This window comes from Telmatherina bonti (genome assembly GCF_933228915.1).
Source record: "Telmatherina bonti genome assembly, chromosome: 2".
Lineage (NCBI taxonomy): Eukaryota > Metazoa > Chordata > Actinopteri > Atheriniformes > Telmatherinidae > Telmatherina > Telmatherina bonti.
The window spans coordinates 33718959-33788662 of record NC_136620.1 but is presented as its reverse complement, the minus strand read 5'-3'; the positions used below and the strand labels follow the sequence as shown (position 1 = coordinate 33788662).

Below are 69704 nucleotides of genomic sequence, written 5' to 3'. Positions count from 1 at the left end.
GAGATCAGGTAAAAGCAGAGACCTATCACTCTGATGCTCATTACAGAAACGGGTTGAACTAGCATTTTGCATGTGGATTTTTTTTTTCTTATTCAAATACATGTGTGGATGAAAAAATACAAATAGTGGTCTATATGACATTGACTGAGAGTGGAAAACAATTCCAGGTTGTTATCATCAGCCTATGCAAAGTCTTCATAGATAATCTAAAATTAGGCAAGGTTTTATTGTTTTACATGTCCATAAACTAAAAAAGGACACGACAGTTTTAGACAAGTCATATTTGTCTCTACAAAACAATTAATCCAACTCTAAATAATTTCAGTGCTCACAAGCTATTCAGTTAGGTAGTTATACAGGTGTGATTCCCACTAAAATGCTTTATTCAGATGGAAACGAAAAAAAGCAGCTTCATATGTACAGATAAAATGCAAAATATTGTTTGAATATATATATATATATATATATATATATATATATATATATATATATATATATATATATATATATATTTAGTAATGAAAAGTTTATTTAGACAAATGCTATATGAAAAGTTAGTAGGTGTATAAAATGATAACACACAGCCATTTCAAATGTTATTTTGTTTATCAATATCATATAAAACTGTTTTTATAGACTCGGTTCACCACCGTCATGCAAGTCCATCAGTTTTTTTTTTTTAATCTCCTCGTGCCTCATCTGTAATTTACAAACGATCTCTGCAGCAGAATACAGTACGTGACGCAACTCAACATGGCAACACACTTCAAAGGCGGAGGCAATGTGGAGAAGGGGGTGTGATGCGATTTTCCGCAAAAACTGCGATATTTAAAATAAACCGTAAAAATCCCCCTGAAAGCTACTGGACTTGCCTAAATACCACATGCACTCTTTTAAAATTAAAGAAAGCATTAATTTATATCGAGAAAAAAGTGTAAGTCGCTCATTTCACCGCCCACTCCAGCGAGGAAGCATGGCATGCCACACGACCTGCTTCTTGCGCACCCATTTTATGATGACCGTCCTCTGCTCGACGATGTCCGACTTCCCTCTCTTCACTCCAACTTCACGTTGAGAAACAAAACTGAGACTAACGTTTTTCGAAAGCAAATTACCTTCATTTTAACACTAAGAGAAAGATTTCCTGTTAAAATCGTGTAATCTGGTCTTTACTCTTTGTTATTCCACAGCCGCGTCACTGCAACAGACCACATTCAACTACATGTGCGCGAAGTTCAAAGCGACTGCCTTTTGAAAGTCGGTTTTTACTGTCGTTTCTGATACCAAACTACATTATTCGCTAAGTTTGAGTTTCATAAGGCGTTTAAAAGTAGTTTGGGTTTGCGAGAGCTGTTTTGTTGACAGCAGCGCCCGCGTGCTGAGTCGCATCTCTGGTCCGGGTGGGCGTGAGAGATTCAACTTGGCTTATGTAGCAGGCATAAATGTGTAGCACACTGCAGACACGCTACAATCACGCCGTGGATGCTTATTCTTTTTCAGAAAAGCGTGTTTCTAACTTAAACATACCCTAAAAGCGAGTTTGAATTATTTTAGCGATAAAAATGAGTAATTTCCTTCCGCAGTCAGATGCACCGAGCGGACTAATAACAACAACAACCATCATCTTCTCTTTACGTCTGCTTGCGAGCCCATTCTGAATCTATTTAAACTCTTCTTTGCATTTACCTTTATCTTTTTCCACTTTTTGATTTTACTTAAATCTTCTCAAATATATCCAGCACGTAAAACTGACCAGTCAGTCGGTCCTGCAGCAGGCCTAAAAAGAGCAATTGTTCAAGTCGAAGCTTGTTTTTAATTAGACATCCGAAACGCACAGAATAAGACTTAAAAACCCTCTCAAAACACAAAAAACAAGCACAAACCGACAGTTATCGTTACCTTGTTGTAAGTTGAGTCAAGCTGATATAAAATATTAGTCCGTGTAGTCCGTGTCGTTACGATGTGACCATTAAGAAAACGAACCCGCATCAGTAAACCCGCTCTCTTGTTGATGTCTGCGCTTTAGGACGGGACTGGATAGTTGTGGCGGTAGTGCGCATGCGTCACTTCCACACCTCCATTTCAGAGTAGAGCAGAAGGCTTTTTTTCTTTTTCTTCAATCAAATTATTTACATAAACGACGTATGACGTCTGCGTGCGTCTGCAGTCTGCTGGCCTTATAAGGATGGAAACGTTACGCGGGAACAGGGGGCTCGGCCCCGGTTGCTATGGCACATTGGAGAATGTAAGCAAGGGGGCGGGGCCTGTCGTTTTACTACAGAGCGCCAGATGGCTCGTCTGGAGGCCTATGGTGCTTTGGTGACTCGAATTGCAAGACAACAGACGAGATTAGTGGTGAGTGAAAAAGGTGGATGAAACTTTGATTTTCATCCAGCGATCAGTGAAGGACGAACAGTCACTTGCATCAGAGAGAAATAAGCCAATCACATCCTCCAAGATTGCTGTTTGTGTTGCATATTACATTTTTGAAATACACAACAAATAACATGACGAATCAATCGTGTTGTCACAAAGTACCCAGTTTAACCATATTCTCCTTTGATATATAGAGATCTGTCTCAAGGCACTTCAGTCAATCCTCGGAATATGCTTAGGCAACTCCTAATAAAACGTACAGTTGTGCTCATATGTATGTATTCATACCCTTTCATTAAAGAAAAGGCTGAATTTACAACAGTCACTCAAATAACTGGAGACTTAAAAAAGGAACAATAACTAAAAATTTCCAAAAATATAATTTAGCAATATAAGACACTGTTTTTTCATTTAATTGAGTTGAAGAGAAAAAATAGAAACAAACAAATTGGTCCTGGACAAGTTAGAGCATTTTTCTGTTGAACAGTGGGACAAAATACCTGTCAACAGGTGCAGAAGTCTGACTGAGAGGAACAGAAAACACCTGACTGTGGCAGAAACATTAAAGGATTGTTCAACAAAATATTAGTTTATGAGTGATGTAATATTTAAATGATAAATTATCTTATTTGTTTGCCTTTTTAAAAAAAAATATTTCTATTGAACCAGAATTAGAAAATATTGAAATGATTTTCATAAAATTTTTATTTATTATTACTTTAGTCAATTTCAGCTGATTTTACAGGCAGCTGTGTATTCCTTCTTTAATGAAAGGGTATGAATAATTATAAGCACAACTGTAATAGTTAAATTACAGTGCAGGAGACATATTTTTCTACAGGGTCCTCTAACTCAGAGGTTCAAGGGCTCCTGTTTTGTAGATTTTAGATGTGCAACTGCCCCAACGCACCTGATTCCAATGAAATGGAACCATCTTTGTATTAAGATCTGCACAATGACCCATTTATTTGAGTCAGTAGTTGTTGAAGTAAGCAAACATCTAAAACATGCTTTCTTTACGAGACTGCTTTGATGTGGTGATTATGACAAAAATAGTAAGTTGTATTAGCGTCATAATTACTGTCGATCCACATGTAGACTGTAGACATTTAACGAATTGTGAATTGTACTTAATTTCTTTAACTTTGCAAGAATTATACCTCTTCCTGTGTTTGATAGTCGCACACACACACACACACAATACACAAATAAATAAAGATAGAATTTATGTCAATAACTTTAATTTTCAACAGCACACTTCATAAATAATTCATTATTGCTTTCTCTAATCTGTATTTAAACACCAGAGACTTGGTCATAGTAGGTTACAGAGTGCTTGCAGGATAGTGAAGACAGCATTTTCATTCAACTGTTAAATTAAAAAGCAACAACATAATATCTAGCATTTTTACGAACCTGTGCTCTATTTATTGGATGAATTTTGCAAAGTAAATTGAATGGTTTAGAAATAATCAACAAGTCTTATAATCCACATAAGGAAGCATATCCAGAATAGAATTCATTACTGGCCACAGACACAAACAAAATGCCTTTATACAGGAAAATATTCCACAAATTTATAATAACAAACGGGTAAAATTCCAATGGGTTCGATGGAGCGATTCTATGAAAGATCTGATGAAGGAAAATATTTACAATGAGAAAAGGGAGGAAAGCTTTCTAACAAAATATTATTTTAACAGACACGACTAGGACACCAGTTCAGATCCAGTGTTTTACCAACTGAGGATTTCATGGCATAAACAATGACAATCAGACCAGACATTACACAGCATAACAAGAGTATAATGTAATTTTTTTTCTTTAAATTATATTATGAAATCATTTTTTTCTTGACAATATATATATTAACATACCAAATAAAAGAGTGTTTAGAAGGAGTCATGACACTTCAGATCACAACACCCAAAGACATGAGACTAAAGATTTCTGGCCATGCATGTTTAAAATGTAAGTGCAAGCAATACAGCAGTAGGACAGTTATAGTTGCTCTAAGGTCAGATCCAGTACATGATGTAAGCAGGGAAATATCTATTGTGGGTGTGAGTTTATTCAATGACTCCATTTCTCCTTGAGGAAACAGAATTTCACAGTGTAAACAAGCATAGGACTATTTCCTGAAGCAAATACAGTATATAAGACATCTACATCAGTGAACAAGGCAATATGTTTGGTGCTTGATAAGCCAGTGTCTTCCTCTGGTTCGCTGGCTGTTGATGATGAAGTCACATTTTGCAGGTGTCAAATGTACTTCCTCTTTCCACACGTGGAAAGATGGACATTTTTTTTAACACATCAGTGTGCCTGCACTGGGTTTTGGAACAGGAGCTGGGCAGGGTCAGAGGTCAACCCCTTTAACCAGCGCTGCTTCCAGGGTGACGCTGAACTCGTGCAGCGTTTGCAGAATACGACAGAGGGAGTGCACAGACACACGGTCCCGCAGCAAGGCTCCGTCCTCGTATGTTCGAGCTGTCAGGGGACACTCTGCCAGCAGGGGAAGCCACTGAGACAGAAGCCGGTCCCTGCAGAGAGAAACCACTGATGGTTAATAATAGTTTAACACCTGAAGTGTGGTACTGAACTGGAGAGTTTGCTGAATACAGAATCTAAACACCAAAATAGTTCTCTGCCAAAATGCTTTGATTGTTAATTAAACTGAAGGTTTAATCCAGTTAATGTCAGTTTATATGGATACAACAAAGCTGTTACATAAACCAGGGAAAATAAACCCCAAATAAAGTCCTAAATATACTTTTAAAACATAACTTGAAGTATTTGAGAGAATATATGAAAAGAAACTTAGAACCAATAAGAGGGCAGCTGCCTTATAATGGTAAATAATCCTACTATCCTCATCAGGAATTTCATAAACAATGAAAATAAGTGCACTTCAGCAACTTCTACCACTTTCATCTTATCTAAATTCAGTTTCAGTTTCTTACTGTATTTATGCAGACATTAGAAAAATAGATCCATTTTATAATAATGGTGTCATCCGATGTCCAATTCAAGTTTAGAAAAAGGCAGATTGTGTCACCTTGCTGGACTTGGACAAAATCCCCTCCAGACAAATCAAGAAGACAAGCATGTAAATCATCTAAAACCCACATTGCACTAAAATGTCACAAACACAAAAAATGGGGGAAAAAAAAGAAAAATGGTTTTTGAAGAATATTTACCCAGGTGAAATTCAACAGTCCATAAACTATGAAATTAAGGGTTTTATAATTATTTCCAACATAGATAGTGAACCAAGTTGATTCAGCTTGGCAATAATTTTAAATGATAAAAACAAGAGTCAACTAGCAATTTCATATGAGCATCCAGACGGGTCAAGAGTTACCCCAAACAAGTTATTGTCGTGACTGAATATAAAAAAGCATCCCAGAGATTTTGTTGTTTAGTAGGAAAGATTGTGATTGTGGCATGATGTAAGTAAAATATTCTGAAAATCCAAAGGAATCTCTGTACATCAGGGTCACTGAACAAGATCCAGCAACACGGCTGACAAGATCAGAAGCAATTTGGTTAATTTTAAAGCAAAAATTATGACAAGGGAAATCTGTTCAGCAAAAAAACCTAACATCAAGATAAGAAAACAGGTAAATTCAGAACTAAAACAGCCAGTCTCTTCAGGTGTAAAGATGTTTAAAGAGTTGCATAAAGAGCTGATGCAACACAGGGGTTAACACACCCCTCTCCCAATCTAATAAAACATAATCTGCATCAGTATTTCATGCAATGTTTTATGTGCTATTTTCAGTCAAACATATGATTTGTAAGATTTGCAGGTCCTTGCAGAGTGTATTTATTTACATTTACACAGCCTTCCTGCGGTAGAAGCTGTTTGTTTTGTTTTTTGTTTTTTTAACCTGTCCTGTCAACCATCATGACAACAGAATGATGTTTTGCTGAACAAATTTACACTTTCTAAGAGGAGCCTTTTGGATATCAGCCGTCCCCTTGATTTTTAAATTTATTATTTTAAATTATTTAATCTATTATTTCTTATTCTTTATTTTTACATCATAAATATGTTTTTTTGTGTGTGTTTTTAATTTTCTGCTTATAACTGCCGGAGTGGACCGGAGGAAAGCGACAGCGGAGGAAAAGGATGAGAAAGAAAACAAACAAAAAATTAAGAGAAAAAAAGGAGAACACAACAAAAAGTAGAAAACATGCAACACAACTGCCAGAAATTCAACAGGCAAACTGAACATCTTTTACACCGTTAGAGAACATGAAGTACCTAAAGCAGAGTTGTAAATGACGCTGATCGTGACTAGAGAGATGACAGATTTATTTTTGGATGCTGATTGTATTTCTTTCGCTGAATTTTTACTGTTTATATAAAAATGACTTGTAGCCACCTGATTCCAAGGCAAACGAACAGCTGGAATTTTCCCTCTTTTCCGATGTTTCGGGGCGAGGCATTGATAGTATTGACGTAGTGGCACAGCGAGTCGCACGGTGGGCCTTTTGTTAGCGTTGATCCCTGCAGGTCACCCATTTGATCAGCTGTCTCCATGGAAACTACTGCTTTCTCTGCAGGAAAGAGTTGGTGACAGTTTTAGTTTTCAGGACACAGTTGTTGCATGCCGCTTGAGGCACAATATTCTGACCACCACACTAGATGGAGACAGGAAATGTACAGCTTTGCACCAACTCGCAATACTTACCTACAAAATCCCAAACAAACACGTTCCTCTGGAAAAGACGGTTGGACTTTAGTCCATGGAGGAGGAACTTTTCCAAAGCAAGCACCAGTCCTCCTTCACCACATAACAAGACCGTCAGGTTTCCTCTCTGGGACGACAGAAACAAGAGAGTAAGAAAAGTGTCTCGTGTGGCAGAAGGAGCTGCAGTCTTCCCAAATGCAATTTACCCTGACCCAAGAGCATGTGACACAACATGTGCTTGTATATTAAAGCTTGTGTAGTAAAAATTTTATTAAACTCAATGTCAAAGCCCAATAAACTTCCATAAAGTCTCTGCAGTTCTTTGAACTTGCTGTTGAGATGAGAGGCTAACAAAACGCACCAGAAACAAACCAGGCTCATGCCGAAGGAGCTGAGGTAATGAACCAAGTTACAGATAAAACCAACACGTGCTGGATGCTGCTGACAAGATATCTGTCTGCACCTTAATTCTGTTGATCTTTCAGCTTAACTGAGGCAACAGCAGGTAAAATGATTTGTGACCGTGGACACACTATCAACGTAACACACCTCTTGTTCCTGTTTGTGGAAATGCTTAACAAGGTTATTGGCTGCTTCCCTCATGTCCTCTTGTACTTCATCAGAGTGCATTCCTGGAAAGACAAACGTGGAGTTACAACAAAAATGTGTGGTTGTGTGATGATAAAGGTGAGTGAAAGAGATATGGAGCTTTGCTGAGAGGTGATACAGGAACAGAATCTGTTGTTGTGATGAGCTTAAAAACAAGTAGGGCAGCTATTGTACTAAAGAATGTGCTTTTTGTCAGAACATACTGCTCCGGCTGCCAAGTGATCCCAGCACTGTCCGCACACTCTGGGACGGAGATGCCAGCTCTGGAGGCGTCCCTGTCCACCTTCCAGCATCCTCCTCTGCACCAGGTGACACCAGCTGACCAATGAGGACTCTTTCCAAGCTGCCGTCTCCCACGCCTTTCCCCAGCCATCGACCACATGGGAACCTGAAGAGACACACACATCATTTGTTCTACAGGGACAAGAAGTCTGGTGACTCAATTCTGACTCAGTCAGCTACAATAACGTGACAAGAGTGCACACTTTATCTGTTATGTAATATCAAAAGCCGCATTTTTTGCACCGTATGTTTTATCTGTTACAAAAATTTTCTTTGGCTCTCACGATGTGCTATCTGCCATCAACATTGAAAGACCTGACATGTATTTTCCATGTTCTTATTTTTTGATTAATGTCATCTTGGAATGAAGGCATTCTTCCATCTGAGACTTTAGGGAGTGGATACACCCACAGTCTTTAACAAATTATAATTCTGGAAGCTGCTAACCACAAATACATTCTTACACTGTGCCGCTGTGTTTTGGGGTCTCAGTGAGTTTTTACAAATGATAGATGGTCAGAAGATAAAACTTACTTATAAGTGTGCCCTGTGATCTCATTGTACACCATCACGCAGTCAATAAGACACTTTGCCAGCAGGCCTGAGTTCTCCTGCACTCCCAGCTGCAGGGTGCTCAACCTGCCCAGATTCTTGCACTGAAATAAAGCACAAATCACTATTAGAGGAGTCTGCTGTGGGTTCATACAGAAGTCAGAATTTTTATCACTTACTTAATGTTTTTAGTTGTTTTATTAACCAGAATTCAGTTAAAGAGACAGTATTCAGGGAATGATGTTTTTCGGGGAATGTGGGTGGGTTCTTTGCTCTATGTCCTTGTGTGTGTGTGTGTGAGTGTGTGGAAAGAGCTTGTGTCTATTTTTTTTAAATGCCTTTTTATCCACTGTTTGTTTTAATCCTTATGACTTGATTTTATCCTGTAAAGCACTTTGTGTTGCCTGAGGCATGAAAAGTGCTCAAGAAATAAAGTTTGATTTGATTTGATTTGATTTGATTTGATGTATGCAAACGTTTGTTTCTGTGAAGAACTAAGATGATCTGAAGTTAAACGACAGTTTGAGCAAGAATAACATTTTAAATTAGTTTCAGATTAGAAAAGGAAAGTGCATGCAGTCAAGGAGCGATATGCAAATCTATTGGTTCCTCTGACTTTGACTCACTTTAAAAGTTTCAGGCCTTATTTAGCTTTTAAGAGTATGGTTCCTTGATAACTAGAAAAGGCCAAGTGACATAAAAATCTTAAAAAATATACTATGAGTCTTAAATCCATAATGCAATTACATGGGAATAAATTTCCCATTTAATTGGTCTAAAGTCTTGCTAGAAAAGCAGATATAAGACCCTTTGCACTTGCAAAAGACCCTGGGAAAGATTCAACAGAAAGTGAAGTACTGAGCTGCTGTTTTGCTATGCAGCAAAAAACCTGCACAAATAAGGCAGAAATTGAAGCGTTCGAGGGACAGCTTTACCTGCTTCATCAAGATGAAATTCATTGTCAGGAATTTGCATTCAATAACATTAAAACTTTGTTTTGGGGCTGCAACAAGCACATAAGTGCTTTCCTAACAATAAACTGCTTTCAGAGAGTTATAATGATGTTTTGTGCTTGTGCTGCAACCAGCAATAAAGGGGTTCGTTTTGCCTGCTGAGAAAATAATGGTCCGTCTATAAGCAACCATTACGCCAGGGCATTAATAAAAATCTAAAAACGTTCAAGCAGAACTTTTATTTAATTACTGTTGTCTAAAGATCAAAAAATCTTGGGAAAGCCTTATAAAGGGCATCATATGTGAGATGGATTGAAAATCTTGTAGCATCAAAAGAGATGAAAAATCTCTCAAACAGCAACAAAAGAAGTTTCACAAAGAAGCACAGTCTCCAAACCTGAATTTAAGACCTTCTAAAACTTCACAGGTTTCATTTCAAACTTTGGAAAATCACAGTAATCATATTTTACATGGGATGTGCACAAACCTGGAAAAAGATTTCTTGTGTATTCTTTGGGATCTGTCTAACTCCTGAATCACCCAGTTCTCCTGACAAACACACCCAGGGGTTAACTGTTGCCATTGCAATGCTCAGCTTCTTCATGGGTATTATGACAACACGGTATGGTATGCCTGAAAAGACACAAGAGATCAAAAACAAAGCTACATTCATGCATTTTTCTTCATTCTTAAAACTTTTAACACAGCAGTAAGGGGAGAAGTTTTCAGAAGAGCATTTTTAAAGCAGGTTTAATGTGACTCGAAAGGACATTGGATGTAAGGCATGGAAATAAAGCTGGCTGGGTGGGGGTGAGGGTTATAAAACTTTCTTCTTTCAGTGTCCTTGAAAGCTACAAAACAGCCTGTAAATTCAGCCATTGTGCTGTCAAGGTTTACAGGACTCACAGATAGAGGTGAAGACGCGTGTAAAACAGAGGTAGTCCACAGTGTTGAGCGAAAGCAGGTGGAACAAAAACTGTTCCCTTTCTTCCTCACTGAGCAGGAATGCATGATGTTTATACAGTTGCCTGTTAGTGGAGAAAAAAGAAGACAAAGACTAAGTCAGACAAGTTACAGGTAAATGTAATGCATTTAAATAGGCAGATTTGTGAGTGATCTCAGACCTGAGCAGCTCCTGGTTCGTCAGCAACTCTTTCAGGTGTTGGGACAGCATTTTCTTCTCCAGAGCCAGATGGATCCAAGCTCTAGCCTGACACACCTCGGACAGACTGTCACTCATGGTCTGGATAAACCTGAACGAACAACATGCAGCTAAGTGTATGAAATATATAAAACTTTGCCCACACAAATACAACACAAGTGTATTTACCTCACGTCCTGTAATAATGACACCTTCAGGAGCAAAGTGCCATCATCAAGTGTCTTCTGATCGACGCAGTTGGGACCTGAACAAGTTGGGAGTATCACACTGATTACTAATTGCCGTTGCACTGAATAAATCACACAAGAAAAACAAGACAGTGGTGTTGTGCTCAGACCTGGAGACTCAGCTGGTGCCTCCACCTTCCCCTGGGCAGCCTGGTAGTGAAGCAGATGGGACCAAAGAGCAGATTTCCCCTGTTATGGATAAACACATTGGTTAACATCCAATGTCTCACGAACAGTCGTGTATTTTGAGATGCTCACATGATGTGAGACAGACATCTCCATATGCATATGTTTGACTAATTATGTCAAATTACATGTGTGACCTGTTTTATCTGCAGTCCATGACCCCAGGTTCTCTCCAGCAAATCACACAGACCATAGATGAGTGTGTTTTCCTGCAGGCCTGTGATGCTGGCCTCTCCCTGACCCAGTTCCACACACTCCTTCCCCATCCTTTCCATTAACATCCGCTTGGTCTAAAAAGCCAGAGAGGAATTTGTAAGCTTTCAACGGTGATTTTATAACAATCAGCTGTATTTCCATCATGCTCAGAACAAGATAGCTCACCTTCAAACGACACTCGCTCAGCAGCCCATCAACAAACTCCCTGTGAGTCTTACTGATGGCTTGAGGCGACGGGTCAAGCAGTTTAGACTGACGGAGGGCTCTCCTAGTAAATGTGTGTTTCTGTTACATAAAAACAACATGTAGGTCTGAGATTGATGCTCTGAAGCCAGAGTGTGTTTATCTGTGTGTCTCTGAGCATATGAGGGTACCTGTCTGGGTTCATTGTCCACTCCTACATGATCAGCTGTCGACCTCTTGGATTCAGACCTGCGTGACGCTGTGACACGACCCGACCACCTATGACAGCACAATGAAATTGACTGTTTAAAGTGCTTGCAAATGAATTCAAATTGACTTGCTACAGAATAATTAGTCATAGTATTCATAATCCTTTCTGTTCTAGTAATATTAGTTTTTTTTCGTGTATTTTGTTACCAATCAGAGCTCTCCTGCTTCCTGTGGGGAGATCTGACTTTCTGTTCCTGCATATATGCACCTCAGCTGGCAAGAACACAAAGTTGTGAAACTATTTGTTTTATTTAGCGTTTGTGGATGAGAAGGACAAGAACAAAACAGTAAGTGAATTGCAAACAGGCCTTGGATCAAATTGTTGAATGCAGAAAGCCTTATTTTTTTTAAAAGTAGCACAGGAAGCTCCCTAAAAAGATAATTTAGTTAGGTTTAAACTTTTCTTTCAAGGAAAATAAAGAAGCCTGTAATGTGGGAGAGATGTTATTATTAAAAGGTAGATGTAGAAAGAGCCACTGGGTCCCTGAATAAGAGTTTAGTTGTTTGGATTTTTTTTTTTTTTTTTTTGTAATAGTTACTTTTTAATAACATAATGAAGGTACTTAATTTTGGTAACATTTAAAAGCTACTGAGACAACAGGAGGTTTTATTTCAGGGGAAAAATTAAATGACGAAACTGTCAAAATGAGCTCCACTTTAACCATTATTGACAGTCAAATCTTGCATTCACATAAATGCGTGAATTATAATGAATCGATATTTAATATAACAAAGAAACAGTCTTAGCAGACATTCTTTTCATACAAGTACTTTTAACATCCTACAGATTTGAGATAAGACTTACATGACTTAACTTCTAGTATCATTTTCACTGGAAGACAGTCTCATAAGAGTATTTTTTAGAAGTGAAGATGTCCTCCCCCCCACCAGCAGCATCAAGTCTTAATGAGATATGTGGATACAATGTGAACCTCTGGGTCCTGCACAAAAGCAACCAGAACGGGAACAGAAATTATTTTCTGACTATAAGCATAAATCAAAGCCTCACTTGTTGGTGTTCTGTGCCTGTGCAAGCACGTCAGCCTGTAGCTTAGGGAAGTATCCTGGATGGTGACGACCCTGGCCGATCCTCATGTCCAGCAGATGGGGGTGTATGGCTGTGTGGTCAGTCTTCAACACCCTGCGCTCAATGGCCTGAGCTGTGGAGACAAGAACAGCTCTTCAGAGCCACATCTTTGAGGCAGAGACATGAACAACCAACAGAGCATTTTGTGCACAGAACTTGGCACAACTTCAAAGCAGAGGGTTTGGGACAGTTCCTATTGGTTAAAAAGCTCTGTATTCTGCTTATATAATGCTCAAAGCCCAGCAAATCCTTCAGCTCATCCCTCTCTCTAATTCCCTAATTCTTTCCATATTTCCCCTCGTAACAAATTCCAGCTATCCCCTTTGTGTTGCAGCTATTGATCTCTCATTTTTTGTTTAAAATGCACTTTTAGAAATCATTTGATCACTCACAGTTCACACAGTTTAATGCTCTGGTGGTGTCAGCACAATCCTAACTGCTTTTAGAAAAAGAGAAAACGGTGATAGCACAACAGAGTCAATATATGAACTTAAACACATGGTGCTAGATTTTCCGATGCCCTCTACAGCTTCTGCCCACCAGTCAAGTCCACCATTGTGGACTTTTTTTTTTCTCTAAACTATTACAAGCTAGTAAAACTGTTAAACAAAACAACAGGGTTAATCTTAGCATCATGGATGTTTCCAGCAGTACAATCTATGAACAAAAAAAGTCATTTAAAGATTTTATTTCAACTGCAGTTGCGAATGTGTATGAATTCAAGATTTATGCTACAGCACATCATTATAATCATCTCTGCGTCATGAGCATTTTACGTACCCGATTCAAAGAGCGTGGTGCATTTCCTGTAAGGACGGTTGTGGGAATCCTCATCACCTGTGTCATACAGTCGCTCTCGCTCCAAACGGTTGTCAAACAGCTGCTGTAGTGGTTCCCTGTCTGCCCAGCGAGATATAATTTTTCCATCCACAAAAGAAGAAAACATGGATGTCTCCAGGAACCGGGACAAGAAGTGCAAGTGAGTTGCTGGCTGAACCGAAAGGAAGGAACCCTGAAACGATGATTTGATATTATCAACTAACAGTATGCTTTAAATGTATAACTTATCTGGTTTTAACGACTTAAAAGGATAATTTTATTAGATCTATTCAGTTATGTATTAATGTACCTTGTCAAAGCTGATGGTTCCTTCGCGGTTGCTTAGCCAAGAGTCCAAATCCAGAGCGCTGTGGATGATGAACTCCTCATACCTGCCGAACATGGCAGCAAAACGAACAGCAAACACCTCCCTTAGCTGAATATTTAGCTTGGCAGCCTTCAGCTCTTCCTCCTCCTCTTCAAACACATGTCCCAGCATCTTCCCTCCCTCTGATATTTTGCCTCCTCCACATCTCCTTGCCAGAGCTTGCAGTCTCTCCAGCACCGCCAGCTCCTCGCCTCCAAGGTTCCCATTCCTCCTGTCCTCCATCAGATCCTCCAGCACCAGACTGCTCAGGTGAGGGGACGAGGTGGTGGTGCTGGTGGGGGGCTTTGTGCTCACTCCTCCCTGTGGTGGAAGTCCAAAATGCAACAGCACCTCACTCAGCTCCTGCATTAGTTCAGTTTGATCTGGAAACAGGGGAAGGTCCTCAGAGGCTTCAACGCAGTGGTTATCAATGTCCACAAAACACAGGTTGGCCTTTGGACAGAAGAAAGAGGAAAACATAAATGAATAAGAAGGCTTTTCAATTACCTCCTCTGACAGATAATCATCAACAGTTTAGCCAGACAAATGTATCTCATGAAGATAAAGTGGTTAAGCTTTGAAGTTAATCTAAGCTGTAAAATGGGGACATTTCATTAATGCATTCTTGGTATTTCCCCATAATTAGCACTCACAGGAGCATGTATGGGATTATCTAATGATTACTGTTATCACTGTAACAGGAGACACAATGAGGAAACCTGCACAAAAAACTGTATAAACCTGCTGAGCAATGAACTCCAGAAAGATCTCTGTAAGAAAGATATGGACTGGTTTGAAAATAAAACTGCCTCTGTAAGCAGCAGTCAGCAGCCGCGCAACCTTCAACATGACCTCTGGCTAACAGTTTAAAGCTACAGGGTTATGCTTGGAGATATACAGCAGATCGGACAGCCGAAGCAGACTGGATGCAGCATCATCCTCCCAGTTTTCATTTTTCATCATTACTTTAGATCAAAAAGGGAAAAGAAGAGAGGACAACGGTGCAGTAATACTTGAAGAGGGCATGTTTCCAGTTCACAGATTACACATGCATTTTTATTTCAATTCTATTACGAATGTTAGAAATTCTACACAAAGCTGCACATGATTAAAATACATCCCACTTTCTGCAAATTGCACAGTTAAAAAAGCACAATATCTAATTCCCATTAATTATTCAGTGGACCCCATTATTATGGATTTGTCAAGCTTCGCATTTTTTGCTTTCATCCCCCTGGAGCTATCTTGGTGCTGCCTCTTTTCTGGGGCAGAGTGACTTCAAAGAGGCTTCAGTGAGACATTCATGCAACATAAAGTAATCTAGGATGCAGGATTAGATTTGAAGCAGTGGCAGCTCTGTGGAAATGCATGTATATAAAGTGCCAGTTTGAGCAGCCTGAGGCAGAGGGAGAGATGCACGAAGGATGCAGCCAATCTGCAAATGACTGAGAGAATGCCTCAATCTACTATTCCTAATCCCTTTGTGAGATCTATAATAAAACGTCTTCATCCCTCCAGCTCTAATCTGTCCTTTAACACAGGGACATTTAAAAGGCATTCACACATCAGCACGTTGCCGATTGCTGCACCTCATGTGGAAGATGCAGTGAGGAACGCTGAGCTCCTTCTCTGCGCTGGATTCCCATCAGGAAAGGCACAGGAGCATCCAGAAGGTGATGCAGTGGCGTAGATATGATGGGCAGGTAGATGTGCTGCCACTGAAATGGGAATAGCAAGGTGGTGATGCCCTCTGCCACCGTCATCAAACGCTGGTAGTCTGAACATGTGAGAGATAAAAAAAAAAAAAGATGTGACATTGGTGGGAGTTAAGCAACTTAAAGAACCAACAGTAGACTTATTTTCATCAAGCAGCATGTTGCCAACATTATTTGTTTCTTTTCTATTTAAATCTAATTAATGTTCCTGTTTATATGCTACAGAGCGCAACACAGTTAAGTATTGTAGTTATGCAGTCAGTTTCATATATATATATATATATATATAACATACATATAAAAGCTGATTTGCTGTTTTTATATGTTTATATGTTCAGGCATTTAGCAAATCCCAACTATGATCTTAATTGTGGAGTAATTAGAAACCAAAAACTTGGCTGAAATAAAGTCTGACTAACTGGCCTAGCACCCTGAAAAAGCAAGGGTTTTATCAAAAATTTAAAGGAGCTCATATCATGCTCATTTATGGAGTCATGTTTTTATTTTGACTGTTGGTAGAACGGGGTTTCATACTTTTATGTGTAGAAAAAAGTCTCATCCTGTACAATGCAGCATCAAGTTCTTGTTATTTTATGTCTGAAATCCTGTTTTAGCTTCTGTCTCTTTAAGAGTTTCCTCTGTAACATAGCATGGCATGCACGAGCGCATCAGGCAGACCTTAAGAACATATTTATGGTTTTTGTATAGATGCTCTGAATGTCTTAACTGACATTTTATTAGGACAAAAATAACATCTATGTGAAAGCATAAATAATTACGTTGCATGTATTTGTCATTTCATATGTAACACATGACAAAAATGGTACTCAGGATCAGCAATGTACAACATAAGTAAAAATAATAAAAATACATTTAAAAAGCAGTAACTTTCTTCTTTTATATTGTCAAAAGTCATGACTGTGCAACTGTAAGCGCTCCAGCATCACAAACCTGAAACTGTGGCTGCTAAGTTGAATTCTGCCCTCTTTAAATGATTTTATGCCTGCAGTGTCAAAACATAATGAAAAATTAAAGTTTGTATTACGACTGGAAGATGTGCTTACCCTGAGAGTAGAGCAGGACTTGTGTCTCCAGAAGGGCGCAGGTAAGTAGCTTCACCATATTATCAACACCCAGCAAGGAGAAGGCCTCTCCAAGAGGATAGTCAGACAGTGGAAGCTCTCCTGGTCCAGGTCTCTGGCACACGATAGGACCATGCACTCCATGAAACTTCAGTGAACGTCCCGGTGGAGGCAAGGGCACCTCATACAGGATGTTATGGATGTAGCTCTCCAGAGGAAGAGGTGGGGCTGTCTGCGATGACACAGCCTGGTGCAACTGAGCCAAAAATTGCCGCGAAGCTTGAAGAAAAGGAAGCGGCGTAATGAGGCAGAGGGCTTTGGATGCATACAAGGTGTCACGCGCCGGATCGAACGAGCCCACGCATCCGAGGCAACCAGAAACCCCGGCCAGAGACTCGGCATCTGACTCCTCCAAGCTGCTCGCGAGGGAGTCCATGCTGGAAGTGGAGGGCGAGGAGGCCGAAGACGATGAGGAAGAGGGGGAGGAGGCTGACGAAGAGGAGTGGTGCTCCACATGGTGCATCTGAAAAAGTGTCTGCATGGCAGTGATAATCTGAGGACTTGTCACCTCCTCAAAGAAGGTGTGAACGAAGCCGTAGGAACGCGTTCCATCATCAGAAGCGATTGTGAATGAGTGAAACTGAGGATCGAGTCTGTCTGCTTGCGTGCAGAAGGACAGACCTCTGGGCATACAGAGCTGCAATCAAGAAGAACAGGAAACAGTTTAGGTTAAACTCAATTAAAAAAAAACAGACTTTTTTTGGGGGGGGTGTCAAAAATTTACTTGATTTACTGAAACTGAAGCTTTTTTTTTTAGGGATTTCAATACACAAAGCTAGATAAAGAGATTCAGTTAAATTAAAATTCAATTTAGAACAAAGAAAAATGAGCTTTTTAAGATACCAAATACCACAGCGTAGAGCAGTGGATCTGAGTTGCTTTCTATAAGGAATTTTAATGAGGAAAAAGAAAGGAATTAACATTAATTCAATCCCATTTGACTCTTCTCTAAGGCTGATGCTTTCAATATCCTGACCTGGTTTTCCTCCAGTGAACAATGAGCGCGCCGCATATTTAGGCATTAGAAAAAGGATTTAAAAAAAAGAGGCAGCAATAACACACAGTTCTTGCTGCACTTCCTTTAACCCTATATTCATTGGAAGATATGAAAACAATGAGCTTGAAGAGGAGCAACAAAATGGAGGGATGATGCTTAAATAACCTGCAAAAAAATCAAGGGGATTTTATACTGAAACATGCAGACAGAACATCAAAAGATGATTTCTTTAGAAATATATAATAATGAAATGAAAAACTGAAAAACATAGTCCTAAAACAGTTCTTAAATATTCAGGTTTTTCTGAAAATTCTTAGTCTTTTTAAAAAAAAATGTATTTACAGTTTTTATTGCTTTTTTTTTTTTTTTTTTTTTTTTTTTTTAAATTGAGGTTAAATTATTCACTTAAATGGTTTCACTGTAGAAATAAAACATTTGCCATGAAACAAACAAGCTGTTGCGACGTAAAATGACCAACAATTCCACAAAGTCTTAAAATGCACAGAAAATCAGCTTCTCACCATGTTAACTGCGTCTTTGTTGAAGGGGTTCCGGTCTGTGTTCTCGGGGTAGTGGACCAGGACCTTTGACTTAAAGGACCGGCGAATGGGACTCTGCTCGAAGTTCTCCCCTAGAAAGTCAAACACGAGTAAAATGAGATGCGGGGTGAGTTGTTTTTTTTTTTTTTTTTTTTTTGTCAGAACGCAGAGATTTAATTTGACCTTGATTAGAGTTGAGTCAGAATTCCTGATAAGGCACAACAGAGGACGACAGAATATGACAACAGGACATATTTGTCTGGTACAGACTATAAACAACATGTTCATGTCCTGTAAACATCAAGGACAATTCTGCTGCTAAGAAGGAAAAAAAAAAAACCTTGGAATGGTTATGTAACTCAGCTCATTAGCATGAAAACAGACTGGGGAAGCAGTGCAACCCTGTGCATCCCTGACACGCCGCAGCAGGAAACTAAACGCTTACAGTATTCTGATTGAAACAGAGTTGGCTGAAATTGCATCACATGCAAGACAACTCTTCATTATTGACACTACTTGCATGTTTTGCTTTGCACCACTCGTGTCAGCTTCAAGGTTCCAAGGTGATGTTTGCACGATCTAAAATGTGATTAGCTTAGAGACATAAGAAGTATAACAGAGAGAGCATAATCAGCTGACGGCAGTGGATGAGATGCTTTCATTATTTAAACATGCTCCAAAGGGGTGTACTTTAACAGTGCTCGTCTTTCTATTTCCCATTTCTCTAACACACCTTGACCACTCCAGGCATGTTCGCAGATATCACAGCAATAGGAAATCAAAACTGCCAGCAAATGGCAAACTAACAACCATCTCTCAGTTGCCAGCACTGACGCATTCATTCAGCTTTTAACAATCGTCTCACCTGCCTACTAGATGACGCACAGGACCCTGAGACAGGAAACTGCAGCGAGAGAGGAGCATCACTTGGAGTCAGACTGGTAGGTGGGAGCAGGCGATTAGAGGGGGAGTCAAAGCTCTTAGCTAAGGATACAAATTGGAGCTGGCTGAGAGGCAAAATCAAGCCTCACACTGAGTTGCCATGGCACCCATTTCCGCTGCGGCCTCAAAGACAGCCATCAAGACAGTGCTTGAGTGCTTGTCATCGTTTACGTCAGCCTTGGTTTCGTCAGCTGACACAGTAAAAAGCCACTTTGCTCCTGACACGAGTTCCCACCAGAGAGCTGGCACAAAAAAAAAAAAAACACTTGTAAATGTCTGACTGCACAACAGAGCAGAGGGAGGTTTGTTTTAATGTGCAAACAGACGCGTCAGGGTTTATTTCAGCTAGGCTGTAATTAGCATGTCCCCCTTCTGTAGCCATGTTAGCTCTCTCATACACACACACACTGATTCCAGTTGAATGGTTGAGCTGTTTAACTTTTTATCTACTTAATGGCTTCCCAGCTTTTATCCTCAAAGATAGACAATCTTCATCACTGCTCATTTCAACATAAACCTTTTTCTCTCATATTAATCCCACAGTTTAGAGGTAAAAGTGACCTTCTTTCCCTAAATCCAGTACACACATTTATAAGGGTAAGCATTGCTCATATTCGCTGGCTGAACTGACCCAATCATCACACCATTACACAAGTACAGAAGGACAGAAAATGTCAGCTGGCACCGACAGATTTGTGCGATCACTGAAGCTGAATTTTATGGCTAAAAGAAAAACAAGCTTCTGTTTATTTTATCTCAGTCTGAGAAACAGACATGGTGGGATAAAAAAAAAAAAGAAAAAAGTATCAAGTTCCTAAAAATGTTTTTAACAAGCTGGATTTTCAGAGCACATGCAGCACATCTATGAATAGACAAGTATATGCATCCCTCTGCAGTCAGCTCTACATTATAAAGCAGCTCTGTCCGGTCAGGGAGTTCTCATCCTGCACTGATGTCATCCCCTGTGACCGCCATCGGGACCGAAGCCTCGGCCTTTCAGCATTCCAACAGGCAGCGTCACGTGAAATTTGATTAGGCTGCAGAAAACACAGTGGCATCTATTGAGAAGCCAACAAGAGCAGATTGTCTCTTGGTGGGCATCCACTGATTACACTCAAACACCAAAAGAGATACCATATAGCCTCATCTGAGCTTGTATAAGGCCAGTGCACAAATGATTAAACCTCAAGTGTCTCGTTTGATGCAGAAAATGTCTACAAAGACATACTGTAAAACCATTCAGATAGCAGCAGAAATCCCTTGAAAGGAGCAGAGCCCCTGTCGCAGTGGGCCGAGATGACCTGCTGTTACATAAGCAGATTGGTGAAGCTGAGAAAAACAAGCCACCCACATGGTCCCCTGCTGCAGGGGGCTGCTAATAACCAGCTGGTTAGTTAGAGCAAAGGCAATACATGCAGAGCTTGACCTAAATATAGAGTTTTCTTATCTTTCTCTGTTCCACACTTGTAAGCAAAGCAGACTACTTATGGTCTCCTCTCCCGGTGGACTTGCTCTAAATGGAGAATTCAGGGTGTGACTATTGTCTGCTGCTCCAGAACTCAAACCTGGAAGTGACGTTCGGGGTATTCAGCTCACTTGTGTGGTTCTGTTTCCTAACAGAGCCTGACGCACACACAAACACACACAGCAGGACACGTGCAGAAAGCACACAAAGCCCCTGGGTGAACATGTCCCTACTTGAGTATCAATAGTTAAGGAGAGCTGTGACACATGATATCACTTTTTCTAAAAGGGTTACCTGTTGCAAATACACCTTCACTGCTAATCCATCACACCTAAACGCACCACACCAAGCACTTCTTTTCACCTTCAGATGGAAAAGAAAGATTTATTTCAGATCACAGAAATCCATGTCTGGTCCTGACCGGGAAGCCATTACAGGGATTAATCAGTGCTGTGGGATTCTGAGAACAATGTGATCTAGGAGCTCATCCACACACACACACACACACACACACACACACACACACACACACACACACACACAAAGTAGCCTTGATTCTCCAGCTGTGTTCCAGCTTCAGTCGGATGCTGTTGTTCTCTCTGAGTTCAGTCTGTTCTGTACGGTGTTCCTGATTCAGGTGTAGGTGGATGATTTGCAGAAACCCACCGAACACATCCTCAACTGAATGGCAATGCCGTCTTAAAAAAAGATATGGCAATCAGATTTCTTTTTTTCTTTGTTTTTTCAAGGACTAGACAAAGATGTAACATAGTAGACCCGTCATTTTAAACCTAAACAAATTGCTTTTGATGCATTTAAATGGAAATTCATCTTTCATGTCTGACACTTTTAGCTGGAGATGCAAAAGCACTCAATGATAATAGGCATGAAGATCCTGAAAAAATAGATGTTATATAAATAATGGGATATATTCCAGGGAAAATCTAGGGCAACTGGGTACACACATTGTCAACATCTCTGACAGAAAAAAGAAAATAATGTGTTAAATCACTGTCATTCCAGCACAGACGGGCCTTTGTGAAACTGATAAATGTCTGACAATACAAACACAATCTCCGTTGCGGATCTTTGTTTTCCTTTAAATATTTTTGAGCATGTACCTGCTCCATCGTCCGGCTCCAGGCCCGTGTCCGTGTCCACTCCACACACAACAAAATAGTGGGCGAAACGGCAGGAAGCCGATCCGCCCGCGGCCGCTGCAGCCCCGTTCATCCTCGACGCGCCGATGGTGAGAGAGAGCTCCTCTTTAGCCTACTTGTTCTCAATGTTGTGGCTTTTCATAACGCGAAATGTCCTCCGTCCTGATCGGTGCGATGGTTGTGTTCAGCCGGCCGCCTCCGCTCGCTGCTCCGCGGTCAGACTGTGATGGAGTCCGGAGGATCCGGCGGTGGTCATCCAGTTTGAAGGGGGGGAGGAGGCTGGGTGGAGAGAGGGAGGAAGGGAGACAAAGAAGCGAGGAAACATCGTCATCGCTGAATCAGACTCATTTCAAAGGGTTAATAATGACTTTTATCGCCACCTACGTCGAAAGATTTCTGTCATATTTCTTTTCTTGTATGATGTCAGAGCAAATATTTATCAAGAAATTACTGCTATTTATTTGTTTGTCTTAAAATAATCTTTTTTTTACACAAATGGAATTTAGAAATCATTTATGAAACGTAGGTATGTAGAGAGAAAAATGTTTTCTTTTAACTCTGAGTTAAACATTATCATCGTGAAAGTCATCATTTATTTAAATAACAGAATAACAGAAATTTTCTAAATGTTAATATAATATTTATATAAATACATTCTTGTTTGGTATATTTGCAGACCAGGATCCAAAATGTAAAGTTTGATTTGAGGAACTGTATCCAAGTTATAAAAGCAGAAAATAACATTAATATCCATATTCTCTATGGAATCCTATTGGAAATTCCTAATTGCATTTTTCCCCCTTTAATTAGATTAATAGTTTTTTGAGTTGTATGAAATTATTTCCAACTGATAATACCATGATGTTTGTGATGTTTACTCTGCCAGATGTTCTCTGAGTGGCACAAAAACCTTCAATACTGTTCAGCAGTTGTTGTGTGACTTCAAGTTCATCATGAATACCAAGAAAACTTAATTTATAATGTTCTGGCAGGCAAACTGAAGGTACTAAGTCTTTATATGGTGGCATATAATCATACTTTTAATGAATGGTAAATAATCTCTATAAAATGGTAACATTACATTGTATTATATCATCACCTTCCAGGATATTTCTTGGATTTTATTGTACTTTTTCAGGGCTCTAAGACGTAGGTATGTATTAGAAGTCTTTACAGTATACTGTGGGCTGCAAGGTTCATCAAAACTTTCAAAACTTTACACATCACCACACAAAAATCCCTGGTTTGCTTTGTTTTCCTGTAAATACTGGCCTCTTCTGACTATATTTATTATCTACTTTTTCCAGATTTTTATCCTCAAAAAGGCAGAAAATGATTTCTTCAGACCAAAAAACATTTCATCAATCTATTCTGAATACTTTATTTCAAGTAATACCCAAGTATGTAAGATATGCTGCTCCACCCTGCATGAAATCTGCTACAAAATCATCTAAAGGAGAAAGTTTTATCAAACAAATCCACTGAAGCAATGTGTCTGTTAGTGACAGGGATAAAGTGTTCTGAGGCCTTTAACCCTTAATATCTAATAATGACAATCCTTTATGCGATGGATGGATGTGTATATGTGTGTGTGTTTCACTGCTTCTGCTGACCGTTATACTCTTGGAAGATATTTTAAATCTCAACAGTTTCTTCTTCCTGGGTGTTAAGTTTTAACTAAGAAATAAATAAATAAATAAATAAATAAAAGGGTAGTATTTCACTCAGCAGCTGTATGTAAGGAGTGGTCCCAGTCACTATGATATGTTGCCTACTAGTCTGTGAACAGCTGCACTGAAGCCTCGTGTTTGGCATTTAGCCAATGCCATCTTGGTGCTTTTGGAGCCAGAAGTGACCGTATTTGGACAAGATAGTAGAGCTGTGAAGTGATACTTGAAACCTGACTGGATACAAACGGCTATCTTGTAGGCCAATATAACATAACCATGTTAAAACACTGCCAATGAACTTATAAGGATTTAATCCCATTGATAACTTGTGAAAAATGCTTCAAGACTGCAAGACTCTTGGTGCTACAAATGTTTTTAGGTCAGCAGAAATAAGTCTCTTCCTCATTTATTTAATTTCTGAAACCAAGTAAACACATCCATCATTTATAGATATGTGTGGATAAACTCATCAACTTGAGTTTGATGCAGAACCCAGTTTAAAATCCTGTCTCTAACCTATTAAAAGCCAGAACAACTTGCAAAATGTCCTGGTTTCTCATTTTTTTGACTGTTGTCGCAGCATATGGAGGAGAAGCTGTTTGACAGATCTGCAGGACTATTTTATCACAGCCTGGTTGAGGTTGACATTCACAATCTTTCCATGCCATGTGCAGGACAAGATGTATCTGAATTATTTATCACTCGGTCACTTCTTTATTAACCATTTTAATCTTTTTATGGTAACTTTTAGTTCGATATAATTATAACCATTTTAAAAAAAAAAAACAGCTACCAAACATGGATAAACTTTTCCATGATAATATTAAACTTGTCTTTGGAAGATGTTCAGATTTATGTTTAAATATACAACTACAGCATTACATAACAGCAAATGGAATCCATTCAATGAGGAAAGTGGAGAAAAATAAATTTGGTTTAAATGTTTTCTTTTCCACTTGTTTGCCAAAAGTCCTCAAAATATTAAAAAATGACTCCAGAAAAAAAGAAAGTCAAGTTTGTTTATACTGTTTATAAGTCAACAAACCTGAATAAATATTTAAAAATGAACACAATAGTATATCTTAATGGGTATTTATTGAACAATTCAACAAACATTTTATTTTTACAAGAAAAATGCTCTGCTACTCTATTCAATAAATAAGATAAACTGGGTCACAAGTCAATCAGCATCCTGCTGTATTCTGGTAAACTATCATCACCTGAGAAATATTTAGGACTGGGTTCAACAAAACAGGTGTCCAAACAAAAAAGTGCAGCATTTCTGGCCACCTGAACTGACCCATGACAGAAAATCCTGTATTTATCACATTCTGACAAGTCACATTTATCAAGCTCACCCACCAACCATCTCCTCTAAATACGGACCAAGTCAGCACATGGATCCGCAGCTCCAGTTTAACAGTTAAACACAAAGCTCTGTCTTATTATGCCATCTTATTATTGCATAGCTTAATATGGCAACGAGACTTCTGTTTCACATTCATCACTGCTGCAAATACATAATCGTTTCCTAGATAAAGAATAAATACAACAATCATGGCTAGCTGATTATGAAGACTATCAGTTCCACATTGTTTTCAAGCCACACCAGAGCTTGAATATTTGCAGCAGCTGTAGAACAATCATAACAGTCCAGACATCCTCTTCCTCTCCAACTTCCTCCAGCTTTTCCCAGGAGGCTTTGCAGGAGCTCGCTGCAAGCTGAACCATTCAAAGCATGACCATATCGTTGATGGATCCTTTCAGGCAGCTGCAGTAGCTCAAAGTTCACCCAGGTATTATGCAGTTGCCCCACACAAATCAATTCACTCTTCACTTTAAAGGCGTCCCGAGCTACTCAGCCCCAACATTTTACAGCATCACAGAATGAGTTGCAAACAATCTCCTTTAGGTTCACCAAAAGTCATCATGCTTATCAAATTAAAATACTGATCAAGGTTTAAATTTATTTAAAGAAAAAACTCTTTGAAATCTAATATGTTGATACCCGAACAAGGACTGGAGCTGTAGTACACACATTCACATCAAGGTTTGCAGAAGAAAAAAAAAACCCTCTTAAATCTTCAGATAACAGACTGAACCACAGAGGTGGCTGGAAATACAGTCTCATGCTAAAGTTGGGTCATTCTGAAACATTGTTTCAAAGAAACTTTTGGCAGTGGGGTTAAATTCAGAAAATTCACCTGAAAAACATCTTCAGAGATTTGAGGTGAAGTTCTCAGAAGAGAGGGCACTGTGGACATTTAACAGTTTGAAAAGTTGTAGCTCTGGGACATGGTGGACTCTAGTCTCTTTACTGAATGAATGATTTCATCCCATCTTCTGGTCACACATTGCTTCTCTAAGATGTTAGAAAACAAGGAGGAGTGGCTAGTGAAGTGGAACAGTTCATTTAGGTTGTGGCAATACTGATCAAAGCAACACTGTGGGGATAAAAGTTGTGTATGAGTATCCACATCGGTCACATTGCTGCTCTCGTATAAGAGTAATGTTAGCATATCAAATTCAGAACTTGAAGGGTGGCTAAGTTGTGACTTTGGAAAATTTGCTGGAAGCTAAATCAGGATGTGAATCATGAAGCATAGAGGGGGAAGTCTACGTTAAGATGCGAGCAACTTGGGTCTGAATCTCCTTGTCAGGGTGTGAAAGCAGCTGGATGAGTTTGCTGTGGAGCTGAGAGGTTTCATCCAACATGACCCGGAAGAGGCAATCCTGTTTCCGCCTTAGTTCATTAGCCACCTGTGCAGAAGGCCTCCAAGCCTTCAAGTTCCCTGCAAATGTTAAAAGTCGCAGAAGCACTGCTGGAGCTGTCCGTTCGTCAAACAGAAGAACTACAGAGGCTGGTGCCTGCAGCAGAAAGCACAAGATTAGATTCAGGGAAATAATATTTTTTTTATTACTAATATTATTTCTTAGTACAAAGTTGAAACCATTTTAGTTTGTTATATGAAATCATGCAAAATATTGCTTGTTGACTTGCATAAGATTGTCAAGATAAAGAATTCATTTCCCTCCTGCTAATCTTACCTGAGCTTGAACTATGTCATCAATCATATCAGGGTTAGATGACAAATTCACAAGGACTCTGAGAGTCTGAACCTAAAGCAAAGACAAGAAAAGTGCACCAAATAGGGTTCATTTTGTCATACTGAGCACAAGCTTCCAATTCAAGCTACAATTTTCCCAAAGCGTCTCACTCAAGTTTTAGTAAGAAGTTTACATTTAGTGATCATTTGCTTCAAGATCAATAGTTTGTTCTGAAATGGGAAATATTTGTACTACAACACAGACCAACCTGCAAGGATTCATTGCTCACAACCAGCAGAGACAATAAAAGTTTCACGGATCCCTTCAGCAAATGTTGGTGTTTGTCTGTGACTGAAAGGTTTGTCAGCAGCCGCAGAGCACCAAGCTGGAGGTCTGAATTCACTGGTGACATTTCAATAAGTTCCAGGACTTGTGGCACATAAACCTGCAAAAGTAGTGTTATTTCTTTTTCCTAAACAAGGTTTAAATAAAAATGGCCTCAAAACATGCAACGCTGGAGCAGCAACATACTATTTAACTGCTTTATAGAATCACAATGAAAGCCACATACCTTTATTTGCTCCTGGTTTTGGATGTTCATACATAGATTATTTAAAGCATTCAAAGTCTGCACTCTCACTTCTGCTACAGGATCAGAAAGGAAACCAGCGATGATATGAATCCCTTCCAATTCCCGAATTAGATTCTGAGGGATCAATAAAGCAGAATTTAGAAAGAAAAAAATGAAAAAAGTGCAAACACCATAAAGCCATAAGTTATTTACTGAACTTCGAGATGTCTGGCTGAAACAAAAAAAGCAACCAAGGCAAAAAAAAAAAACAAAAAAAAAAAAAACAGGTTTATAATAATATACCTTTAAACATTTAAACATAGTATGAAAATTTTGGTTTCATGATTCAAGAGCAAATTATCAAAGTTAATAGTTCACATTGGATTAAGTCCGTTCACAGGAATAGATTTTTCTAATGGAAGACTTGCACCGATATAAAATAGGCAGTGTGTAAGAATTATTGATATCTTGCTGTAAAGAGGGTGAGAGGCCCCAAAGCAAGACCATGAAGCTAAAAAGTTTTTTTTCCTGATTTGATGACAAAACAGTAATGAAGTAAGGGGTTAATGAAGTATTAATTCTATCAACTCAATCCTTTTCCATACTCATACAATCTTATTGCATATTACTATACATCTTTTTCTAATAACATTTTTAGTCAGCTGTAACTTAAGAGAAAACTCAGGAAACACCTGAAGATAAAAGTTTGGATTCCACAACGATTTTATGAGATGAAATGTCATTTTTACGCCAAGTTTCTGTACATTGTGTTCTGTTTCAATTCAATAAATAAAGTTTAAAACAGTATTCATTGTTTAAAACAGGTCTGACTGTTTCATCAAAGCATACTGAGGTCAGTTTCATTACTGAAAAGTGTACAAGAATACAAATTTCAGGTTGCTAACCAGTTACACTGTCCTGGAGCATTAACCATATATTACTGTTCAAATAAAATGACATTGTAAATAAAGCTTCACAGTCACAAGTCACCATCCACATTGCAAACAGCTTTTGGTATTTGTAGCACATTGCCCTGAGCTAAGAACAAATCCACATTACACTGATGGCAGTCAAATTGGCCATTTCAAAAATAGTCTTTAATCTCTTTCTAAAAGCATCCACTTCTAGAAATAGTGTTTCAATATATGTTTGTTCAGTCATGCACATGGTATCAAAGTTTTCAGCCGCTTCGGGCAGAGGAAGAGCCGTCAAAACTGTTATAGTATATAGCTATTGGCTAAAATATGAGGTTCACAGTTACTATGACAACTGGCTCAGTTTCTGTTGGTGTGTTGTCATCTTAGGGTTAAAAACCTCAGAGCCCTAAGAAACAGATCCCAAAAAAACTAAGTTCACAGTGGATTACATTTTGCTTACCTGATTTACAGTAAAGGCAGCAGCATTTCCTAATGTGAGAAGAATCCGACACCTGTCAGATGGATTGTCACTCGTCTGCAGACATGACAGCAGCATCTTCAAGTGCTGTGGCTCCAGATTGTTGGGTGACTGGTGGATGATGTCCCCTTTTGACACAATGCATACTGTCAAACCTTTGATATTACTTGGTGATTACAGCAGGAATGGTCCTGCCCAACCCTGCTATCCAAACATATCAATGTTACTTAAAGATTTTACATTCAACATGTGTTTAATTAAGATGTTTAGGAGGTAGTCCCTTTATTGGAAGGGTTGTATAATTTTATCAATTAGTATATGGGCTTCTGGGCTTCCTCCTGCCTGTGTGTGGGCGGGGTCACATTGGCATGATCACTCTTCTCTGAACACATTCCACTCCGTATCTTCTGCATGTGACACAGTCACTGAGTCGTCTGCAGGTTCATTTACCAACAATCGCTGGTTTTCTTTCTGTGTCTGATTTAGCTTGTGAGTCCAAGGTTTTTCCTGATAGTTCACGGCTTCATGACTCAAGTGTGTATAAGTGTATGGATGTGTGTATATTAGGGGTGATAATCGAAAAATCAAAAATCTGGAATTTTTGCTTCACAATTTTAAAATCGATTTTTTTTTTTGTTGTTTAAAAAAAAAAAAAAAAAAAAAAATCCATTATAAATTTTTTGTCATTTTTATTGTTTTTTTTAATTGATCTTTATACTTGTCTTCTTGGGCATTAAAGCAGCAGAATGATGGTCTGGCTTCTGTGTTGTTTTTTCCTAATTGAAATCAAGAAAAATGACGAGCAAAAAAAAGTTTTATACATTTATTCTGTTTTTAAGCTACAAAAATGAGCAATATTGAAGAATTGTGAGAATCACAATTTAAATCAAATCGGCACCCAAAAAAATCGGAACCGAATCGGGACAAAAGCGTATCGTCACAGCCCTAGTGTAAAAAATGGGTGTGTATGTGTGCTTATGTACATGCAAAATTATGTAGGTTGTTCTCTTTCTCATTCTTTTTTCTCTCTACGAGGTGTTTTTCTGTTCTCTCTTTTCGGTTCTCTTTCTGTCCCTCTTCTGTCCTCTCCGGTCCTGTCCAGCAGTACAAACTTTGTAATACAAACAAATTATGCAAAATAAATAGTAAAATAAAATAAGAATCCAGAATATCAAGGGTAACATTACATCTATGATGATTCCCTTGGCAAAGTAAATTTGCACTGCAGAATACAGCATCCAGAAAATCATTCTGCCTGCTTAAATGCTGAACAAGACAAAAAGAAAAAATAGTATATGTGTTGTGTTATGGTTTTACCTGATGGCACATCTCCTGGTCGGGAACAGATCACATCCAGTCCAGATACTTTGGCCAGCAGGCTTCCAGGCTGCACCTTTACATCACCCTGCTGAGTGTTCTTGTTTTCATTCGTAGCACTTTTATTTTTCTTAAAGCTGATAAGTTTGTACAACCCATAAGAAGCACCAGCTCCAGCAACTATTCCGAGTAAAGCTTTCATGTTGCCAAACCTCGGAACAACACTGCTGTCACCCATGTCTTGTTTAGCTAATCTCTGCTAGCCTAGCGCTTAGCCTCGGATTGTCTACTACGTTTTCGCGTTAAATCTGTTCACTTACCAGTTAACAAGCACGTGACCTGAGTTAACTTAAACTGGCAACAACTACAAGCTTTACCCAAAAAAAGTGATTTACGTTTTCATTGTTGTAAAGCTAAAGAACTTTGCGAACAAGCCACAGTTGTCAACAATGATCCTCCTCGTTGTTCGGACAGCTTAAAGTGGTCGGACAAAACTTTCGCAGAGTGACTCGATTGCGTTTCAAATAACCAACCATGGTTAAATCTTCACTTAAAAATTTGACAAGATGTAGCGTAATATCAAACACATTTAAGCACTTGATATGATTTGTTATCGGAAAACTACATGTGTACTAATTGTCATACTGTCATATGTGTAACTTACATTCAAAACTCCCGCCTAACGCTTTAGTTGTCCAACATTTAACGTTGCTTGAGTTTGACTTGTTACCTAGCAACGATCAGTTTCCTAAAAGGAGACAATCTTATAAAATAAACCCCGACTTAATGTAAATAATCTGCCTTAAAAAGGTGCCAGAGACTAAACATGGCAGAGACGGAAAAAGTTCTGGAAATGTGTGAATTCAAACACTACCTGCCACAGATATACAAGGTAAGACATTTGAAATATTGATGTTAGACTTGTCCAGGTGATAGAGGTGAAAATAAAGAGCTGATCATCTCCACTAATTATTGACCTTCAGCTCACTTTCAAAGTTACCAACTTCTTTTCTCCCCTCATTTAACAGACTCTACTGACTGCTTCGTGTCTGTCATGTCCCAATGACCCCATACAGTTTCTGAAAAATAGTCTGATGGCTTTTCAGGGACATGAAAATCTTAAAGCCATCAACTGGTATGTATTTTCTTCTTTCTTGTCCCTTGAGACAAACGCAGTGGCTCACTTTTCCTACATTTTTAGCACTAATATTTACCCCAATCTAGACACGTAAGGTTAATATTTTCCCTTAACTGAGCTACGTTTCAAATCTTTCCCACAATTTCTCTTCAAACATGTTCACAGCTAAATTATTTACCACATATTGTTGATACAATTATATCTGAGTGGACTTTTCAAAGCATTTTTTTTCCTTTGTGAGGTACAAGTTTGTTGCTGATGCAGAACAGCACTGTGCACAAACGTCTCTGACTCGCAAGGATGTGGACCACAGCTATACTGACCCAGAAGACATCACGGTATGGTAGAGCAACTTTCTTGTTGCTTAAAATTAAGATAAATCTCAGATTTGTTGGGAAAATTAACTGTTTCATATTAGTTGTGCTTATATATTAAAAGTTGGTCATGGTTATATTCTAGGAGTCCTTTGAGCTGGTTGAGAAGGCGCTCTCCTGGTACAGGAAGAATTTAACATCATCATGCTTCAGGTAAGACTGCAGTATTGTAGCAAATCCAGAAAAAAACTTTTGCCTGTTCAAATGTAAAAAAATGACAGTATTAGGTTTTTTTTTTTTTTTTTAAAATTCATCTACTGAAACAAGTTATATTATAACATTTGATATGAAAGTAAAAAAAATAAATTAAAAAAAAACAAATATTTCAGGTCTGTAAATCCTTGATAGAACACCCGAGACTTGATTTAGAGCTGGAAACAGATCCTACTAAAAACACAGATTAAAAACAGTTTTAGTGAAAAGTACAGTAGTTATCACAAAAATTTAGAATATTTTCCATACCATTTAATGTCATTTGGTTTACAACTTGTCAAATCCCTTTGCATTGTGGGATACAGTGTTTTACATGTGTTGCCTTGCAGCAAGTTTCCACTGGTGTCTGCCATTCTTGCCTTTGTTCTGATAAGGTGTGTAACAGGTCTTCAATAGATACGCTATACCCCTCGCAGAGCGGTGTTTGGACTGAATGTATGCATTTGCAGATGAATGTGACAAATTTTTGGGTTTCCTTGGGAGAGGTTTTTTTGTGTTCTTCCAAATGACACATTTAGAATCAGAGCCTTTGGGTTTAGATAGCAGCTGAGAAGACCATGAGGCCAAATTCATGGACCTTTTATTGATGTTTTCTGGAAATATCTGAATGTCTTTTGGTTGTTTGTTAGGTTTCACAAGGCCTCCTCTCACAGCGTCTTCATATCCACCATATTGGAGAAGGAATCTGTCATCAGCAGACAAGGAGTCCAGTTTATTTTTAGTACTCTTCCATGTTGAGCCTCTGTCTCTGAATTTCAGCTGAGTAAAATCATTTGGCTCATGAAGGGCAGAAACTCCATTTTGATTGTAAAGTTGTGATCTCTTTCCATCTCCTGCTAGAGCGGTCAAGGTGGAGGGATTAGCATCAACCTTATGGTATTTTATGTAGCTGCAGTGTCTGCTTGAGCCACGAGGGGAGCTTGACGCTTTCACAGTGAATCTGTCCTGCCTTTTTTGAGGTTTATGCTGAACACTTGGGGCCATTTTTTTCTTTTGTTTGGACACATGATTTGTAAAGAATTGACTTCTTGGTGAAAATGAATCCGGAGATCGTGGATTGTGTTGGGAAGAGACATAAGCTTGATGCTCTTTGTGGAGGCCTTTATGGTGTTTGAAGCCACCAGAAGACATTTGATTCCATACTGATGAGCCTTTTCCCAGAGATATATATTTTGGCTTCTTCGAAAAATAGCTGATATCTTGAGGTGGGCTGTGTAGATGCTCATCAGGGTATCCAACATTATGGCGATGGAAGGAGTACTCTTCACCAGATGAGACAAGAGGGAATTGTATTGGATGTGGCTGATTTTTGCCCAGCTGGATAGGTTTATTTTTAGAGACACTTATGAAAATGCCATCCTTTATTGCAGGAAGACGTCCATCATTTGTTAAAAGTTTTCTAGTTGCTAAATCATGTTGAGAGGAGAAAGATGATGGTTGATTCAAAACTTGCTTGCCATAACCATTGGAAGAGATTACAGTTATAGCAGAGTCAACAGCTGCAGGAAAAGAGTGGCGTTTATCTGAGGTTGGGTTGTTGGCACCCCATCTACTCCAAACTTGATCGTAACCCTGGTCAACATGAGTCAATGAGAACTTGTCTGCTTTATGTGCCAAATCTGGCTGGCTTCGCAACATATTTTCTCTGAGACCCCCAACAGGTCCAACATGACGTTTCTTTTTATAGTAAACAGGTTCTGTCAGGAGTGAAACAAAGCCATCTTGTCTTATAGCCTTCCCCTCATTTTCATAGTTATCCTTGAAAGATTGTCTATGATTAAACTGATTATTGGTCTGCAGGCTCCTATATCCATGAGCAGTATTGTAACCTATTAAAGAATTATCACATTAATAATAATCTTTTCTGTTTATTAGGACATCTGGGCAAACAATACTGAAACACTTACCTTTTTGAGGAACAAAACAAATGCAGCCCCATAACAGCATGCAAAGCCAAAAGACCCTGAAAAAAATGTTTTAAATAAATTATATAACAAGACAAATTAATAGAAATTATAAATGGAAATTTTACTAATTTTATGTACCCAAATGGAAGAGCCATGATAATGAGTTTAAACACATCATCCACCTGCAGCAATGACAGCAGGAAACTGTTGATTAAAACTGCAGCTTGCTCTGTGATGATCTGTTTAATTAAATGCAGGTGCTGTGGTTATTCCAGAGACTACGTTGGGATTTTCTTCTGTCTCTTTTGGAATTTTGTGTATTTTAGATATTTCTAAGTTTGATGTGTTCAGGAGATTCACCACTTTCCCTGATCATTGCTAGAAAGTGGGCAAGTTTGTGAGGATATTCTGTTTCACAGGTCGCCTTTCACCTGTCCATTGTTAGAGCAGTTATCAGCTATCTCCAGCGTTAAGCCTTTTGCCCTGTCAGATGCTTTCTTCTTTAAATTCACTCTCCTGTTTCAGTTGGAATAAACAAAATTATTAACACACTTGAATAACATCAAGATAGATTTAATCAGTATATCATATTAACATGTGATTATTTTTAGTTTGTTGAACGAATTCAGGTCCCTTTCAGCATACCTGTGAACCTGGTCACTGAATTAATGATAAGCTGTGTTTGCTGTTGGGTGACAGGAAGTGGAAGAGGTTTGTCATGCAGAGCAGGAGGGATAACACAGAGCTGGCTCTGAAGATGGACATGACAGAGAAGCACTTTCAGAAGAAATGTCAGCGCACTATCCTCACTAAGTGGTTTAACTGGGTTATATTACACAAGAAGAATAAGGCTGGTAGGTGATCAAGTCTAAATACATTTTTTCTTAGATTCTTTTGCAAGCTGTCATGGATATAGCCTGAGAAAACATTCAATGTAGTAAAAAATGTGTCCAAACTAAAAGTCTTTCCTGACAATCCTTTCTTCCTTGTTAAATATTCCCAGTCCTTTGACTCATGTCTCCCCTTAAATGTGCTTTTATCAGTCAAAATCCTTTTTAATCTAATCAAGCTTTCTTTATTTGTATTTATGTTATGAATTAGTGCACAATTTGTCTGATGGAAAGGAACCGTAACAAGAAGAATAATAATAAATGTGAATTTATCTAATTGATAATCAGTTTATTTTTGCCCTAGCTGCCATCAACAAGCTTGAGACACTAGTAAACAAAGACCGCCTGAAGCGCATCGTAGCTGCTTGGCACATTGTTGCAAAGGACTTGAAAAGAACAAAAGAGTATTTTAAGGTATGACATCTGAAATTTTAATTTAAATAATAACATGTTGATTTACCTTTCTTTTCAATGTATTATTGTTTCTATTGAATCTTGTAGAGATTGGAAATGAGTTTTACTGAAGCTGGCACTAAGGATCACCCGATCAGAGAAGAATGTAATGGACTCTCAGTGCTTCCCAGCAGCCTTTTATTGAAGGTCCTCCATTGCATTCATCATTCATGTACTCTTCAAAGTTAATTAACCTGATTAATTTACTCGCAGTGAGGTCATTGCTTTAAGGCTACAGCAGCTGCCTTGTCTCAGGAGTTAGTGGTGAGATCTTTCTTACATAAGACTAAGTGAACTCTACTCTAAACATTAATCCTGTCTCCTTCAGGATTCTTGATTAAAGTAAGTTACAGCTCATTATGGTTTCCGTAAATGTCAAAGTATTACACAGTGTATAAAATGATGTGTTTTAAGTGTACTTTAAGCTAGAACTATTGCTGACTGCTTGCACTTATCAGTTGTCACTTCTGTTTCTTTTGGATTCATATTTGCTGGCAAAGTGAGAGCATTTTTGTTTACTTTGCCCTGGTGTTCTTTTAAAGCGGCTCGTCTGATAAACTGTTCTAAAGCATGTCTGTGTTAGGAGACAAGCAGAGCTGCTTGTTCACATCACACATCACACTGCCTTAAAAAATGGCAAATGCGATTACCCTGCCTGGGCGCCAGCACAATGACTCAGAACAAAGTTTGTGACACTGCATATGTCTGGATTTCTGGCGGTTTTACCTAAAAACTTTACAAATTTTCACATGTTGTTTGTTTTTCACAGATTTTTCAGTATTTAGGGTTAAGAGACAGACTGAACTGCGCTGAAGTATGTTGTATGTGGAAATCTATCATCCAGACAGGCAAGCTGTGGACTCAGGTCTGTACTAAGAAAGCAACCCTTATTAATTTAGTTCATTGCAGTGTTTAAAAGTTAAAGCTGAAACAGTTTTTGTCCATGTTAGATCAACTTCTCATCAGGGAAAGACTGGATAACAGACAACACAATGAGGCAAATCCTGCAGAATTACCGTCCATTTGTGATCCATCTCAACCTGCGTGGCTGTACAGCGTTAAAATGGCCCGGCCTAAAGTTTATCAGTGAGTTTGTTTATTATGGTATCCATGGGTAGGCCTATACATAACCCAGTAAATCGTATTCTTTAATAGTAACAGTCGAAATGTCACATTTTTATTTCTTATACTTTTAATTAAGTGACACTTTGGTGACAAAAATTAAAGCAATAACAAAGTCATTTTTCAATCTGATACAGACTGTTTTACAATACTGAAAGGAGGTTATTTAAGAGTAAACATAGTATCTTAATAAAGTCAGATATTTGGCCATGTTTTAACTTGATTCATGACAGGCGGATAATCTGGTATTTTTCTGGTGCTCTCAAGTGGCTCGGCTCCAGCTCCTCCTCCACCTCTCCTTGTACTTCCATCAGTGTGTCCCAAAGCTCAGGGTTTGTTTGGTCTGGATCGGTTTTGCTGTGCTGCCTATCTGAACAATCTCTGTTGTAGGAATGAACATACTTCTCCACACTTTGACCATTATATTCAGGAGGAGAGTGACACAGCAAGCCAGAGTGCCTCACTGCGGGGTGCAGACGCAGCCAGTACATCATGTAGTGGATGCTGGAACAAAACAAAAAGAGTTTTAGTCATTTCTTTTTATTTGTCTACAGAAAGTCTTGTAAGAGTTTGAGCAAAATAACCCACCTATAGTCACACACCCAGGGATTTGCTTTGAGTTTTAGTTGCGACAGAAAGTACAGATCTTCAAGAACCCCATACTGAACAAAATGCAGGCTGTTGTGTGACAAGTCCAGTTCATGAAGGTGCAAGAGCCCAGAAAGGGAACCTTGGAGAGAGAAAGTAAATATGCATGATCATTGTGCCCATTTGTTTCTTCTTCTTCTCAGAATTATTTACAGACTTTTGCTATTAAAAAACAAAAAGAAAACAAAGGCATCCATTTGTGCAATCTAAATCAAATAAGATGCCATAGGCTAAGTTCTCCTGGAAATGGAAACGGAGTCTTTAAATCACTTGAGCACAGTGATTACTTTATATCTGCAGGCCTCTTGAGAGTCCCCATCATAACTGTATACACAAAAATGGCAGAATGCCAAAATAGAAACAGAAGCCGCTGAAGTTGTATAACTGTTTTAAACCTCTTGGCTTGCCATATGTTATCTATCATATAAAGATAAACACAACTGCAGATATGTACATTTTCATCCTGGATATTACATATTATGTTAAGTACTGCACAAACTGTTAAACACAGTGATTATGATAAATAGGTCTAATGACACCCACCTGTGTCAATGTGCTCCATATTGTTGTTACTCAGGTTAAGGATTTTCAGGCTTTTTGCTCCTTGGAAATCTCTGGGTTTCAGTTGACGGATTGAATTATGGGACAGATCAATCTGAACTACGTCCTCTGGAATACCTGAAGGCACCTCTGTTAGACCTGCAGGTATAGAAGAAGGGGTTACAGAGCTAAAGGTGGTAAACAATTACATTTGGTTGTTTGGGATCTGCTAATAAATATTTGCTTAATTTTTTATGTGTGTAAATTTGGCAAAATAAAGTCTGCAGTAATGAATAATCCCAAGTTTCGCATTCAAGGTTGAGACACAAGCTGCCAACTCCATAAATCCAGAGCTTCTTCCAGGAGGACGCCTAAAGTAGTGGCACATAATTTAATTTAGTTTATTCTTTGGCTTAATATGAGTGTTTTGATTCTGACTCATCTGCCAAAATGTTACATTTTCCAACTTTAGACTGTGAGAAATAAATCAAGTTACCAATGAAAGAGCCACCACACTAAATTAAAACTATTCTTGTTTGTTCGATGTCTTTCCATGGAAAATCTGTGAGAAATGGCCGTTTAGTCATTTCATCATCCAAAATGATAATGATTTATGGAATATCTTACAGTCAGCTCTTTTTCTTCAGCCCTCTATTGCAAAAGAACCTTGTGTAAGGAATTACTGAAGATACAGTGTGGCTCACAATATGGAGTACTTAGTCAAACTCATTCTTGAAAGTAAGAAGCTGATGATGAACTTGCCTCGGTTACTGCAGTCCATCCACATTTCAGGCATAAGGTAGATGTGGCAGAGTGCGATGGCATCTGGTTTGCTGCGAATTGGACTGGGCTCTCCGGGGCCTATTGGATCCTCAAAGTCAACACTCGGGTTGTTGGTTGAGTTTGATTCTTTACATAGTGACTCTGGATCAACGTGCTTCAACTTTTTGTTTTTTAGCCCAATGGGCTCTGCACACCTAGCAGAAGAAGAGACTGATGGTTATGCAAAAAATTCTGTCATTTGTGCACCTATTGAATTGGTGTAGTTGCATACCTGGCATGGTTTCCTAGGTTACGGTTGCTCGGCACTTGAAGAGTACGTATGAGGCTTTCCATTGGGCAGAAACATTGCCATGGATTATCGTGTAAACGCAGATTGCGAAGATTCGACATGGGGATGAGCACTTCCTCACTGAGCGTTCCCAGGCGGTTGTGTTGCAGCAGAAGGGTTGTTAGTTGTGTCAGGCCTTGGAAGGCTCCTTCCTCCACATGAGAAATCAGGTTCTGCTGAAGGTCAAGGCTTTTTAAACTCTCATATCCAAGAAAGGCTCCGTCATTGAGAACTTTGATTTGGTTCCGGGCCAGAAGGAGATGCTTGGGCGCTCTTGACCAGGCCTTTGAGGGGGGGATGTAGGTGAGACCTTGGTCCTGACAGTCCACAAAAACTTTTCCAGATTCTTTTGACTCAGAACATGCATGTGATACAAATCCAGAGGGTCCTGATCTGCTGTGGCGTTTAACCCCTCTCACTTCGACTCTATCAAAACACATGATAAATTTGCACATGCTCATCAGAGTTTATAAAAGATGAGTTGGAAGAATTACTGGAAAAAGTAAATCCTTACCTGTCCCGGGTCAGTTTGTGCCTTGCCCTTTTAAGGCCTCTGCGCTTTCCTGGCCTTTTCATCTCAACAGATGGGAGGAGCAGGGGGAGTAGAGAGGCTATCAGGAGAAAGTGGATCACATGCATCCTGAGTACTGCAGGGGCTGTCTTTTCAGCAGCAGGAGCTTGAGCCAAAGCAGGAGTTTGTGATGAAAGTCCTCAGGCTTGGGAACAGAAGTAGCAGGTCAAAGGCCAACAGTGTTTTTGTTGAAAAAACCCAGCTGCTAATTTATCCAGTGGAAAAATTTAGAGGCATTACATAATGTGGGAGACCAGGACCTCCAAGAATGTAACACACCTACTGTATAGCTATAGAAGAGGACAAATCTTACATTATGTTCTATATCACTTCATCATTTCACAACAAAAAATACTGAAGCATTTGCAATAAGTAACAACATAATTTAACTATCTATCTATCTATCTATCTATCTATCTATCTATCTATCTATCTATCTATCTATCTATCTATCTATCTATCTATCTATCTATCTATCTATCTATCTATCTATCTATCTATCTAGGTGAATGCAAAAATCTGCAGGAGCTCAACATGTCGGAGTGTTTCAGTGTCACAGTGAGTTAATATCATGTTGTTGAGAGAAAAAGATCTTTAACCTTGAGAAAAATCTATCTTTTCTTTACAGACCAACAACTAAACATTTAACAATCCTGTTGGTTTAACCCAACTTCTTATTGAATTATTGGTTATTAAAATGTTTGTGGCAGTGGGTTTAATCATGCTTATACTGTAGTAAATACTTTTCTAAGGGAATCTTTAACATTTAAACCTGTTTTTTAACAGGACGCAGTAGTTCAGAGAATAGTTGATGGCTGTCCCTGCTTGCTCTACTTGAACATTTCGTGCACATTCATCACAAACAAAACTCTTGAAGAGTTGTCCAGGTAAACCTCCACTTTTGATAATAACAGCTTTTATGTCTTGTCACTAGAATATATTTATGCTTTAAATTTGAGTCAACCCCACTTACTTTCAACAAAAACTTGTTTATAAAAAAAATGTTTCATGCCTCTTTCTTATTGTCCAGTTGCAGCCCTCCACTAGCTTGTTTTTCATGTCTCAAAATCGATGTGGTCAGGGCCAATTTAATTATTTAGAGGAACAGATGTTGCTCTCCTACTGACTGGATTGTATAATTGCTGTGTTGATAGAGTTCAAGGTTCTGAATGTTTTTCTCCTTTAAGCTTCATAAAAGTTTTTACATTTGACCACATTTGATAAGTTCTAATAATACTACCATTAAATTGGACTTTTAATGAAGATTATTGTGCAGAAAGTACTTGCATTCAATGGCAGCTAAAACTACAAACTATAATCTTCACTTTTTTTTTTAACAGAAACTGCCTCAATCTTCAGTACCTGAGTCTGGCATACTGCTGCAGAATCACAGATAAAGGCTTTCTGTACCTGAACACAGGAAAGGGGTGCCGCAGTCTCATCCACCTCAATCTGTCTGGCTGTACTCAGGTCAGTTGTTTATGTCCTCTTAGTTTGGTATATAGTCACTTCACTCAACTTCTCCAGTGGAAAGCCAACAGCTTCTTCCCCTCAAAGAAATGCAGTCACTTCTCTCTGTTTGCACTTGTCTGCGGTTGTTTCTGGCTCTGTGTTAAGCGTATGCACTCAGAGCAAATGAAGAAACATCTCAATGTCTGGGAGAGTACAAAATAGGCAGCTGTGGCGAAGTAGAGGGTTGGGCTTATGCAGCCACCTCCGGCCAGCCCACTCACCATATGTACATCGCACACCCACTGCAAGTTAATACGTGCTTTGGTCGGGGGGTGTTCATGAGTTTAGTTCCAGATGTATTGTTTGACTTTATGGGTACATGAAAATTTAAGGAATTACAAACAAACAAAGAAAAATGACTGCATCCAAGTGGATGATTCAGAGTTCAGCACAGACGTGTTTTTCTCTCTCCTCCCAGATGACAGTAAATGCATTCAGGTACATTTCTGTCGGCTGCCCATCACTCAAAGAGGTTGTGATTAATGACATGCTCACTCTGTCAGATAGCTGTGTCTTGGTAAGTCATTTCTACTTAAGTTTCAGGTGTTATACAGATTTAACATCACATGGCGTGAAGTACTAAACTATGATACAGAAATAAATTGGAAAAGAATTTGCCATGCAATGCACATGAAATGTGTTTTTTGTGGACATACACTTGACAACACAATGTTCATTAGCGTCTTCCACTTCACTAACAGGCTCTGCTTGCCAGATGTCGCAGTCTTTCTTCCATTTCTCTGTTAGATGCTTCTCATCTTTCCGACAGAGCTCTTAAAGCCATTGCTGAAGCAGCCAAACTGAAGACTTTCAGTATAGAGGGTGAGATCATTTTAGATTCTGCAACTTTCATTTCCAAGGATGAAAGACTGTAAACTGGTCCACTTATTCTCCCACTTCATCTCTGCTTCAGGCAACAACCAACTGACTGATGTTGGCTGGAAGGCCCTGTGCAGCAGCTCACGGGACCTCTGCAGACTTCATGCTGCAGAATGCCCAAGAATGACCGATAATGGTTTGAGATCTGTAGCCACCCTCAAAAACCTTCACTACCTGAACATCTCGCTTTGCAGCAGGTGGTGCCAGTTATAGCCATGATTCAGTTTCACATGGATTCAGATCCATTACATTATTTCACATCCACGTTTCAGGGTGAGCGATGTTGGAATTCGGTATTTGACCGAAGGTTCCTCAGCCGATAAACTGCAAGAACTCAATGTCAGTCAGTGCAGTCGTATAACGGACATCTCTGTCATGAGGATTGCACAAAGGTATTTTGTACAACTTCAAAGATACACTCTCATAATTGTGACATTTTAAAATATGTTAGTTTTAGCTATGTTGTTTTGACCAGACGACAACTGCTTACGGTATTTCACGCTGATCCAACAGTAATCTTAAGCCAATACATCACCTGGAAATATGCGTCTGAGGATTATATCCCCACAGCATGACTTATACAAATACACTTATTTCATTGTGGCCTTTGGCATCATGAAGCAGATTTCTTTTCTGTGTACAATCAGGCTGAGTAAACTCTACCATCTCAGTTTGAGTTACTGTGAGAAGCTGACTGACTTGGCTCTGGAGTGGTTGAGCAGTAGCTCAATCTGCTCTCTTGACATCACAGGTTGCTGCATTCAGGATCAGGTACTGCTTCCATGTTTTTTCTAAAATAAAGTTAGCCGAACTATCTGTGTAATTATTTTTGTGTTTTTTAGGGATTGGCTTTGCTTGAGAAAGTTCCCTTGAAGAAGATTGTACTTGCTGAGTGTGTATATATCACAGACATTGGCATAGAGGTACAAATCTTCATCCACACAGCCATCTGTTCAGAGTTTTGAGTGAACTCAAGGTTACTTTCTTTTTCAGAGTTTGTTTACTGTTAACTCGACAAGTTATTCCAAGAAAGGAGGTTTTCATCCTCTTAGTAGTTAGAAACAGACGCGAACAAGGAAAAGTGTAAAATTTGTATTCAGTTTGCCATTTCTGCCATGTTTCCTGTTATTTTTTTTTTTTACCAGTTAAATCACACATTTCCTTTGTTCTTTGTGTTGTTCAGAAACTGTGCAAGAACCTTAGAGACCTGGAACATGTTGATGTTTCTCACTGTGTAGCTCTGTCTGATGCAGCTGTCAGAGCCTTTTCATTTTACTGCAGGGGTCTAGTCACACTGCGGATGTCAGGGTGCCCCAAGGTCCAGCACACACACACACACATTCATATGACCGTTATTTCACTGAAGGCAAAATGACCACATGGCCCTTGTGTTCCGTTTCCTTCTGCTTCAGATGACAGACATGGCAATGCAGTATCTGACAAGCGGATCTCAGTACCTGCAAGAGCTTGATGTGAGTGGCTGTGTTCTTCTCACAGATCGCACACCACGACACTTGGAAAGAATTTGTCCTCCACTCATCTCTATCAGGATGAACTGCTGCAGTGGCATCTCCAGGTACACTAAAGCCGCAAACTTAGTGAAGTACTGCAAAGGTAGAACCTTTTATTAGAACCTTTATTTTGTCTTTCCTCAGGGCGGCTGCCTTAAAGCTGCAGCCACGTGTCTCATACTGGGAGTACAGCAGCGATGACCCTTCATGCTGGTTTGTTACCAACATAAGCAAAGTTGGACTTCCAGTTACAAGATCAATGAAGAGCAAAGATACTTGGGAAGAAGCTGAGAAGCATTCAGTGATGACACATGTAGCAAGTATGTCGAAACAGATAGCTCCTAATATGGGGCACCATATCTTACAATAAATCATTCTGTACATCACGTTAAGGATACCTTTAGCATGATCCATATAACAGTAAATCTGTAAATAGATTCAAAAGTCTGTGCATAAGCATCAGATTCAGTTTTCTCTCTCTTATGGTACTGGTAGAAAATAGAGGTCCACACTGTCTTGTAGGTTGCTTTACTGACACACCACTATACACACTTGAGAATAGCAGACTTCATATTCCTGGTGTAAAAACTCATTCAGACCAAGATTTCTGTCTTTTATATAATAGTTTCTTCTTGTAAAGATTTAAAAGCACATGTTGATCCATATAGATCCTTCAAAATAGCCACCTTTTGCTTTGATGGCAGCTTTGCACATTTTTGGCATTCTCAGAGCTTCATGAGGGAGTCACCTGAAAGGGTTTTCCAACAGTCTTGAAGGAGTTCCCAGAGGTGTTGAGCACTTGTTGGCTGCTTTGCTTTACTCTGCAGTCCAGCTCATCCCCAACCATCTCAGCTGGGTTTAGTTCCTGTGATTGTGGAAACCAGGTCACCTGATGTGACACGCCATCACTGGCTTGGTCAGGTAGCCCTTACACAGCGTGGAGGTGCATTTAGGATCAGTGTCATGTGCCTGTGAACTATGACTTAACCACCAAATGTTTGGTTAAATGACAACTTGTATCTAAACAGTCCTCTTCGTTATATTGTTCCCATTATGACATCATCGGACCAAGACGACACCAAAGACACGTCAAGTTATTGAGACGTGGGTTTTTTATGCTGTGGTATTCCCTCCACTGTCGTTAGCTTTTTGTTTTGATAAATTGTTTCATATTATAAAGAAATGCTGTGACATGATTCTATTTTAATTCCCAACATTTATGATATAATAGTGTAGAAGGAACTTTTACATTTTCCATTAATTTTACACAAAAGTTGACCCAAACTTCATGTGAAATGTGTAAATATTTTGGTTTTTAAATGTCTCTATCAAACTGGAAACGAGTATTTAACAGTCTTTTAGATTTACAATTTGATATATTGTCCTTGCATTACTCTAAGGGTGGAATAATGTGATCATTTTTACAACAGGGTTATTTAATGAGCACCAATGCCATGTTGTTTTTTTTCCCTTAATAGAATATGTCATTTAACTGGAAGTTTGTTTTTAGACATCATTTTAAGTATGTTTGGGTTGCCAGGCAGGCAGGCAGCCTAAGCAGGGATCCCCAGATTTTCCTGTCCCCAGCCACATTTAACAGCTCGACCGGGGATCCCGAGGCACTCCCAGACTGCCAGGAGATATACTTCCTCCAATGAGTCTTGGGTTTCCTTGGTGTCTCCTCCCAGTGGGACGTGCTCAGAATGCCTCATCAGGAAGGGGTCATAACCAACCCAACCAGATTTTTAACTTGTATTTCATTTAGTCCCTTTTGCTAAATTTCCTATGAGCTTGACTGTGATGTTTTATTTAAAGTTTAAAATAAATCCCAGGAAGACTCGGCATCGGGGATGAATCATGCCTTGGCTGACTTTTAATAAACTGAACTTTCCTGGTACCAGTAACGAGGGCAGTGCACCAGTAACAGAGATGTCTAAGCAGCTCCACAATGTTAAGACTGTAAAACATGATAAACATTCAAGAAATCTCAGAAAGCTGTTTTCACTGAACAATGAAAATATTTTGAAACTTGATCTCAAACCAGCTTGTATAGAGAACATTATGTTCCCAAACTGAATGTGATGCATATGTGGGTATCATACATACAGATACCATGACTTTAAACACATGCAGACCAATAAAAACAATATAAAATAAATTTATACTTCCTAATTATGTATGTACAGTATATACTGAGCGAGAGATTAATAATTTATCAATTACATTCAGTTGAACAGGTTGCAGAGAAAGCTGTGTCTTAATTTAAGTCCAGTGCAGTGACACAGCATTATGACCCAAAAACATCCTGTCACTCAGCTTCCTAGTTTTAGAGAGTCGAACCAACTTTGTGTTTTCAGTCTGACAGAAGCTCTGTCTGCCCGGGCTTTAACCCACTGCTCCACTGGAGACTCACCATTGACAAAACCTGAGAGAAACACAAACAGGAGAGGAAAACAAAGATAGTGTTTGGTGTTTATTTACTTTTTACAGGTTTTAGTTTGTTACTTCGGCATTATATGTTTTGAAATAATGTTTACCAGTAAGTGTGGCGTAGCCGTCAGTGGTGTCATTTTCTACTCCATGCAGAACAACTTCTGGGCTGACATCCACTGATACGCCACAGAGTTTCACGCCAGCTCTGAACGAGGATGGGACACGCACACTCAATGCTCCTGCAGAAGACAGAATGAAGGACAACAAAAGAAAAATAATATGACTTTAAAGACAGAGTGGCAGCTATTGCTCTAAAACTGCATGCTCACCTTCCTGACTATGGAGTTCAGCACTGCCGCCATCTCCCACATAGACGTCAATGACGCCGCTGTAAGAGGAAACCTTCAGGAAACCATTTGAACCATCTGCAAAAGCAAAGCGACCATGTGTTTTTTGTTTTTTCTTTCCTACGGGCCTCTGGTAGATAGATGCCATATATGGGTGATTGTGCAGTCGAGCTGCTTACCTATAACTGTATCTCCAGACACATTTTTCACTGTAGCATCACCTTTTAAATAATAAAATCACAAAATCAGAATGAATTAAAACAATTATTGAACATTTATTTTCACCTACATGTAAAAACCAATATTTACAACAAGGCTGAAAACTTTAATGAAAACCTGACACAGATACTGCAAATTACAATCTTGCACAGCTGAGGGTTATAAAGTGTTTCAATGTAGTCCATAATGAAAGACTCATCTGTATCAGGAAGAGATTAACATTCTTAATGGTTGATGCAATTTCTTTACATCATAGCTGTTTGTCTAAAACTAACTGCTTTTATTTCAAAACAAAATAGTTGGGTAATTTCAGATGAATTGAAACCACATTGCACTTAAATCACCTCCGTTTGGATCCCAGCCTGAGATTCCTTACGTACCACGCTCTACCAAGGATCCTAACATAAAGCAGCTGTGTGTCAGGATGTATTCACAGCAACACGTCTCCTTATGAAGAAAGGTCTCTCAGCAGTACATTACATTTCTACACACATAAAAATGGCTCTAAAGTTGATTAGTACTCGATCCACAGCTGTGAAGTTGGCCTTTGGCTCTGTGGGTCACAGAGATCTGAAAACTGTTTCCTCAACTATGTACCTTTGGCAGATTAAAATATTCAAATATGTCAAATTACTTCCCAGAACTTGTGTCATCAAAGTAGCATAGCTACATTTACAGTCATATTCAGAATTACTTTCACCTACAATTTCAAATGTATGACTAATAAAAATAAAAAACTGATACGAATAAACTAAATTTGTACACCTGGAGTATGTTAGATCAGAGGTGTCAAACTCCAGTCCTCGAGGACCCGTCAGGATCCAGCAGGTTTTTGTTGTTTCCCTCTACCAACACTGCTGATTGAAATCAAATGGATCCAGCTGCTTCTTGTCAACCTATTTATGAATTTCGGTCTGGTGAGTTGGAGCATGGAGACAACAAAAACCTGCAGGACACCGGCCCTCGAGGACTGGAGTCTGACACCTGTGCTTTATATAAATGCTCAAGATTATGATTTTAGATGTGTGCTGGCTGTCCTACTGACAAACAACACACACATTTTTAAGCCTAGTTTTTCTAAAATTAGGTGAAATATGGATCTCAACACTGTCTTGGTAATATGATTTTAGGCATTCAATGCCTTCACAACTAAGGCAAGATGCCCCAAAGCATGATGGAACCGGCATCATGTTTGATGGTTGGTAAGGTGTTCTCTTCATTGTGGACTTTATTTTGTCACTCATGAAAAAACTGCTGCTTTGCGTTCTTAAAAAGTGTTCATTTGTTTTCCTCTGACTATCAAACATTATGCCAATGATACGATCTATAAAACTTATCTATGAAAGTCTTTCTATTATAAATATAATTAAAATTTGTCACGTTTATTGCGCCTCCAGCTGAAATTCTACTTGGTTATCACTAATTTCCTGTATAATATAGCTTCAGTCTATGCAAATTGTTTCTTTATATGTAACAGCCATTTTGCTGCTTCCTTCCTGTCTCCCAGAAGGAAATTTTGAAGATCAAACCTACCACATGTCCACCTGACCCCTTTCCTATTCTTCTCATTAAGGCAGGCATTTCTATTGCTGCGCCATCGAGCATCCCCCATAATCAATCAATACCTTCAGATTGGTTGTGTTCCATCAAACTGAAAACTGCCAAAATCAAACCACAATTAGAAAAAATAAAACACTCTTAACCAAGAAATCCTCATAAATCATAGAAAAATATATAACCTCCCTTTCCCTTAAAAGGTTCTAGAGGAACTTGTCTCTGCAGAGCTACATGACCATCTCTAATAAAGCTGCACAATTTATCGTTAGAGCATCGTCATCGCAATGTAGGTGTGTCCAATAGTCACATCGCAGGTCCTGCAATGTAGGATGCAAATGACCGAACAAAACTTGCTAAGGACAATAAAAGCAAGCCATGAAAGATAATAATAACTCTCAAATACAGACAAAAACTAGTAACAGAGTCACAAAAAGAGGTAAGAACAGTGCAGGTCAATTGTTAACAAGATGACAGTAGTGCAGCATAACCTAAAGTAGCATTCAAGTCATCTTTTACAAATTCCAGTATTTTTCATTTTGAAATATACACTACTCACAAAAAGTTAGGGATATTTGGCTTTCAGGTGAAATCTATGGAAAATGCAATATGTTCATGCTACAGTGATATAATATCATAAAAGTAAGACATTTAAGTAGAAGGATGCACTACTGATTTCCTCATCTCAAAAAATTCATTCAACACAAAAGGTAACAACAATGGTAGTGACACCACAACAAAAAATTTGAACGTCTCAATATCTCGTCATGTGCCCTTGAGCATCAATTACAGCTTGACAACGACGTCTCATGCTGTTCACAAGGCAACTTATTGCCTGCTGAGGCATGGCATCCCACTCTTCTTGAAGGGCAGCCCTCAGGTCATTGAGGTTCTGGGGTGCAGGGTTTCGAGCCTCTACACGACGGCTCAGCTGATCCCACAGGTTTTCAATGGGATTCAGGTCTGGAGAGAGTGCAGGCCATTCCATTTGAGGTACACCAGTCTCCAACAGCCGTTCCCTGATGATGCGGCCTCGATGAGCAGGAGCATTGTCGTCCATGAAGATGAAATTAGGCCTGTGCTGTTCATGTAGGGGCACAATCACTGGATTAATGATGTTATTCAGGTAGTATGGGCTTGTCACTGTACCATTCACAAAGTGTAGGGCAGTTCTGTACCAAGTGGACACCCCTGCCCACACTGTAACACCGCCACCACCAAAAGCTCGCCTGGTGACAACAGTGGCTGATGCATAGCGCTCTCCCTGACGTCTCCAACATCGTTGCCGGCCATCATTTCTGCTCAGTGTGAATCGACTTTCATCAGAGAACAGCACTGAGGCCCACTGGTTCCTCGTCCAGCGTAAATGCTCCCTGGCCCATGCAAGACGATGATGCCTGTGCCTGGTGGTGTGGTCAGGTACCCGTGCAGGTCGTCTAGCACGCAGACCACGCTGATGGAAACGGTTTCGAATGGTCTGACGTGACACTTGGGTGCCTCTCACCTCTCTTAAACGTGCCTGGAGTTGAGCGGCATTCATCATCCGGTTTCTCAGGGCAGTGTTCACAATGTAGCGGTCATCAGCACGGGATGTGGCCAAAGGACGTCCACTTCTAGGCCTTTCTGTGACTCTTCCAGTCTCTCCATATCTCTGTTGCAACCTGCTGATGACACTCTGTGACACTCCAAGCTCAGTGGCCACTTCTGTCTGAGAACGTCCTGTTTGAAGCATCGCAATGGCAAGGGACTGTTGTTCCATTGTTAGGTGTCGTCTTGGTCTCATGATGTCAAAATGTGAACAGCATGATGAGGACAACTGTTTAAACACCAGCTCTAATTGAACCAGGACATTTATTGGTCAATTCAAGGATCACACACCTGCCGTGATTTTTGCCGTTAAGCTCCTTGTTAGAGAACAGCAACTTGTGCAAAATTTATTGAAACATTAAGTTCACCTGTACAGGTTTGAATGCATTTTAGGCTTGTTGTGAAATTTCACCCAAAAGCTGAATATCCCTAACTTTTTGTGAATAGTGTATATCACAGGGTAAGAAAAAAAATCGCATTGTCAGTGTTTTCCAATATCATGCAGCCCTAATCTCAAATCCAACCGTCTGTTTCCAAAGTTTCAGTTTAGGTTCAGGCCAGCATACTCTACTGCAACAGCTCTGACCAGGTTCACAAGTTGATGGCTGTGAGTGTGGGCTCAACAACTCTTCTCATTCTCCTTGATCTGTCTGCAGCTTTCGTTAGCATTAAACACAACATCCTTCACATCAGCTTCCACCACACCATCGGGCCTACATCACTAACAGGACTGAATGTTACCATTAAATAAACTAAGTGAAAGAATCATAGGGTCAGCTGTGGGGTTCCACAAGGATCAGTCGTAGGTCTCTACCTCTTCACATTACATATGCTTCCCCTTGATCAGCCAAGATAGAATCTCCTTTCACTGCTATGCTAATAATATCCAACTTTACAAAGAAACAGACCTCCACCATATTCTGTTTCACCATCCACTATGTCTCCAAATTCTGTGTCCACACTCACACTCTGTCTGGAGGCAAAAAGGCATTGATGACTTTATTCAGCTCAACAGCTATAAAACTGAAGCCACATTGGTTTGGACTTCTCATCAGCACCAGTCCTATATCCCTTTCTGGACAAGACGTCCAACAACCTTGGTGTCAAGTTCGACTGCTATTTCTTCTTTGACTTTCATACACACCTTTGCAAAACTTTATGCATTATTCTCAAAAATATTGCAAGTCTACGTTTATCCTTCATGCCCTCATCTCCTCCAGGCTGCACTACTCCTTGTTGGAATTTCTAAAATCTCCAGCACAATCAGAGCAACACAGTTAAGACTTCTTACAAAAACCAAAAAATATGATCACATGGCACCAATTCTATGTTCCCTCCACTGGCCCCCTGCATATGCCAGAATACAGCACAGGAGCAATCTCCTCACACACCAGTGTATCAATGTAAACGCTCCTCAATACCTCAAGTAACTGCTCACCCCCCACACACATCACGCTTACTCTGCTCTAAAACGGCATCTCCTCTTCACGCTCCCAGGACCAAACTCTCAACCAGACTTCTTTTAGATGTTTGAATACTACAAACTTTTTAAAGTTTGTATTTATAATTATTTATAATAATTATTCAGTATCTATTGCAGCTGTCTGTCACTTTTTGGAGTTATTATTTATTTCAGAAGCTCTCAGGCAGCCCTGCAATCAAATTGTGAGTCCAAAAACTTTTTTTTTTTTTTTTTTTTTTTTTAAATCAAGCCATCATTCACTGTTGTTCTGATTATGTGAACACTGCATCAGAATTCAAGAAGATACCTGTGTCAATGATGAATTCTGTTTATTTGTCGCTGTGCAGTTGTTACTGTTCAATTCTTCATTACTTTCTTCTGCCATTGTTCCTTTTTAGCTTACAGATTCAATACAGATGAACATGTATGTTTGGGCTGGCATAAAAGATGGAGGATAGTGTTTTCTCACCATGTATGTGCCCCAGTTCAATTGTCCCAGAGCAAGAGGAGACACAACTGGACTCAGCATAGATGGCTTTGACCTTCAGAGGGCCGCTCTCGGTTGAAACATTCATGGTGGTGCCCTGGAGCTTCTGAACATTCACCACCTGCAAGAACAGATCTGATTGTGACACAGGAATATATGCAAGTCATTTATGATTTTAATGGTTTTTTCTAGTTAAATGTTCCAGTCAAAAGCAGCAACCTCAGTGGTGCTCACAGTTGCAGAAGGCTGCTGCCCCCTAATGATTGCTGCAAGTAAGACCGATGGCTCGTACTAACACTGTCCTGCTTACACTGTCTCCTTTTGCACTGATGTCCACATTGCCATGGATTGTACCCACACCTGTAATATGCCCTCCGTGGGACTGCACCTCAACCTTATGACCCTGAAAAACAAAAAGTACCAAGAGGGTGATGACGGAAACAAGTTATTGTAACATTAAAAAAAAAATCTTGGATGAGCTGCAAACATTCTCAATTGTCCAACAGTGGAATGTCACATTTCCCACTCATGTCTGGCTCGTACACTGTGGGAATTTAGATCTGTTTCCACTTCTAGTCTGTGGTTTTACCACTTTAACCTTCTGTTTTTTTATACTTTTAGATAAGAGAAGGGGCTCGCGTTCTTTTGGGAATAAAAGAGTAGTGGTATTTTAGCTGTCCAAATCTCCTGGTTGAAGACAAAGATGACCAATATTCATAAATCTGTAAGACAGAATGTGCATCTTACCCCTGCAGAACGAAGGGGAGGGGCAAAAGGGACTTCAGGAAAAGGGACCCAACCACTGACTTATACATAATAAAATGGATATCAAGCCAACATTTCATCTTAATTATAGAAAGTTTCTGTTATGAAATGAATAAATAAATAATGGGCAGCTGTAGCTCGGGAGGAAGAGTAGTAGGCTTGCAACTGGAAAGTTGGGAGATTGATTCCAGGCTTCCCCAGACTACCGAAGTGTCCTTGGGCAAGACACTGAACCTCAAGTTGACCCCAATGTGCCTGTCGGGCTATGAGTGTGTATGTAAGTCGTTTGGGATAAAAGTGCCTGCAAAATGACTATAGAATAGAATAGAATAGAATAGAATAGAAAACTATTCTTTTCAGTGCTTCTTTCACAGTATTTGTACAATTACAGCTTATAGACATTTTTTTTTAAATTCTTGGTTGAGCAGAACAATTCATAATTTAGATTTTTTTTTTAATGGGTAGAAGAGGTATTTGTAAGAAACATATAAAAAGGGGAATTAGGAGATGGATTCATCTAATTTCTTTAATCACAAGGGAAATACTATGGACCAGTTGTTGAATCTATACAGATTAAATAGATTATTTTTTCATCTTTTAGACAATGTAACAGCAAACAAATTATTAGATCAATAATCCATCAGTATTAATTTACATTTGTATACTGATTTTTGCAGTCTCCTTGAGTGCATTTTGCCACAACCCACCTTAACAGAGTGCAGTAAACAGTTTCCTTTCTCAGTGTGCACTTTACAGATGTCACACTCCATTTTCTTCACTTGCACGCTGCCTCTTCCTCCAGTAGTGATGAAAAGATCTGAGGAAAGGATGTAAAGTTGGTGCACTGCATCGGATCTATGGCAGGCAGCCTAGTGATGCTGTGACTGATTACGGTAAAGGTGAATTTTTCATCCGTAACTGAATCATTTATTTACACTCACTACTTTTTATAGGTGCATCCATCTCAATCGACACGTCGCTGCTCATCTTCTCAGCTGAGATCAGCAGCTCTTTGCTCTGCTCGTCATAGTGGACGTGTAAGTGATCCAGACATACCTCCTGCTTGGTGTCTGCACCGTGGACAGTGATGAAGGCTTGGTCAGCCTCGGGGTAAGCGTGCGGGTCCAGCGGCCGGATGGAAATGTTGCAACCTAAATGGGCCCGCACTGTGGTGAAGGGGCTCACGGCCAGAGTCCACTGCCTCAGAGGCGACTGTTTCACCTCATGTGATGAAAACACGGGGGCAGAACTGGAGAAAGACCGTAAAGTGAGCAGAGGACACCGTGTGGTTGTGAGAGTCCAGGGGCGGACTGTCGGGGACCAGCAGCGGAGAAGTCCTCCACATCCTCGCTGAACTGCTGAAGTCCAAACCATGTCGGATACCAACCAGTGAACCAGGTGCTCCTGAGTATCAAAACACAAACTCCTCAACTAAAGTCATTCAGCCCACATACACACATAAAAACCATGCTCACAGCAGCTGGCAAAGTAAAAGGAAATAAGATCCTCAGCTTCCGGATAGGATTTTCAAAATAAAATCTTCATATCAAAACGTTTTGTGCAGGATATGTACAAGGTTTGAAAATATTACTCTTATTTCAATCTTTGTGCTGTGCAATGTGTAAAGTTTATGTACAGAAATATATTTGGATCCTTACGTAGCCTATTACACAGAAAAATGTTTGAAATGATACCATTTAAATTGGATTAGTTCGCAATGTTAATGTGTTTTATCTGTTTTCAACTACTCTTAACATAAAAGTGAATGTTACATGTTTATTCAGGAGCTTTCCAAATAACCTTTTTCGGGCCTGCTTCCTGTTTTCTTTGTTGTTAATGCTCTTATATATCAGGTGAAATCCTTTCTTTCAGACTCCGTCTGTTATCTTTTTTAACTTGACAGACCGGATGTGGACTATTGTGTAAAACTTGACCCGCCCCTCTTCCGATTTTGTCCAATCAAGAGGCACCGTTGTGCAAGTCATGCGTTACGTCAGACCAGTGCGTCGACTAATCGCAAACGCTGTTGGGAGTTGTAGTTTCTTACCTTGATGCAAATCCGCTACCTCACTGCGAGATGTCAGAGATGGTTGTTTCTCCGATATTTTTTATGTAAATAGTGTTTGCTATTAAATGTTGCTATTTTAAACGTTTATTTCTGAATCCAAAACAAGAAAAAAAAATCACAGAGTTGCAAAGTTATTGTACATTTATTTAATTTATCTTCATCGAACACACTTTATTATAAAACATCTCCAAACCCATTAGGCCAGCTATCAACTGGCCTGATAGTTTAAAAAAAAAAAAAAAAAAAAAATTAAAAAAAAAAAAAATCTACTTTTATATTTGGCTGCACGGTGGCGCAGTGGTTAGCACTGTGGCCTCACAGCAAGAAGGTCGCTGGTTCGCTGGTTAAAATACCACTACTCTTTCTGTGTGGAGTTTGCATGTTCTCCCCGTGTATGCGTGGGTTCTCTCCGGGTACTCCGGCTTCCTCCCACCATCCAAAGACTTGCATGATAGGTTAATTGGTCACTCTAAATTGCCCCTAGGAGTGAGTGTGGTTGTGATGGACTGGCGAGCTGTCCAGGGTGTACCCTGCCTGTCGCCCAAAGCCGGCTGGGATAGGCTTCCCCGCGACCCTGAATTGGAATAAACGGTTCGGAAAATGAATGAATTTTATATTTATATTCATCCGTCAGATTCACTCATTGGAACAAAAAAAAAAAAAGTTTTTCAAAAATTCCCTTGCTTTTGACAAAAATCTGTTTAAAAGGTTGATTAAAAATTATAAAACGTAATCAGGAACTTTGTAATATGTACATTCTCAATTATTGTCTTCCTGTAAACAAAAATGACAGAATTTCTCACCACAAGGTGGCAGCATTGTGCTAAAGTGTAGAGTAATTGAAGCATACAATAACCTAAGTCTTGGTATAAAAAAAATAAAAATAAAAATAAAATAAAATAAAATAAAAACAGCTCAGGAGGATATTAAAGTCTTATGGTTAAATTTAAGTCTTTGTTTTTCAAAACGACTTGGGACATTGTCAGGGCTCACGGTGCAAAGCCCTTAGGCCTGATCATCATCCTGACAGTCTTAAAAGACTGTCTGTCATTAGTGGGGTAATATTCTTTTGATATGTTGTCCCACGTGCCCCAGAAAATCCCATCCCGGATGCCTTTGTACTTCCCGATGTAATATCTCCCATTCAGGTTCGCAGCCATGCAGGAATCAAACCACCAACCGGAGCTGTAATAAGCCCCGCAGTTCCCGGATGGATAGCGATCGTGGTCCTTATCCGGAGTGGTAAACGCCTTGTTGTTGTGGTCGTACATTCTGTTGAAGCGCAAAGCATCACCAGCGGTGCCAGAGTAACCTCCTACTGTCAGTCTGTAACGCAGACGCTCACCTCCCACTCTAAACTGCCCATACTGGGCATATTTCTTCACTCCATCAAAATCCTCCAGTTCCACCCGCAACACCATGTCCCTGTCGCGGGTCAGCAGGTGGATCATATTGTTTCCCAACCAAAACTCTCCCCTGTCCAGATCTCCGAAGCCGGATTGATACTCCGCCCAGGTGCGGTTGAAGCTCACACTGCCATCCTGTCGGCGCTGCAGGAGGGTCCATCCTCCACCATCCCGCTTCATGTCACAGAACACCGGGAAGCTCCTGCTGCGGGGGTCGGGGGTCACCAGGTAAACTCCGCTTTTTGTTTCTCCTCCGAGCAGGTGGTCTAAGCAGTCCCTCCTCACTGTACAATAAAGACAGAAATACCTTTAAAAGAAACCCAGAGGTCTCTAAAATCCCTACTCTGTTAAAGTAATTAACTGAGGTCCTGCATCTGCTTCTACCTTGCAGGTGAAACTATCATCTTGCAGCTGGAATGTGGCTGTAAAATGTGTTGGATAAGGTCACATGAGCAAAAGGTCAGTGCACTATTCCCGCCATAAAAGTTTTAGACGACTTTCACAGTGGACCTCCACAGTAGCTGGTAATCAAAGTCAGAACAGCAAATAAATTTAGGCTTTAACATAACCGGTCTTCAGCTCAATGAGTGTGATTTCCTTTTGATAATTTGGGTAAACATGGTGTGCATTTAACCTGTTACTGCTTTATGAGGTTGTTGACGGTTGGTTAATTCAGATGCAGCTCAGCTCAATCTGTCAGGATACAAATACTTAAGAATAATAATGAAGCTGCTGTCAGTAGAAAGATGTTTTCAAGCTCTCAGCCTGTGCATTGTTGTGGTTTTCGCTCTATTAAAGGCAAACATCCAGAGGCACAAATTTTGCACACACATGCAGATTCCTGCTTGGGAAATGATAGCCATGACGTATGGTACAAAGATGATCCTAGACCACATCATTATATTCTAATCAATCATGTGAGTATTATTAGAGGTTATCGTGTGGTACTTGTGCACAGAATTCTTTCATTGGTTTTCCTTTTGAAGCGTGTCACAAACACAAATACAACTTTTTGCAACACCCTTTCCCCCTGATGTAATATCAATAAAAGATAATTGATTTTTACTTTAATTGTACAGTTGCATAAGATTTTTTTTTTATCATTTCTTTTCATGGCCAGTTTAATTTACACAGACTGGTTTGTGCAGGAAATGTCAGCTTTTCTTTCAGTTGACCAGCGGAAATGAGCTTAGAATTATATTTTTGCATAGGAGTTGTTTTTTTGCAGTGTTTATTGATTTATCTGTCAATTTCATTGTAAAATATCAACAAACTTGATCATAAGATCATATTAATGTAAAAGTAATCTCTTGCCTTTAGATGGTTCAGATGTTGGCAGTTTGCTGTCCGTCCGGTCAGGCCTTTTCCTTCCCAGGGTACCCTCAGGCTGCTCTTTGAAAAGCATGTCTTCTGGTCTCCCATTTGGACTCAGGCTGTTATTGAGGAAAGCAGCCACCTGGTTGATTTTGACACGCAGCTCTCGTGTACTGGGAGTGGACGCCTCTGCAGACGGGGTCTTAGGGTCAGAGGTGACAGAGGTTGTTGACCCAAAGTACAGCCTGAGTGTGGAGGTAGTTTGGGAACTGGGGGAAGGAACTGATGTTGCAGGTCTGGTTTCCTCCACATTATAAAGTGTCTTTGTTCTGAATTCAGATTTGGCAACTAGACTTGGATGTGTGGATCCTGGACTTGTGCTAGAGATAACACTTTGGAGGATCCTGCGATTTAATTTGTTTGGTCTTGTTGTCATTTGGATCGATGATGGCTGACTGGTTGTTTGTAGCCTGAGATCAGACACAATCCTGCTGTTTGAGCTCAATGTGAAGTCTTCTGGGACTCTGTGAGGGTTGGGTCCAGTCTTCAGGCTGTTGAAGGTCTTTGGACCGAGAGTAATGGTTTTTCTCATGCTGGCACTGAACTCTGTGTCCCTCGGGGAATGAGTGACTTCAGTGATTTGTTTCGTGAGCCCTGATGTAGGTGGCATGTCAGTCTGGGAGTTTTGGATGCAGTTTGAAGCGGTCCAGCTTATGTGAGGTGGATCTGAATATGGTTTTGTTTTTGGAGTCGGTTTGGGTTGGGCTGCTGGTTTTGGTCTTTGAATAGGTTTTGGTCCTGGCTTAACTACAGGTCTGGTTTGTGGTCTGTATCGAGAGGGAGGCTTTGGTTTTTGGTTTGGTTTAAATACTTGACCAGGTTTAGGTTTTTGATTAATTTTAGGAACGTTCAAGCTCAGTTTAGGTTTTTGATCAGATGGTGTGTTATCTTGATCAGGTTCAGGTGTCTGTCCATGTACAAAGTCCTGATTGGATTTTGATTCATGTACAAGGTTTTTGTCAGATTTATTCCCTGACTCAGCTACAGGCTTTTGGTTAGGTTTGGGTGTAGATGTTTCACTCATCTCAGATTCTGAATCTTGACCAGGTTTAGGTTTTTGGTCAGTTTTAGGGATTTTCTTGTTTGTTTCAGAGCTTTGATCAGGAGGTGTATTTGTTTGATCAGATTTAATTTTTGGTCCACGTGTTAAGTCTGGACCAGATTTAAGCTCATGTGTGTAATTTTTGTCAGATTTATTCCCTGACTCGGCTACAGGCTTTTGGTTAGGTTTAGGTGTAGATGTTTCACTCATCTCAGATTCTGAATCTTGACTAGGTTTAGGTTTTTGGTCAGTTTTAGGGATTTTCTTGTTTGTTTCAGAGCTTTGATCAGGAGGTGTATTTGCTTGATCAGATTTAATTTTTGGTCCATGTGATAAGTCCGGATCAGATTTTGGCTCATGTGTGTAATTTTTGTCAGATTTATTCACAGTCTCAGTTAGATGTTTGTCATCAGGTCTGGGTGTAGATGTTTCACTCCTCTCAGAATCTTGGCCTGGTTGAAGTTTCTGGTTAATTTTAGGATTTTTTGTGTTGGATTCAGGCCTCTGATCAGGAGGTGTTTTAGTTTTAGATTTTATTTTCTGTTCAAACGTAGGGTCTGGATCAGATTTTGGCTCATGTGTGTAATTTTTATCAGATTTATTCACAGTCTCAGTTAGAGGTTTTTTATCAGGTCCAGTTGTAGCTGTTTCACTCTTTTCAGATTTTGGCTCTCCTTCAGGTTTAGGTTTGTAATTAATTTTAAGGATTTTCAGGTTGGATTTAGGCTTCTGATCAGAAAGTGTATTAGCTTGATCAGATTTTATTTTCTGTCTATCTGCTGAGTCTGGATCAGGTTTGGGTGGGGGATTTTCATCAGGTTTGTCCCCTGACTCGGTAAGATGTTGGTTTGGCTTGGATGTAGCTGTTTCACTCCTAAATTCTGGTACTTGGTTAGGTTGAGGTTTCTGGTTAGTATTATAGATTTTCAGGTTTGATTGAGCCCTCTGATCAGGAGGTGTTTTAGATTTATTTTTCTGTTCAAGCATAGAGTCTGGATCAGATTTAGGCTCGTCAGATTTATTCACTGTCTCTGTAACAGGCTTTTGGTTAGGTTTAGGAGTGGCTGTTTTACTCCGCTCAGATTCAGGCTCTCCACTATAGTCAAATTTTTGGTTAATTTTGGGGGTTTTCAGGCTGGATTTAGGCTTCTGATCAGAAAGTTTATTAGTTTGATCAGATTTTATTTTCTGTCCAGGTGCTGAATCTGAATCAGATTTAGACTCGTGTGAGTGGCTTTCATCAGATTTACCCTCTGACTCAGTCAGATGTTTTTGGTTAGGTTTAGTTGTAAAAGTAGCTGTTTGACTAACTTTAGAGTCTGGCCCCTGTGTGGGAGTTTGGTTAGTTTCAAGTCTTTCATCGGATTTAGTTTTTCCTTCTCTTTCTGGCTTTTTTTCAGGGTTCTGCTTTTGGTTGGGTTTGGCACTTGTAAGAACCTGTTTTTTCTCTGGTTTTGCATTTTGATCAGGAACTTTCCCTGAGCCATGCTTTCTGTTTATTAAAGGGTATTTGTATGGACGTATTGTGTTTACACTCTGAGGGCTTTGAGTTGTAGATGTAGATCTTTGTGTAGGAGTCACAGACTTCTGGTAAGATTTTGGTTTTTGAGCTGTTTGGTTTCGGTTTTGGTTATGTTCAGGTGTCAATTTGTTTTTTAGATTTTTATCAGTTGCTAAAATGTCAGGTGGAGCTTGGTGGTTAGATTTTGAAATTTGGGTTTGTCTTGAATCTTTGCCAGGCTTGGTTTTGTGTGGAAATGGCTTCTGTTTTTGGTTAGATTTAGTTTTGTCAGCAGAAGGAGCTTGGGCAGGTTTATGGACATTCTTGGGATTTTTCAGCTTTTGCACCGCTTCAGGCTTATTTCCAGGTTTAAGCTTTTCACCAGGCTTTGGTCCTTTGCCTGGTAGAGGTTTAATGCCAGGTTTGGTGACGTTCCTTTTAGGTGTCCAGCGGCTGTTATCTGTAGCTCTTGGAAATGAACTTGTGTATAGTTTTGGATGAGGATTTGTGGTAGTTGAAATTGTAGTTGAGATTACGTCACCATGGAACCTGCCTCCAACTTTCACCATGGATGGAGAGTTAGATCTAGTAGTGGCCCTGGTTATCTGCTGTGTGAGGCCACCCACCGTGGTTGTTGTGGTTGTTGTGACCAAATCTTCATCATTGAGGCTTTGGGGCTCAGGAAAACCAGCTGCTCCAGGCCCTGTGCTCAGGGTTGGTCCATTAACAGCTTCTGTGTCACGACTGACATCTGTGATTGAGCTTAGAGTGGGACTGGGCAAAAGAGGAGATGGAAGAGATGATGTAAAGATTTTAGCTTTGATTGAATTCATGGATTCCAACCTTGAAGCTAATCTGGTTGTAGAGTGAGAAGTTGGGCTGATCGAAACAAAGTCTGCCCATTCAGTTACCGTACTGGATGATAATTCTCCATCATTATCTTTCCACACATTCCCTATTTCAGTCTCCTTTTCCATCTCCTTGCCCTTTTCATCCAGCCCTCCGTCTTTTACAGTCCTCTCCTTTGCTGTCTCTCCAGAGCTCTCAGTCTGCTTTGTTTTTTCATCATCTCCGACCTTTTTTATTCCCTTTTCCATTTCCTTCATTGTCTCCTCTCCATCTTGCTCTTGCTCCTTATTTGAATGCTCTCCCTGGTTCTCAGAATTCCTTATTTTATCATTGTCTTTAGGTTGAGTATTTTCTCCCTTTTTCTTTGTCTCATCTCTCCACATTTGAGGGCCATTTCCTTCTATTTTATTATTATTTTGCTCCTTTGTGGTCGTTGTTCTTTCTCCTTCATTCTCCAACTTATCATCTTGGTATATCTTTGAATCGTCCTGTCTTTCTTCCTCTTCATTTCTGTTTCCATCTTTCTGTCCATTATTTATCTCTACAGCCTTTTCACTCATTGCATCGACTACATTTACACCAGAAGCTGTCATCTTTGTCTGTTCTGATGGGTCATTTTTTCTTTCATCCTCTGTCTTTGTTTTTCCATCTTTTTCTGTCTCTTCTGCTTTGGTCCTTCCTCTCTCATTTTCTTTAATGACTCCTTTGTCGCTCTTTCTGTCAGCTTCCCACTTTTTTCTCATCTTCTCATCCAGAATGAGCCTTTCTTCTGCGTCATTATCTCCATCCATCTTTTCCACGTTAACAAAATCTTTTCCACACTTTTGTCCTAAATCTCTGTCATTCTCTTCAGGTCTCACAAGCATCCATTTCCTCCCATCATCATGTGTACTCTTACCTTCATTCAGCTTCTCATGCTCTCTTTCTGTTTGCTTTCCACACTCCTTGTCAGATTGACTTACTGTACAGTCTGCGCACATCTCCCTCAGTTCATCCACACTGTCCTTCAGCTTCTGCAGGTCCTGCATGATCTTTTCCAGCTCTCTGAGCTCTTGTGGAAAATGAATTGTCAGCGGCGGAAGACTGAAAAGGTAAGGGCACCTGCTGTCATGTTCTCCCGGTCTGCACGCTCCTCCAGGTCTCAGAGTTGCAGTGCAGGGTCCAAATTCTTGATCCCCCAGGAGGACTCCTTCATCTGCTGTCATCTGAGAGAGACTCGAGAAGGCCAGCAGAGTCCCACATATGCACAGCACTGTTAACCTCATCGCGTCTTGAGAAGAAAGAGTGAAGTGATGAGAGGGAGAGAATGTAAAAACACCCAACTCTATTTGTGAAACGCAGTGACAGTAAGAGGAGGAGGCGAGGTGGGAGGGAGAAGAGGAGGGAGGAGGACCTGATGGAGATGTGCAAAGAAAAGTGAATCTTAGAGACACTTTTAGAGGAAAACAGGTGTGGAAGAAAAACAGAAAAATGAGAGGACTGTTTTGATGTTCCTCAGGAGGTGCGGTCTTTGAGATTTTGGAAAATAAACAGGATAATTTAGTCAAATACGTCTACTTCACATTATGAGCAGAGGGAATTGCCACCGTGACAAATCAGTCATAAAAACAAGTTTTAGAAAGCATGTGTCTTACTGTAATCTTATTGTTACATCGCCATTTATCTTCATTGTAGTCACATTACTTAATGAATACCATTTGTCATGCATTCTCACTCAATGCTGTAATGATAAATCACAGACCTGAATATGCATGTGTGCCACAGTTGCTTTGGCAGACACTTCCCAAGCTTCCTGTTAGTGCATCTTCAAACATGTGAGTGACAGATGCGACACGTCAAATGTGCATTTGAAGCAAAAAGTTTGATTGCAGGGCCGAGATATTGTCACTGAAATTTTCAAGAACCTATTTTATTTAACTGTAAGCTGAATGCTGTGGTTCAGTCAACAACGTCACATGTATTTAAGAGGGCCGCTGCATTAGCATGCAGGGCTACAGCAGAGAAATACCTCATGTCCTTGTGTCTTTGTTTGGACAGTACTAATCCTCAACAAGGGTCTGGAATTGGTGAGTCAGTCTCTGGGTGGAGTAGCTAATCTCACTTTGTACCGAGTGCCTGTTCTTCTAAGATTTGAACTCTTGATTAATTCGTCTACATATACTTAGGAAAAGCAAAAGCGTCTGCTTGGCAAGGAGCTTAGATGACCAGTCTGTAGTTTCTCAGCCCCCAGGTGCAGATTGTTAGTCCCACCAAGGGATATAAGAAATGAGTGATGAGCATGAAGTGCCAATGTTGATATCCCAGAAATTTGTCCATTTGTAGTGCTTGTTAAACCACTTAAATTGCCTCAATTTTACACTGAAACCCGACCTATGTGTGGTTTTGTTTTGTCTCTTGCACAGGCAGAGAGATTTCTCAGCTGTCCTTTTAACAATGACAAAGGAAACCATTTGTTTATTGAGAGGACTGTGGGAAGCAGAAATGAGAACCAAGTTAAGAGGGAAGACAAAAGCTTTACATAAAACATCACAGCAACTCCACCTTGCAAGAGTATGACTAGTTTAAATGCCACAATTGAATGAAATGTTTAAGTTTTGTGTGATCAAGGAATTAACTTTGAGATATTCCTGTTTTGGCTAGAGGGCTACTAGACACAGAATCTATGTAAAGTCAATATTTAAGCTTTAAAGGTAAAAGAGATCAAAAAGATACAAGCATCTTGCACCCCAGGATGTTTACACCTTTAGATATATTTATTAGGAGTTGTTAAGGCTTTGGATGTTTACAACACAGCATAAGATTGTGAAAAGATATCAAAGTATATTAAACATTTTTTCCATTGGTTTTGACGTAATTGGAAAATCCCAGCTTAGAGGGACCGAGGCAAAAGACCAAGATAGCCCTGAACATCTAAACTCGCGTGACAGATTTTGATTAAAAACAATAACATTTGTTTTAAAGATGGACTGATAGCATTTTCTGGCAGTAATTAGCAATGGCAGGTTTGTTGGAAAAAATAGCACAGAATTTCATCATAACAATAATAATAAAAATAGCACCTCGTCAATTATGGTTAGCATGTGGTGGGAAATGTTTTGGTCCTGTACTGCAGCCAGTTACATGGAGAACATTTTACCAGCAGAAATTACAGATCTATCAAAAGCAGCAAATCATGGGAGCAAAATTCAGCAACCTGTAAAAGAACTGAATAATCTGAAGGAGAAGTTAAAGGTTTCCAAAGCTGTGTAATGATCTGAAATCTCAAAATCCACATTAAACTGCCCCTCGTTCCCTTAAACTGAACGTCATTCAGACATGCAGTCCATACAAGTTAGTACAAGAATCTCACAAAACTACAAGCTTTTTAAAGCAAGAATGGATAAAAAATCCCCTGACAGGACCTTAATGACTTAGCTGGCCATGAAAATCTTTTACAAGCTGTATGCTCTCTAAACAGAGTGCTGCTAAATCTTGACCATGTAGGGTGCCCAAACTTTTGTTCTAAGGTTTTTGTTTTTTGTTGTTGTTGTTTTGGTTGTTTTTTTTTTACCTTAAATTTTAAATAAATAACTTTGTTTTAAATTTAAAATAATTATCAAAATAATTATATCATCATTCGTTTAGCACCTTTTGGGAATCAGTCTCAAGCTGGCTTATTCCTGCTCATCCTCCCACTTCTGTTCAAACGCAGCTATGAACTCATTTGATATTAGGCAATTGCTGGACGGATAGAAGCCAAATCAAGTGTCCTTTAACCTTTCACATTCACATCAGTGCTTCATCACTACACTAAAAAATGGTGTGAGAGAAATGTTTACACTCTTGAGAGTTAAGTTTGAACATTCGGACGTATTGATTTATCATTGAGGAGCCACTTCTTTATCAGCACAGCCGAGCATGAAGTTGAGACATCCGTTGCTTAGTTACCACAAACAAATCTTACACACAAGCTGCATGGAGACCAACAATTAGGAGTTTAATTAATCAAAGTTAAAAGGATAGAGTCATTTGGTTATAATAATTCTGCATGAATTTATTTTGGTTTCAGCTGATACAGAGCACAACTGGGATTTCTCTTATTCCCAATAATACCAAAGTCCTTGCTACGCCCATTTATGGGTAGCAGGCTTTTTCTCTTTCTTTTCCTTTTTTTTTTTTTTTGCTCAGGTTGCCCTCTTGGGATGCAGTGTTTTGAATTCCCACAGTGAGCTGGCTGGGCCCACTCGCTGCCCTGAATCATGTAAACACTTTTTTTTTTTCCATGCAGACTAGAACAAACATCTGACCATCAGTCAGGCTTTGCAGCCCGCGCTTCCAGGCAGAACACTTCATCTCCATCCAGTTTGGGCAGAGGAGCCAGTGTCGTCACCCTGGTCTGTTATGTTCATAAGTGTCCCATTTCCAGCCGAACTGGAGTGAACCCAACAACTGTGAAATGCCGCGCCAGCCTCTTGTAATACCACCCTCGGCCTTCCTGCCTGAAGGTGGAAACCTACCTGGACAATATTATTTTCCAGACATAAAATTCACATGCCAAAAGAAAAGTAAACTCACATTCATTTAGCAAAACTGTTAAATGATCAAACTCCCGCCCTAATTCTGTGAATCACTGGGTATAATTTCAGAATTAAAGCATCCTTTTTTAAGCAGTCTTTACTCTCAGTCATGGAGACAGACACACATATTCACATGTACTGTCTGGAGCCAGGTCTTTAATGCTGCAGTAACGAATACATTCCTTTGCCAGGTGTGAGAGTGTTTTTCGTCTGTCGAATGACTGATAGTCATTCTTAAAAGTGAAACAATCATGTGTCCCTCACATCTGGGGTGAATTTCCTTCAGTTAGAAACACTAGATAAGTCAGGTCAATTTGTTTCTAGTCCAAAAGCCTGGGCCTCATTATTACGTTGTCTAAAATTTATATTTAGGAAGCCTAGCGCTAATAGAGAAAAGGGAAAGCGGCGTAACAAAGTTACCTGCTACAATGTATATTTTCTACTATGTTTTGTGTTATAAATGTGCTACAGAGAAGTAGCTGAATTGTGTAATTTTGCATCATAATGTTGATACTTAAAAGGAATGTGCTTCATTTAGCTTCCTAGATGTGATGATTGAAACCACACAAATTCACAGAAATACTCTCTAAATGCACCACAAAACCCATGGCTATGGACTTCTTGAACTGTATCAAATATGTGATTGGGTTTGTGTTTATAAAAAAAAAAAAAAAAGTACCATGACATTTTAAGCATATATATACATAACCCATAAGAACTTCATGAAATCAGAATGCTGAAACATAGATCATTTAAAGGGCTATAAAAACACTCTAAAACATTATTTTTATTATTATATTATTATTATTATTGTTATTATTAATCTTTCTCTTGGTAATCAATGATTTATTAAATGTTAAATATGAATAAATTCATAATAATGGTATTAACACAGGCAAAATAACCTTAATTAATCAGATCCTTTATCATTATTCATCTACAATAATACCACCCTGTAAGATGTCTTGCATTAATTTAAGTCTAATTGTTATTATATCTTGTTTTTTATTCTAATTCTGATTTATATATATGGGAATATATATATGTATGTATGTGTACATATATATGTATGTATGTATGTCTGTCTGTATGTATGTATAAATAATATCATATCATATCATATCATATATGGAAATATTTGCACACAAGTAGCTCAGATTCACATTAAGGACATGTGTTTCCACTGCTCCTAAGGGTATAAAAGTTGTCCATGAGCTGGTTTGTGTTAATGGAACCAGAAGTGACCTTTACTTTATTATGCTACAGACTGTTTTCACTTCTGTGTCAGCATTCAACCAATGAACAGTTTTACTTCAAAGAAATACACAAATCGGATTTTCAGAATAATGCTGTCGGAAAAGATGAACACTGTGACTACTGCTATTCCTTACTGTCCAGGGGTTAGGGGTTTGTGGCTGCAAATACGAGCAAGTAATAAAGATTATTAGAAATATTGCATGAGAACTGATCTAAGGAATATGTTATTTCTTTTTTTAAAGTCACACATTAGGAGTTTTTACAAAAGTACTCAGAACTCGGACGTAATAAAATACTCACAAACCAGATTATATGGTGCATTATTTATTAGTACATTTCTAAGTGACACCTCCGTATACAAGTTTCTAATAATAGTTGCAAAAGTCATCAAATGATTTTTAAAAAAAACAAAAAAACATAATGGATCCCAATTTATTTCCTTTACTTTACTGCCATCTAGTGGCATAAATAAAATAAATCTGCAAAAGGTCACAATTCAGGATATGACAGAAAAAAATATTGCATCAGAATTTATCTAAAATATAGAAAACTCCAACAGACTTTGATGGAAGCTACATTCATTGTCACACAGTCTGCAAGGCACCTTGACAAATAGAATGTTTTATAAATGTGAGATTAATAAATAGCAACCTTAATAGATAAATAGGACGACTGTGGAAGTTACTATGCTAGCTAATAAGTTGATATGTAGTAATTGTTAATTTGTATACAATTATATCTGTAATTCTATCTTCTACATATAATTGTATCTTCTTTTTTTTGTTTGTTTGTTTGATTGGTATATGGGTATATACTGGTATATCGGTGTGTTTAAGCAGTCTCTTATTTTTATTTTTTTTAAACCTTTTTTTTTTCCTTTGTATGGATGTTTGGGGTCTTGTGTTATTGAGATTGCAAAACCCACCCTGGCAAAAATTTTGTTGAAGGTGTTCCACTTTCTTGGTAAAGCTGTTGTAAATCCCATAACTTGGTTTTAAAAAATGTCTTTAATAGATAAGAGGTTTAGATGCTACTGTTCATACTGTACATATCAGCAAGTCTACATACGAAATTACCTTTACCTTTACTTTTATTATATATTTTTAACAAAAAAACAAGTGTGTATAAATGTTCATTTTATTTCTCTGCATGCCTTACCTTATTTGTAAAATAGTTGTAAAATAGCTGTATTTCTAATTTTATATTATCCAGTGTTTTTATCATTTTTTTTTATTATTCAGCACTTTATCACCAAAACAAGTTCCTAGTCTGTGAATTGTTCAAAGACTATGGCAATAAAAGTCTTTCTGATTCTGTATTTTTCTTTTCTTTTTTTGCTTGTGTATTTGAGGTGAGAAACAGATTCTTTCATAGCAGAGAAAATCAGGAATGGAGCATATAAAGGCTCCTCTATGTGTCAGCAGCCCTCCTCTGCTGTACTGGTGGCATTAACGCAGCAGTGTTGCTGCACTGTTCCGCCTCTTGTCCTGCAGGCTGTAAACAGTCTCGTCTGTCTCCACCCCGCCTCCTCCTTACGTCACACGTAAAGCGATTTGCCCCGCCCCCTGCCTGGCTCACACGCACCACTTACGTCTGACCGTAAAAAATAGAAACTTCCAAGATGGCCGAGTCCGTGGACTCCATGCATTTCGCAGCGAACAGCAAAACAAATTCCCCTAAACCCCTGATAGCAAAACGGCCGCCCGAGAGCCGTCCGCAGTCTTCCAGCGACATTTTCCCACCGACTCCAAAGAAGGTCCGGGTGGAGGAGAAAGGCCTGAAGCCCAGAAAGCTGAACGGAGAGGTTTGCGCAGGGGAAAAACACAACGGGAAGCAGAGTTGTGGAAGCCCAGCGAAATGGAGTTTCGGCCCGGCCAAGGCGAGCCACTCCACCGCTGTCCCGATGCCAGCTACGCCTGTCCGGAAAATCTTCAAAATCAGCAACTTTCTCGCTTCACCACCCAAAGTGAAAAAGGCTAAAGAGAAGCGACACAAGGAGAAGGAGAAACACGGCGAAGCGGCGCGGAGCTCCGGCGCTGTGGAGAAAGTGAGCTCCGCTAGCTGCCATACAAAGACGGAGAACGGCGAGGTTAAAATGCTACAGAGAGGTAAGGACAGGCTTCACTCCACAACACTCTCCTTAAACATCACATGTCAGCCTTATACGACTGCATATGTTTCACTAATGCCATAAAATGATACATTAATTTGTTTTATCTTCTGCCGTAGCGCAGGCCTCAGTATTTATAGGGCCCATATGGTGGTTTATACACGTGGAAATGTTTGTTCCTTAGTTTTGAGGTTTAGTATGGATGAAGTCAGCATTTCAGCTCACAGATTTCTCATCTCCTCAGATCACCACGTGAAGGAGAAAGATAGGCTGATGAAGAAGGAAAAGAATAAAGACTGGAAAAATTACAAATTGCCACCTGTGCATGACATTGCAAGAGAAAACGGAGAAGTGATTTCTCCCCAGAAAGGTGGGTATAAGATGAACACAGACAGAATAAGAAGCGACTTAATGGTTTTAGAATAACTTTGCCAGCATATGGTAAATTAAAATGTGGATTGGAATTTTTTTTTTTATTTCAATTCTCCTATAATAAATGTTAAATTAAAGCAGATTGTGGCTATTTATTATAGTGTCAGAAAATGACATTTGACAGCTTAGCTTAGGATAAATAGACTCACAGTGTTGTTCTTGCTGTGTAAACAGTTTATCTTCTCTTTCACAGAATCTAAAGAGAAGCTCAAAGCTACTTCAGAGGAAGATCTGCTCCTGAAGAAACTCAAGAAGAAGAAGAAAAAGAAGCATAAAGATGGCGAGCGGGTGAAGGAAAGGCACAGCCGGCCCAAAATGTATCACCGCTCGTGCCAGACTGTGTGCTCTGGCGTGACTCTTGGTCTGCCCGAGTTCCTCAGTCGAATCAACGGGAACAACAGCAGCAGTCTCATCCACAACACCACATCACCACAACACCACCAGGATCCTGCTGTTACTGCCGCTACTTCCACCTCCATCACCTCCATGGTCAGGGACAGACTCGGCTACAGCTCCCCGCTCCACTGCACCCCACCGCCAGGTCTGCCCGGACTGGAGTTTGGTAGTCTTATCCACGTTGAGCAGCAGGCCAATGGAGGGGCATCTGTGGCGCATGCCTACAGCGAGCAGCTCTCTTGTCTGTCTTCAGCTGAGATGGAGCGCTTTGCAGAGGAGTTTGTTACCTTGTCGTTCAGCGAGGACGAAGCCCAGGCTGCGTGCTTTGTTATGGGAATCATCCATGGAGCTGCATCCTACCTCCCAGACTTCCTGGACTACTTCTCCTACAAGTTCCCCAACGCTCCAGTGAAGATGGAGGTGCTCGGGAAGAAAGATATCGAGACGACGACCATGGCCAATTTCTACTCTCAGGTGAGAATTAGTTATTATTTTCAAGTTTCCTGTCTGTGCTGGACAATAATAAAAGAAGATGAAGCTGGACTGTCTGGTTTGATACTGTGAAGTGTTACTTTGTAGTCTGTGAGCAGTACAGACTCAGCTATCATAGAACGCATCTCCAGTTTTTGTCCAGATTATTACCAAGCACAGCCTTTCAAACCGTACTGCGACATCTTTCCTCTCTCTGTTCACTGGTTCAAAGCCTGTCAGCATTCAGGTTGTCTTGTGAAGGTGAAAACTCTGATGTGTAGCTTAAAAAATGTCTTCTCACATGGCACTTTCCATGGAGTCGTGCTTTCATGTCAGATGCAGCTAAGAAAATATGACCTAAAAAACATACTGAAAGTGGTGACAGAAGTCTGGATGATTGTGTTGGTTTGCATTTTGTATTGTTTTTCCCTGGATGTTGAAATCAGCAACGATTCTAACATAAAGCTTTATAGTTTTGAACTCGAGCAATGCAAACACATGCAGCTTATGTTAATATATATGTTTATGTAAATATGTCTGAACTATCTTTGTTTGGCTATTTTATTCAT

General features: G+C 39.5%; 8 protein-coding genes across 9 annotated transcripts in view; 2 read left to right on the top strand and 6 right to left on the bottom strand.

The window, feature by feature from the left end:
• The window catches only part of sinhcaf (SIN3-HDAC complex associated factor), a 5380-nt gene extending 3372 nt beyond the window's left edge, over positions 1 to 2008 (bottom strand). Inside the window, exon 1 of the mRNA XM_079260377.1 lies at positions 1900 to 2008. Within this exon, the coding sequence (XP_079116503.1) occupies positions 1900 to 1989 (90 nt within the window). The 5' untranslated portion in view covers positions 1990 to 2008. The remainder of the gene's footprint in view (positions 1 to 1899) is intronic.
• Positions 2009 to 3692: 1684 nt separating this feature from the next.
• Positions 3693 to 22150, bottom strand: LOC306770188 (DENN domain-containing protein 5B-like). Of its 2 annotated transcripts, XM_079259022.1 has the most exons (21): positions 21911 to 22150; positions 18365 to 18474; positions 16769 to 17483; positions 15579 to 15766; positions 13933 to 14442; positions 13584 to 13815; positions 12726 to 12876; positions 11638 to 11725; positions 11429 to 11548; positions 11185 to 11337; positions 10972 to 11050; positions 10803 to 10878; positions 10597 to 10725; positions 10379 to 10500; positions 9960 to 10105; positions 8502 to 8623; positions 7889 to 8073; positions 7626 to 7708; positions 7077 to 7203; positions 6768 to 6942; positions 3693 to 4919 (listed from the first exon to the last, which is right to left on the bottom strand). In XM_079259022.1, exons 1-21 carry the CDS (start codon positions 22020 to 22022, stop codon positions 4736 to 4738), a joined length of 3807 nt encoding a protein of 1268 aa, XP_079115148.1. In that variant the 5' UTR covers positions 22023 to 22150; the 3' UTR covers positions 3693 to 4735. The 2 variants fall into 2 exon arrangements, with proteins under 2 accessions (XP_079115148.1, XP_079115147.1); XM_079259021.1 differs by having other exon boundaries at positions 10803 to 11050.
• Positions 22151 to 25737: 3587 nt separating this feature from the next.
• Positions 25738 to 30356, bottom strand: armc10 (armadillo repeat containing 10). Its single transcript, XM_079247345.1, has 6 exons — positions 29951 to 30356; positions 28616 to 28761; positions 27239 to 27373; positions 26936 to 27112; positions 26668 to 26739; positions 25738 to 26487 (listed from the first exon to the last, which is right to left on the bottom strand). The coding sequence occupies exons 1-6, from the start codon at positions 30186 to 30188 to the stop codon at positions 26236 to 26238; spliced, it is 1020 nt and encodes a 339-aa protein (XP_079103471.1). The 5' UTR covers positions 30189 to 30356; the 3' UTR covers positions 25738 to 26235.
• Positions 30357 to 30776: 420 nt separating this feature from the next.
• fbxl13 (F-box and leucine-rich repeat protein 13) lies at positions 30777 to 44477 on the top strand (the record flags this gene model as incomplete). The annotated part of the gene is made up of 20 exons (XM_079257971.1): positions 30777 to 30842; positions 31548 to 31615; positions 34282 to 34436; positions 34777 to 34886; positions 34974 to 35072; positions 35695 to 35790; positions 35876 to 36011; positions 39423 to 39475; positions 39704 to 39804; positions 40258 to 40387; positions 40848 to 40946; positions 41131 to 41251; positions 41343 to 41505; positions 41581 to 41700; positions 41956 to 42079; positions 42151 to 42231; positions 42492 to 42626; positions 42721 to 42884; positions 42964 to 43032; positions 44360 to 44477. 20 exons carry the CDS (start codon positions 30777 to 30779, stop codon positions 44475 to 44477), a joined length of 2208 nt encoding a protein of 735 aa, XP_079114097.1.
• LOC306771354 (leucine-rich repeat-containing protein 17-like) lies at positions 36225 to 40456 on the bottom strand. The gene is made up of 7 exons (XM_079260520.1): positions 40328 to 40456; positions 38861 to 39062; positions 38290 to 38772; positions 37998 to 38212; positions 37239 to 37394; positions 36636 to 36777; positions 36225 to 36551 (listed from the first exon to the last, which is right to left on the bottom strand). Exons 2-7 carry the CDS (start codon positions 38983 to 38985, stop codon positions 36272 to 36274), a joined length of 1401 nt encoding a protein of 466 aa, XP_079116646.1. The 5' UTR covers positions 38986 to 39062; positions 40328 to 40456; the 3' UTR covers positions 36225 to 36271.
• Positions 44355 to 53125, bottom strand: fam185a (family with sequence similarity 185 member A). Its single transcript, XM_079247487.1, has 8 exons — positions 52615 to 53125; positions 52381 to 52490; positions 51219 to 51311; positions 50891 to 51029; positions 45779 to 45820; positions 45582 to 45677; positions 45357 to 45491; positions 44355 to 45244 (listed from the first exon to the last, which is right to left on the bottom strand). Exons 1-8 carry the CDS (start codon positions 53045 to 53047, stop codon positions 45132 to 45134), a joined length of 1161 nt encoding a protein of 386 aa, XP_079103613.1. The 5' UTR covers positions 53048 to 53125; the 3' UTR covers positions 44355 to 45131.
• Positions 53126 to 54730: 1605 nt separating this feature from the next.
• On the bottom strand, positions 54731 to 61178 carry LOC306769376 (uncharacterized protein; the record flags this gene model as incomplete). Its single annotated transcript, XM_079257962.1, has 4 exons — positions 54731 to 55431; positions 56462 to 57115; positions 59300 to 59464; positions 60812 to 61178. 4 exons carry the CDS (start codon positions 61176 to 61178, stop codon positions 54731 to 54733), a joined length of 1887 nt encoding a protein of 628 aa, XP_079114088.1.
• A 6169-nt stretch (positions 61179 to 67347) lies between these two features.
• Positions 67348 to 69704, top strand: part of LOC306766468 (lysine-specific demethylase RSBN1L-like) — a gene marked incomplete at its 5' end in the record, with an annotated part of 15265 nt that continues 12908 nt past the window's right edge. Inside the window, 3 exons of the mRNA XM_079254244.1 lie at positions 67348 to 67834; positions 68081 to 68206; positions 68462 to 69138. Of these exons, the coding sequence (XP_079110370.1) occupies positions 67348 to 67834; positions 68081 to 68206; positions 68462 to 69138 (1290 nt within the window). The remainder of the gene's footprint in view (positions 67835 to 68080; positions 68207 to 68461; positions 69139 to 69704) is intronic.

Bases quoted from the DNA above. Each gene is read 5' to 3' on its own strand.
- LOC306770188 (XM_079259021.1), bottom strand. From the start codon at position 22,022: ATGAACGGGGCTGCAGCGGCCGCGGGCGGATCGGCTTCCTGCCGTTTC. The intron at 11,549-11,637 runs GTACCCTCATAT...TTTATGTAACAG, and splicing joins TGGACAATGAACCCAGACAG to AAACACACATTTACTAGGAG. The intron at 7,204-7,625 runs GTGTGTTACGTT...CTGTCGTCCCAG, and splicing joins TCCACAAACAGGAACAAGAG to AGAGGAAACCTGACGGTCTT.
- armc10 (XM_079247345.1), bottom strand. From the start codon at position 30,188: ATGGGTGACAGCAGTGTTGTTCCGAGGTTTGGCAACATGAAAGCTTTA. The intron at 26,740-26,935 runs GTTGGTCTGTGT...TCTTTGCTTTAG, and splicing joins TGAGCAATGAATCCTTGCAG to GTTCAGACTCTCAGAGTCCT. The intron at 26,488-26,667 runs GTAAGATTAGCA...TTTCTGCTGCAG, and splicing joins ATGACATAGTTCAAGCTCAG to GCACCAGCCTCTGTAGTTCT.
- LOC306771354 (XM_079260520.1), bottom strand. From the start codon at position 38,985: ATGCATGTGATCCACTTTCTCCTGATAGCCTCTCTACTCCCCCTGCTC. The intron at 38,213-38,289 runs GTATGCAACTAC...TTCTTCTGCTAG, and splicing joins AACCTAGGAAACCATGCCAG to GTGTGCAGAGCCCATTGGGC. The intron at 36,778-37,238 runs GTGGGTGTCATT...TCTCTCTCCAAG, and splicing joins TATGGAGCACATTGACACAG to GTTCCCTTTCTGGGCTCTTG.
- fam185a (XM_079247487.1), bottom strand. From the start codon at position 53,047: ATGGTTTGGACTTCAGCAGTTCAGCGAGGATGTGGAGGACTTCTCCGC. The intron at 51,030-51,218 runs GTAAGCAGGACA...CTGTTCTTGCAG, and splicing joins TCAGTGCAAAAGGAGACAGT to GTGGTGAATGTTCAGAAGCT. The intron at 45,245-45,356 runs GTAAACATTATT...TGTTTCTCTCAG, and splicing joins CGGCTACGCCACACTTACTG to GTTTTGTCAATGGTGAGTCT.